The following is a 62,559-nucleotide window of genomic DNA, read 5'->3' as shown; positions in this document are numbered from 1 at the left end:
GTAGGTCTCTGGCGTGCTCCTCCTATTCCTCCTCACACAAAGGAGCAGATGCCGGTCCTGGGTTGAAGCCCTTCTATGGCCCCGTCCAGCTCCCCTCGTGTAACAGACGGTCTCCTGGTATCTCCTCCATGCTCTTGAGACTGTGCTAAAAGACTGTGCTCTAAACAGACAGATTGATATCCCTGAAGTTTAACTGACTTGGTGTTATACTGTGACAATTAAGTGCTCCCTTAATTTTTTTGACCAGTGTGTATACACCGGTGGACTCAGACAGCAGCGATTGTCCCTCATGTCTGCGAGGTGCCCTCTTGGATGCCCTTCCAGTAGACAAAACCTGCACACTGGTGCCCCACCGCAGACAGCTGGTCATTTTTTTGCCCCTGCCCGAGTCCGACACTATAAATAAGCTTATGCAATGTCACAACATTTATTTCTGTCCAGAGTTGCATTCATTTTTCACCAAGATCATCCAGCACATCCCAAAGATTCTCAATGAGGTTCAGGTCTGGCCTCTGTGGTGGCAAATCCACGTGTGAAAATGATGTGTCATGCTCCCTGAACCACTCTTTCACAGTTTGAGCCCAATGAATCGTGGCATTGTCATCTTGGAATATGCTCATACCATCAGGGAAGAAAAAATCCACTGATGGTTGCTAAACCTAGACCTGACCAACTGAATCGACCCCAGATCATAACACGCCACCCATCAGTCTGGAACAGGGTAAATCTGGACTCATCAGACCACATGACCTTTTTGCATTGCTCCGGAGTCCAATCTTTATGCTCCCTAGCAAATTGAAGCCTTTGTTTCCGATTAGCCTCACTGATTTTCTGATAGTTTTCTTAACGCTACACAGCTGTTTAGTTCCAATCCCTTGAGTTCTCTTCACATTGTGTGTATTTTCACTACTAAAAAGCCGTGTCTTCTGTTGATTTTCTACGATTTGATTTCACCAAACCTTTAAGTTATCTCTGATCACAATCATTCAAGATTTTTTTCCAAAAACATTTCTATCTCAAAGATGATGGTTCACCACTATCCTTCCAGGTTTTAATAATGTGTTGGACAGTTCTTAAACCAGATTTAGTAGTTTCAGTAATTCAGTAGTTGTTTTCTTTGCTTGATGCAGGCTAATACTTTGACTCTTCTGAAACAGAGTAACATCTTTTCCACGACCACAGGATATGTCTTCTGACATGGTTGTTTAAGAAATGAGAAGCTCCTCACTGCATCAGTTGGGTTTAAATAGCCCGTGTCGCCAGCTGAAACATATTAATCCTTGCAGACTTTTTTATGCCAGGCAGTATACTGTATGCTATGGGCTGATCAGTTATCAGCCTCGCCAGTAATTGGATTTGATATTCGGCATTTTTCAGATTATCTGAATAAAAAAATAAAATTATATAATCATTTCTGCTAAAATCAATACATTTAAAAATATGTCACTTTGGCTCTGATGCAGCATGCAATCTGCAAAGATACTACTAACTAAAGTTATTAAATGAATGTAGTGGACTAAAAAGTTACATTTTTGCGTCCAAAATGTAGTACAGAAGAAGTATAAAGAAGCAGAAAATAGAAATGCTCAAATAAAGTGCAAGCAACATTGAGTAAATGTACTTGGTTACATTCCATCACTGTGCCCTGCCCATATTGGTTTACATGAGACTTTACATCTACAATCGTGGGTAGAACCTATTTACTCAAGTACTGTATTTACTCAAGTACTGTACTTGAGTAACATTTTGAAGCACATATACTCTAGTTCACTTAGAGCTACCAGATTTGTAACTGATGACACCAGATCTGTACAACACAGGAAGGCACATTTACAGAAGTGCAAATTTCAAGTCCTTCTCCATTATGGAAATCATGTAGACTGCAAGAGGACTAGGACTTTTTAACCTGTTTAATTTTGTTGTTCATTTAAACTGAAATCTCAGAACTTAGAATTATATCAAAAACCGTAACACTGATGTTTTCTTTTTAAATGTGGCATTCAACCAATTCAATTCTGTACTTCTATGAAGTTGTGCAACTCACAGGATACAGATTTTTTAAAAAGAAATGGTCATTATCAAAAGCCACAGGGGGGGCTTTGATTTAGTCGCCATACCTGTAGTAAAGCTCATGTTCCAAAAAAATACTAGGTACTGCATTTCCCATGATGCAACCAATATCTGATGACATCTCAGTGTTATTTTCTCAGATTCGACAAAAGCTCCACAGTAGACATTATGTGATGATTGTTTACTGTTTTGTTAACCACATACGATTATAGATTTAACTTGATTCAACAATGGTCATTGCCAAGGACATATAGCCTTATTTACAGTGTAAATGCAAGGAGCATGGCTGCAAATCCTGCCTCCTGTGGTCATTTAAGAGTCAGCACAGCACTGAATAAGGTAAAGGTTCATTTATTTGTCATTCTATAACACCAGGGCTTTAAAATTAAACTGAGTTTAGTCCTGTATGCTACACAACAGAGAAATGTTGATGATTTGAGGAGTCTCCCAGTCTGAGGAGAGAAGCTGCTCTGTAGTCTGCTGGTACGGCAGGGAGTCATTCTGTATCTGTTGTCAGATGGCAGTAGGGTGAACAGACTGTGGCTGGGTGGCTGTTGTCTTTTAGAATCTTTGGGCTCTGTGCAGACATCTCACTTCACTGATGTCACTGATGCTCTATAGATGGTACCAGTGATGTTCTGGGCAGCTTTAATCACCCGCTGTAGGGCCTTCCTGTCCAGGGCAGTGTACCGACCATCCAGTTTTGTGATGTTTCCAGTCAGGATGCTTTCTATTGCTCCTCTGTAAAAGTTGAAAAGAACTTGGCACCAGAACTTAGTCTTCCTAAGTTACCTTAATAAGTAGAGCCTTTTCTGTACCTTTATGTGTACCAGGTTAGTGAGATGTGAAGGCCAAGATCAGTTCTCTGTGATGTTGATTCCCAGGAACCTAAAACTGCGCCACCTCAGCTCTACTGATGTAGGGCTGTCCTGCCCCCCACCCCACGTTTTTTCCACCCTAAAGTCAACAATCAGCTCCTTGGTTTTGTTGATGTTGAGCAGTCGATATATTTTCATTCCTCTTTTTATTGCCCATTAAAATATCAAATAATGTGCATAAAGACTCTATATCAACAGCCCACCGCCAGAATTAAAATAAATGGAAGTCTGACTGATAAAATTAATTTGCAGAGGTCTACTAGACAGGGTTGTTGCCTATCACCCACTTTGTTTGCTCTTTTCGTAGAACCGTTGGCGCAAGCAGTTCGTCAGAATGAAGAACTGGAGGGAGTAATGGTGAATGGAACAGAACACAAAATAGGACTTTTTGCTGATGACATCATAGCCTTCTTAGAACAACCGAACAAATCACTTCCTGTACTGATGAAACTTTTAGAAACGTTCAGACACCTCTCAGGATATAAAATCAACATTTCGAAAACACAGATACTACCACTTAACTACACCCCATCAAAAGAGATTCAAGATTCATATCATCTTAACTGGAACCTAAAGAAAATAAAATATCTGGGGTCTCCATCACTAAAGAATTATCTGAATTATATAAAGAAAATTATGACAAAATAAGCCAAGAGATACAAAAAGACATTGGAAGATGGGCCACTCTGCCGCTAGATTTTAACTCGAGAATTGAAATAATCAAAATGAATGTGCTACCTAGGCTCCTCTATTTATTTCATTCTCTACCAGTGGAGGTTCCTCAAACCCAGTTTGTGAATTGGAACAGAACAATATCAAGGTTTATTTGGGCAGGTAAAAAACCTAGAATTAGGTTTGAAACTCTCCAGCTGCCAAAAGACAATGGGGGAATGGGTCTGCCAAGACTGAAAGAATACTACTTTGCAGCCCAGCTGAGATATTTACTCTGCTGGTGTAAACCAGACTACACAGCAAAGTGGAAAGAAATGGAGAAAGAGTTTGGAGGATGCCCAATTCAGAATGTGATCAGAGACAAAGAAACATACAATAAAATTAAAAATAAAATTGACTCAATTACACTGTTTACTCTGGAATTATGGTATATAATTATTAAAAATTATGGGATAAATAAGGACATTCATTTTTTAAAGTGGGTTGCATCTGACAGTAATTTCAAGCCTGCCAGGTATGACAAGGGATTCAAACAGTGGGAAATTAAGGGAATTACAGCATGGTGCACTCTAGAGAAAGATGGGGTGCTGGAGAGTTTTCAGAACACGAGAGACAAATATGATCTGGGTGAACACGAATTCTACAGGTACTTACAACTAAGAGATTATTACAGGAAAGAAATCAGGATGGATCCCTCCATAGAAGTGAATGGTGTGATACAAACAATAATTAGTATTTACAAGGACACCAAAGTTAGAATAATATCAGCACTGTACCAAAAATTGACAATAAACAAGAATACAACTGATTATATAAAAGAAAAGTGGGAGTCAGAGCTCAACATAAAAATTTCGGACAATGATTGGCTAAATATGTGGAAAATACATCAAACATCCACCAATTCGCGGATATGGAGGGAGTTCTCTTGGAAAAATTTAATCAGATTCTTTATCAGACCCAAGGTCAAGAGTAAATATCTGAATGAGAATCTATCATGCTGGAGAGAATGTGGAGCATTAAGCTCAGATCATGCACATGTATTTTGGAAATGTGATAAGGTGCAACTGTTTTGGAAGACGGTACATAAAACTCTGCAAGAGGTGTTGAGATATGAGATCCCTATGTGCTGTAAGGTACTCTACTTATGTAATCTCACAGAGGAAAATGTACATGCAGGGGATAGGTACCTGGTAAAAATACTGTTAAAAGCTGGGAAAAAAGGTATCACAAGGAAATGGGGTAGAGTGGATCCTCCGACTCGGGAACAATGGATGGAGATAATAGAGGAAATCTATGTAATGGAAAAATTGACACATCGCTTAAGATTGCAAGAAACACAGCTGGAGGACAAATGGCTGAAAGGGACATTTTTCAGGACCTTGAACAGCGACAAAGACTATTGAAAGAACATGAGTCACAGAGGACGAAATTGAGAGAACTAATGAATGAACAAGAAGGAATGCAACTCCCATCAGGACTGATTCTTGCTTTTGTTTTTTGTTTTCTAGTGTGGTTTTGTTTGGTTTCTGTATTGTCTGATGTGGTGTGTATGTGTGTCGGTGGATGCACATGCAAAATGTGAAAAATCAATAAAAACTAAAGTGAAAAAAATATATATATCAAATAATGAATTACTTTGTAATTTAGTCTATAAATAAATTAGTAAACCATTTTGATGGTTTAATGCGTATTTTATTGCACAATTAGTGCATAATTTAATTAATGAAATGCTGCATTACTATTTCTGTGACTCTCGTCACCTCCATAGTATTATATTTTAAACTTGATTTCTGCATGAAAATTGGTAACATAAGCTGTCAGATACATGTTATGGAGTAAAAAATACAATATTTCCCCTTGAAATTTAAAAGTATAAAGAACAATGAAAAAAATAATTTGCCTAAAACAGTGAGTATTTTAATTATTTTATTGATATAAACCTTATATGTTTAATTATTACATATAGCATTAAGGGCATCTTCAACATACACATGTATTTGTATATGTATTTTTCAAGTGTTTATTATTCAATTATTATACATAAAAGTAATGCACTTCAAATTGATTATTCTGTCTCCTGTAATAAGTCACCCGTCTAGTTATTTAATTCATAGTCATTAACTCAACATGATGCTATTTTCCACTACTGTTAATTAGATTGTGGCATGGCTGCTTTTGCTGTCTTGTTTAAAGACCCAAACATCCACCACGAGTCTATTATTGTAAAACATCAAGAGCATAAATACCCATTTTTAATAAATCACTACAGTGTGGCAGTACTGAGAAAATAGACAAAAAAACAAACAAAATTAAAAAAAGACTCCATAGGAAAGTGGAGAGCACTTCTTTTATTTTAAATATGTCATCATTGGTTTAGCCTGCATACAGTAACGTATCAGCAAATAACTACACAGTACAGAGGTGGACTGCTGCCACACCAGTTGCAGCTTGACCAATATGTAACATCGATAGCCACGGTCAATATCTGACAGCCAGGCCAGCAAATTCCTTCATTTAAACTCCATTTAAAACTTTTTTATTTGAGATACAAAACCACTAGGATGCCTGTGTGTCAGCATTTTTATTCTACCACAACACAGACTTCATTAGGCAGTGTGGTACTGTACTGACACTGGCAAAAACAAAAAAGAAAAACATTATCTATCATCATAGGTTACACATTAGTCTGTTAAGATAGGAAGTTGGCATCTGAAAAATACATGATTGTAGTTGTTAGACAAAATAAGGTCGGGGGAGGTCACAATCTGATTGATTCCTCAACCCCCTTTTGTAAATTTCAAGCATTTCCCTTTTCTTCTAAGAAAAAAAACAGCAATCCAATTGATGTGCGTCAACGCAAATCCTGTCTTTGCACTGTTCAACCTTTGTATGGCTTTAAATGGGGTTTAAAGACTTCGCGAGATGTGAAGGTAATAGTAACGCAAATGGGATGCAAAGCTTTCAACATGTACATACTAGGGTTTCCATCGGGCCTAGAAACATGCAGACAGGGCAAAGTAGCAACCATGTGTCTGGTGAGAATATTGAGGCACGCATTAAAGAACTATCCACAACTCTGATTGGTTGTCCTTTGTGCCAATTACCCGTCTCTAGAAAACACAGTGGTACTCTATAGTAATGGGCATTTTCTAAAGCAAACTCATTTCCTGTATTGCACCATTAAGGGCTCCCCCACCTTCATATTTCACTACAGGTAGCCACTAAACTCAACACTAGGCCTCATCTCTCTAACGGAAACTCACTTAATTTGTTCTGTTTAAAGCTCGACAGGGATACAAATGTGTGCTTTTCGTCTTCTTTTCTACTTTTTTTTCCTGTAATATAACAAGCACCAGCTCTCAAACAGTATAATACTAATATGCATTGACTCATAAAGAATGAATGTCGCTGCTAGTGGTTCATTGGTATTTTGTACTTCTCAGCGTAACCATGCACAACCAATACTTCAAAAACACAAAGAAAAGTAAAGAGCGATTCAAAAGAATTCAAGATTAAGAACATGGAGGTTTGTAAGGTTATGGCCCATAGTTTTTAGGAAGAGCAATATGATGTAAGAATATAATTCACTCAGTCACAGAGACAAAATAACATAAACTGTCGTAGTTTGATGAAATAAGTGTTGGAACTATAGACTCAAGCCTCTTATAGAATCAAGTGCAGACTCTCCTAGCTCCTCTCCAGGTCACCCAGGTAGGAAGTCACCTGTGAAGACAACAAGAAGGAGCATTCAGGATTAAGAACAAATAACACGATGCATCAGGCAGACCTCATCAGTGACCTTAAGAAAGACAGTGACACAAGCGAGCTGATACCAGCAGGTTTGAGGCAGTCCTGAAAAACAGGTTTGTTTAGCAGACAGTTTGTATTTAATGCATACATGTGAAACTACTGACAATTTAATCAAACTATTTTCTTATTGCTACCGATGATGTGTCTATCAATACATAATATTATGGATCCCACTCATGTTCCTCGCAAGACCTGCCCTATTTCATCTCTGATTGGTTGGCTTTATTGGTTGCATCCTCTATGCTTGACTCAAACTGTTTACTTACACAGTAGCTCTGGTAATGTCTGTTTTCAATGTCTCATAAGCTGTAGTTTTGCAGGCAAACACACGACCTCTTCGGGCCCCTCTACCAGTCTGCTCCTGTCCGGGTCACTCATCCTCTGGAGCCGCTTTTCACTGTCAGGGTGTCTCTAAGGTCGTTAGGTAGAGTGGACTGCCAGGCTGCCAACAGGCTGCCCTGCAGCTGCTCCACCACCCAGCCTGTCTGCTTCACCTAACGAGCCCAGAGACACTGCAGCTAGGACAAACGGTCCGCTGCATCAGCTCGACTGCTGGCTGGTTGTTTTACAAACCAACCGCGAGAAAAACACAAGCCCAGCTCATTATTACCAGACAGCCACTGAACATACAGCTCTGCTGAAAACAAACTGAAGACATTACCACGGGTCTTGCGATAGTGGGATCCGTAATAATGCATCATTGATACATATTGCTACCATTTTATGGCCGAGGCCTATTTAAACCTATCCCCCAGAATGATGAGCCATCATGTAATACCCTCATATCAGATCCCTTGGGAAAACATTCTCAAAACAAATGGCAAAAGTTCTCATGATTTGATCAGACACTCCCAAACCCACCACACAGAACAGTGTTTGCATGCCATGGTCCATCTTGAGCTGCAATGATCAGTCGATTAAAAAATTAATAATTAATTAAAATAAGATCTTGTTAGTGTAGGTTACTTACACAAACAGAAAAAACGGTGAATTTGTTTCATTCCAAACCCAGCAGCTCAACGTCAAAGATGAGGGTGGCGTTGGGAGGAATGATGCCTGGGTGGCCTTTATTTCCATAAGCATAGTCAGGTGAGCATGTCAGCTTGGCCCTTTGGCCAACACTCATCTGGAGGGACGAGGAGATAGATGATGCAAAAACAGGAGAGAGGGAGAGAGAGAGAGACAAAAGGGTCTGTCAGTCCACACCTGACATTAGAATGTGTCTCGAGTGACCACTTCACCGCTCTGTTTGCAGATAAACAGGTACATCACGTGGACACACAAAGATTATATTTTTTACACAAAGAATGAAAGTACTTAATGTATAATATATGCGGAATTTACAAGAAGAATAAAATAACATTTAAGAATTTGTCATAGACAGTGTTCAACAACATTTATAAAGTTTATCCTAACTCAGCAACTCACAAAATAGAGCAATTTGTTTAGGGAGTCTGGGCACTTTCTCCATGGGCAACAGTGAAGAAGACTATATTAGTTACTGTTAACTGTATTTGTGTAATATGACATGTTTACCATCAATAAAATGTTGTCTTCTTTTATAAATGTGATTTAAATGGTGAAATCAGTTGCAACAGCTGCTAAATGTTGGCAGGCAAAACACACTTTAGACATCGAAGCCGAGTGATGATGTGACATACTGACACTTTTTACAAAGAAAGAAACGACTTAATGTATTGCATTTAATGCTGAATTTACAAGAAGGCACCAATTATTTAGAATCATCCGTAGCTGTTTTGCAAAGTTTTTAAGTTTATCCTCAATCAACAACTTTCAAAATGGTGCGATTTGTTAAGGGATTCTGGGGATATTGCAGTTACTTATTGAATGGTTGGATGTGATGCTAACATTGTCTGCTGTTGTGGCTTATTCTTGTTGTCGGGCGGAGGGACAGTTGAGAAGGCGGTCCTTCAATGTGGCCCGAGACCACCTCTGAATATGGTCAGAGCATTCACAACTGTAGCTCAACACTTTGAGCTGTGACTGGATCACTCAGGAACGATGTTAATTACCAGGTCTGAACAGGGCCTGATTTGGATAGTAAACCACTGAGGATGGTGAAGTGAAAACGCTTCATTTTTAATAATCACTTGTTTTATTGTAAAATATTTGATGTTACAATCATCAAATGCTTTTTTGCCAGCTGCATTATTAAGATATTAAAAGACTGCTGTTGTAAACACAGCATATAGAGAACAAGCAGCTACAGGATGTGCACACAAGCAGCACCATTCACTAACTACCTCATCTAAATGCTGCAGGGCCGAGTGTGTGAGGTACAGAGCTGCGTCCCTGCTGTATTGGCGCACTGTTTGCGGTGTTAAAGGAAACCTCGGTCAGTAAAAACTTGGGAATGGAAGCATGTCAGTACATGAATAATTTTCAGGAGTTGAACAGATGACTCTAGCAGTAGTTTCTTTGTTGCAATCCAAATCTTTTCTGCCTCTGACTCGTGATTGTTAGAGCTGCTTAGTCACATGATGTTTTTCTAGAATCCGTCTGTTCCAGTGGGATTAGTAAGTACACTGCGGCATGTCTCTGTGGGAATGAGTGCCACCTGCAGAATTTCTATCAAAGCTAACATTTAGATTCATCAAAAATCTGACTTAAAGGAACAGTTCACCAAAAATTACAACTTAGTCATTATTTACTCACTACCATGCTGATGGAAAGTCAGGTGTCAAGTTTCATTGACCACAACACATTTCTGAAGCTTCACAGCAGAACAGAGTTGCAGCATTCTCCTAAACAACTGAAGTAGCTGGGGACTTGGTTTAAAATGTAAAAGAACAACCAAAATATGTTTATAAAATGGCTACATACAGCTTGTCCGATGTAACCCAAGTCTCCGTAAGATCCCAAACTGATTTGAAAAGACATTATTTACACTCTCGTCACGGACAAACTTTTTTCACGAACTTCAGATGGTTTTAGTTTAGCAGCTACCGTGAAGATTTCAGCTTTAAGAAGAGTGTATATAATGTTTTGAAACAACTTGGGGTGTTGTGGCTTCTGGACACTTGATTTACGATGGGAGAGCTGTTTTTTTCTTCTTTTTTTCGGGCCTTTCTTTACGTTTTAAACCAAGTCCCCAGCTACTTCATTTGTTTAGGAGAATGCTGCAACACTGTTTTACTGTGAAGCTCCAGAAGTGTTTTGTGGACTGTGAAAACTTCCCCTGCGTTGCCATAATTTCCATTTTTAGGTGAACTTCTTCTTTAGTTGTGCCTTTAGTTGTGCTTCCGGCTCTCCAGCCTACCTGCACTACACCCTCTTCCCAGCCCCGGATCACTTCCTGCTTGCCAATCTTGAACCTAAAAGGCTTGTCTCTATCACGAGATGAGTCAAACTTCCGTCCGTCCGTTAGGGAGCCTGCCAACGAGAAAAAGGACAGAAGCACAGAGTCAGACAGAAAGAGGAGCAGCTGCCAATGTGTCCTGTGGGCGACAAATCCAGCCATTACCTCTGAACACGCACAGCGTTACAGGACTCATCACTGAGAGAACTCCTGCTGCAGAAACTGTTTTGTGCACAGATCAGATAATGATAAAAATGACTGGCTCTGCGCAGCTACATTCAGAATAAAGAAGCTGTATTTATAACATTTGAACAAATACATCTTCCAGACTTGTCTGACATCCATCTTCCCCGCTGTGTGTATATTAGGAGCGCAAATGAAGAGATTCCAGGGATCTCAGAAATAGCCGCTGCAGCTGTCTGCAGGGTGGGTTTCAGTGTGACAGTCAGGAAAACGCAAGCGTCAATCTGCAGAATAGCACCCCTCCAAGACTATTTATGCCAGCGCTATTACTGTTATTAGCACCGGCAAGGCTGCATGTGTGTGTGTGTGTGATGGTTTGTTGTGCTGTGGTGTGGCTGTGTGTGTGTGTGTGTGTGTGTGTGTGTGTGTGTGTATCCGTGTGCTTGCGTGTGCACGTGTATGTGTGTGTGTGTCGTGTGGGAGAAGGTGCAACACTGCGTACGTTGCTGGGCACATCAGGGGGCGGCTGGCGAGATGCAGGCTGTAATCCAGTTTGTGGAGTGGGTGTCCTGTCCTCCTCTGGACATCTAGAAAGCAGCTTCATGAAATTATGTGTGAGAGCTGAAAGGCCCAAGTATCAAAGCCAGAAGACTGCATTTCCCATCGCACCACCAAACAACACAGGGCTGACATTTTCACACGGTGACCATTTCCTGCAGCCAGAGCCTCTCCAAAAACTGCAGCAAATCCCATGTTTTGATCTGCACTTGGGACGTCTACATTTAAAAAGGCTTGTGTGATGGAATGTCCTGTTTCATGTCATAGTTCAAGGCTGCTTCGTAGGCTGACGGGAAGAAAGGAAATCCTGTTTGCGGGATATATTTCAAAAGAAATACCTATAAAGATGAAGAAATACTTCATTGTGCAAGGCCCAAATCGGGTCTTACCTCAGGTTACATAATCTTGAAGCAAGCAGGCTTGTATTACAGGCTGAGTTATGTCTGTCTCACCAGGGAAGACGACTGAGACGGGCTTTGCCAAACTAAGAACAGGTGCAGACAGATATACATTCTAGTGTGCTGGTGAAATCACATTTTGCTGCTGATGCTACGTTTTCTTTTACTGTATTTATTTCCACCTCTCGCCATGATCAGGTCAAAACTTTAATTATTCTAATGCTTTGATTTATGAGCAAAATTAATAGCATTCCCATCAGCCTCAGTGAGACATGGTTGTATCTTTCCTTTCAACATTTTACCTGCAGGCCTCTTCTGCTTTCTGGCTGTTCAGCCTTTTCCAATATATGGCTGTTTTACATTGGAATGACGGCACACACGCACATGGACTGTGTGTGTGACAAAGAGACACTAAGCCGAGACTCCAGCCACGTTTAATACATTTCATTTCAGTTAATGTCAAAGTTTGTGAAACTGACACCACAGTGCAGTGAATACATACATAATATCTGCATTTGGGTCCATTTAACGTTTATCCCAAGGATGTGATCCTTGAATGCAGCCGTGACAGTTGGTAAGACAAGCGGCTCCAGCCAGCCAATCAGATGCAAGATGAGTAGGGCTTTAGAACCAGCCCCTCTCAGACAACCCAAAACACCAACAGAAATAAAATGTTCCATTTTTCTATCCAATATTCCACAAATAGGAATTTAAAATCTTAATTATACAATGATCTGATGAAGAAAAAATAAAATTTTAGAACATTTAATAAAATTTTCCAATTTTGTATTTTTTCATTTTGCAAATGGAAAACTGAACTGATGAGCGTTACTGATGACTGTACACTCCTAGTGTCGTTATTACAGAAGTAAGGCTGAAATGATTAGCCGACTAAACGCACAGTATGTTTTTGTTTTTTTTTACCACTAGGAGTCTCTCAATCAAAACAAATCACAAGTTGTAAGTAGTGTGGCATCATGGGAGTTGTTGTCTTCATAAAGTTACAAATGTTCCCGGACAAGGTAACTTTATAAAGTTTGAAAGTAACGTCCTACATTGGTCCACATCACAATGTTCTCTGCGGGATGGGACCGGGCGTAACTGATGTTTGTTCGATGAGCGTTTGGTTCTGGTAAAACGTTGATAATAAACCTGCAGGAACGTTCTCGTTTGGTCTTTCAAAGACATTTTGGTCCCCCATAATGTTAAAATTGGAACAGTAACGGGACTTTCCTGGGACATTTATCGTTTCTTAACAGCGCTGTGTATACACACATAAATCAACAGTACAAAGGTCTGGTCATTTAAAATGTTAAAGCAGAAGTGTTCCATATTTACATCTTTAATCGACTAGCTGATTGATTAACAGACTCATTTGATATTGGATTGTTTCAATTATTTTGTCAACAGAAATTCACAGATTTCATTTTGGGAAATGTGAATATTTTCCGCTTGTGTAGACTTTTAGGACAATGACCTGAATATTTGGGTTTGGGACTTTTGGTCTGACAAAACAAGACAATCATCCTATTGAGCAAGTGATCGATTGATTAATGGAGACAGGCTTTATCCTGATCAATAATGAAAATAATCACGAGTTGCAGCCCTGGATATAAAAGAGCCTGCTGTAGATTAAAAATATTACAGGCATAATACAGTGAGTGTGCCATTATTGCAGTCGCCCAGACGTTATAATCCGCTCAACCCCCCCTCCAAACTCCAACAAAGACAGAAAAGCGCTGGAAAATCAGACAGGATTTAAACCCCGCTGTCTGCCCTCTGTCTGTCTGTCTGTCTGTCTGTCTGGGCCTCTGAGTGAACCCTACGGCGGAATCCGTCTGCGTCTCCTTTTTTTTTTTTTTTTTTTTTAATTAACTCTCCAGACAAGACAGATGACCACATTACCCTCTGGTCTTGATGAGACTCTAACGGACCGCTCGGCCCGAACCGGAGCGCGCGTGATTTTTACGCAGCGGTGAATCCAGCGCGCTGTCCCCGGGACCTGCTGTGGACACGCTCACATCGGACACACAAATGTGCTTCCAGGAGAGTGGAAATGTGGGGAAGGGGTTAAATTTTCATGCAGCCCTGTCGGTGACTGACAGTCATGCCTCTTTGCCCTACTGAGAAATCACTGCCTGGGAGGTTGAGGGTGAAAATGTCTGCTGTGCGTAGTTTCTGTCACTCCACGGCATTTTATGAAAGTGCTCTGTGATCACGCTCCTGTGAGGATTTGCAGGTTTTTGCAGTGACTGCTGCAGGATTAACATGCTGGGATATTTTTTCATACGGGTGTAGAGTGGACAGTTGCCCACAACCGTCACTCCACTTGCACGGCCTGCATGAGTGCAAATAACCCAGTGGAGCCGCTGAATGTGCACAATATGCAGAGTAATAAGTTTCTTATTACAAACTCACCAACATAATGCACCACACACGTCTGTCCTTTTTTGGGGAAAGTCCTTCCTGTGGAGAGAGACCAGAGGCGCTCAGTATAGCGGGCACACTACGCAATTAAGGCGGTGTTTCTGCGGCTGGATCACATTATGCAAACAGATAAGTGCAACTGTGCACCAAACACCAACACGTCTGCCCCCCGTGCAGCCTCCTTACCGTCTCCCGGGGTTATAGTCTCGATCTCGACTCCCATTTTTTAGCGACGTGTTTGTAGAGCTGCACCCGGCAACACTCTGCCCGCAGTCTGTCTGTCTGCTCCTCCGGCGGATGTTCTCAGCTGTCTGTCTCGCTCTCCGGCTCCGCTCTCTGCAGCCACACCAGCGTCAATCACTCACACTGCACGGCGACACTTCCGCCCGCAGCCTCCAAAGTAAGAGCCGTACAGAGAGCGTTCATGGCCCCCTGGTGGTCGCAGGAGAGGTCCACAATAACGTGAATGTTCGGGTTAAAGGAAGAGTTCAGACAAAAATAAACAATTCAGTCATTACCTGCTCACCCCCATGCTGATGGAAAGTCAGGTGACGTTTTGTAGTCCATTAAACATTTCTGGAGCTTCACAGTGAAGCAGCGTCACAGTGTTCTCCTCAACAACTGAAGTAGATGAGGGATTAAAGGGGCACTATGTAGTTTTGTAGAAAAAAATCAAACTCTGAATTTTAATATTTACATAATAATGAGGCAGTAATACAAACTCAGAAATATTTATTTTTTTCCATAGGTGAATAAACAGAGGAAAATAAGGTCCCAGAACACTGTTTGAAGCTAGAAAGGTGGCAGGGTCCGCCACATATACAAAATTTTAAAAAATGTGAAATTGTGTTGTCCTTTAAGGTCAGTTTGGTTCCCATTTCTCATTATTTTTTAATCACTTTCTGACATGCTTTTTAGATATTTTAGATAGGTCCGTCACATCCTCTGCAGTTGGCCTCGTAGTTGTTTCTACAATTATAACAAAAATGCATGGAATCAGCCTTTAGTCACTGTGGGCCCAGTCTCTGGACCAAGTCTGTCCGAGGATCTGAGAAATACACTTGAAGGTGCACTGTGTAGTTTTCGGGAAGACATTTTTATGAGAAGACTGATATTTCTATGGCTAAACAAACTAAATAAACAAACTCTCTTTGTTTTCATGACTGAGTAATCTGAATAAACAAACTGACCTTAAAGGACAACACAATTTATACTGTTTTACTTTGTTTATATGTGGCGGACCCTGCCACCTTTCTAGCTTCAAACAGTGTTCTGGGACCTTATTTTCCTCTGAGAACAGCTTGACAGCTCACTTTTGGAAAGTTTGTATTATTACCTCATTAATATTGTAAATGTTAAAATTCTGAGTTCGAATTTCTTCTCCAAAATACATCATGCTTCTTTAAGGTACCTCGTCTTTTATTGCTTTAGTTTTGAAGTCTTGATCATTGCTGTTCACATTATTGTGTTTAATTATTTTATTTCATAATCTTTTTATTAATTTTTAGCATTTTATTGTTGTAATTCTTAAGTATGGCAGGCTGCATTTACTGTTGTTTTTTGTTTTTTTTAACTTTTTCCTGCTATTGGAGTTGATCAAATGCTTTTATTTTGAAGGCACAGTAAGTATGCTGTATTTTTTGTATTTGTGACTAACTTGACATTACTGTGCCAAGTGTGTGTGTGTGTTTTGCTTTTTTTTCTTTTTCTGCTCTGCTCTGAGTATAATTCATTTAAAATACCAATCTCTAATCTCACTGATTCATCAACCTACATCAGCATCATGGTCATAAAATGCTGAAAAACAGGCTACAAACAGTGCACTGCCTGCAGTTTACTACAGAACACTGCAGTGTGAAACTAATGGACAGAGAGCCAGCGAGGCAGAGGCAGTGAGAGATGTGGCTAATTTAGGTGAACAGCTCTGAGTCAAAGCTTCCTCTCGTCCCAGCAGACACTCTGATACTCTGCTCACATCTCCACAGCACATTTGCATCCATAGCAACGGCTGCATCTTCCTTCCTGTGGAAAACAACAGCAATAAAATAAAGTGCTTCTCATATCCACAGGAACAATTACAATGTAGTGAGGAATTAAACTAGATCATTAATGATCTCTATTTATGAGTCACGTTTGAGCTGGAGGAGGCATATTCACTTGATTTTCTAACTTTCTTCATGGCTCGTTAAACTGCAGCTCAGTTGTTTTCGGGGGTGTGATGCTGCTGAGGTCACAAAAACAGATAACTGGCGAGTCATGGAGTGTCCATGTGGGCGTGCACAGCTCCGGGATACATGCTGGTTTAAAATACAATAAAGAACTCCAGATTATCTTTGTTTTATATCTTTTGTCCGTGTCCTGATTATTATTTACAGTTATGTAAAGGTGAGAAAACATTTCACGTGCACGCTTTCTGCTGACTGGAGATGACACTGAAGATCAAGTGAGGTGATCTCAGACTTCCTGGATACAGACACAGCCCACCGAGTCACATTGAGAGCTGTCCATAGGCTAGCTATTGTACTACATGTGCTGTAACTTTGCTTCAGTATGTTTGTGCCAGATGTTTTTCATCAAAGCATGCTGCCATCAGATTCCTGACATGTGCATTATGGTCACGTTTGAGTTGCTTTGAACAGATCTTTATTCAACATATGAATAATTTTGTATTTCATCACAGGGGCTACCAGAATCAACAAAAAAGGTCCTTGTAGCAGCTTTAAGTGATGAAACATTGTGAAATACAAGGTTACATTTACGTATCTTTTAACAATGCCAAGGTTGCTTATGAAGAAAGTCCAATATCCAATAAGAGAGTGTGGTACTCAGGCCCAGAGTTAAGTTTTCCAATCATCTTCATGGGTGAGATTGTATTAACTGCTGAGCTGAAGTCAACACACAGCATCCTCATGTAGCTGTGTAAATTTAAAGGTGTGTGAAGACTGAGTGGAGGGCAGGTGATATGGCATCCTTTGTGGATCTGTTGGTTCAGTACTAAATACTTCATTACAACAGCTTCTTTTTTTGTTTCAACATATGATATGAAGTAAATGTTGATAACACAATATCATGGTTATAGAATAATTAAACCATCAGTGTTTACATTTGTTTCCTATAAACCTTGCCATCACTATACACTTTGGTTGGCTAACGGGCATGCGCTCACCTGGGAAAATGAAGGTCCATTTGTATTACAGACTAAATGATTTAATTAATTTTTTTGTCCTGTGTTGTTCTTAGTTGTGACTCTGAGGAATCTGGTGCCACTTCAACTACAAGTATAATCAGGAAAATGTACTTCAAGTATTCCCCTGTGATTGTCTTTCTATTAAACTGTATATTTTATCATTCTGTTATTATTAATCATGCAATCATTATGATTGAGCAACATTTTACTGTTGTATATGGGTGAAGTGGAGCTCATTCTGAACTATTTCAGGACTGCAACTAATGATTATTTCATTATGAATTAATCTTTCAATTAGTTTCTCCAAAACCACAAAATAGTGAAAAATTGAGTCCAAAGCGACACCTTCACAATGTTTTGAATGAATAGTACAAAACACAACATTAATTGGGGCTTGATAAATAATCACCAGTAATGTGGATATAATGACTAAGTATTATAAGTAGAATAGTCTGGTAAGTTCAGAAAACTACATTACTTAACTCTAATAAAGCCTTTAAATCCAGAAAAAGATGACATCTTACAAAAATGTGTCTCATATCACAGTAATAATATGTTATCAATATATCGCCCAGCCCTGGTGTAATACTGACAGCAAGACATTTGGACAGAACCACAATCTCACATTCAGGAAACAATCCAAAAAGTTGTCATTGTCAGTTGAATTCATGTTTCTCTCACGTTATGAAAGTGATAAATGTCCATTTCCCCACCTATAATAAAAACACAAGACAACAGGTTCTTTATACATCAACCATAAAATGGATTTATTTTACCAGAGGTCCAAACATAATTCTGTGTTGCCCCAGGATGCATAGAAGATGTCAGTGTGTCATAGGAATTCCACTTCCACTACTACAAACCAGTGTTTACAATCCTTATGTTCTTATGCTCAAGCAGTGGTTTGATAATAAAGCCATGTGTAACTGTTTGTCATGCCACACAGTATCAAAATGCCACTGTCTAACTGGGACAATCCTACAATCTGTAAAGGAAAAGAAAGTCAGAGGGAAAAAAAGGCAGTTTAAAAAAATAACTCCATCTTAGTTTGAACAAAGGGACGGGTGTAGTTCTGCAGGTGAGCGTAAGGCTACTGGTATAGGTTGGTTTGGAGAAAGAAAACCTTTTGTTTTGTAACATCATTACTCTTCTCTCTCCAAAAGGACTATGTGGAGAGAAATGGAAACTTGTACAAAACCACACTATCAATATGACTTTTTACTTTAAGACTAGTATTCCTCATGTGGCTCTGGTTTTGTGCTGTTGAGACGGAGTCAAACTAGGAGTCTGCCGCTGCATGAATGTGGCGAGGCCCCAGCACCTGACAGTACAGCTGAAGGGTCAAATGAAGGTTAATAGAAGAGGAAAAGTGTGGAGGGAGTTAATGGAAAAGAGAGCCAGGTCTAGTGAACATCGCTGCAACCAAACCACTCTTCAGAAAGCTCCACTGTTGCTGGGTTAATTAAACCACACTGCTGTCAGGTAAACACATCCCCATCAAAAACACTATTCAACAGCATCTGTCGGCTTTCCAACAGCTCTTAAATCAACTCTGTTCCATTCTGGAAGATTTTTAGTTCCCCCCTCATCACTGTCCATCACAGACCACAGAGAGGGGAGGGTGAGAGTGGGGGGTCTGGGGAGCAGAATGTTATGTATCACTTTAGAAAAAAAAATCAGAAATTAGAAGTCCATACATAAGTCCATGTTTTCTCCTCCCTCAGAAGGGGCAGCAGGTTTCACAGGGCTGCAGTTACTCAGCCACACCACCGCGGGGGGTCGCTCCTACTCTCCCCCCTCACTTTAGCCGCTGGACAATGACAGCGTTGAGGAGGTCGGCCTGCTGCAGCGTCTTGCTCTCGTCCGTCAGCTCCATGTTGGGGAAGGTGGTCATGAGAACAAACTCTCTGGCAGCCATGGCGGGCCGGGCGGCCACCACAAACTGCCGCAGGTCAGACACCCTGAGGGACACAAGACACGACAGGAAATATGGCTTTTACTGCAGTTCATGTAACAGAATAAAATGCAGTCAACATGATCTTCATTGACTAAACAAACTCTTTGTTTTCATGACTGAATAAACAAAATGACCTTAAACGACAACACAATTTATACTGTTTTACTTTGTTTATATGTGGCGGACCTTGCCACCTTTCTAGCTTCAAACAGTGTTCTGGGACCATAAACTTTGGTCAAAAATATGCCAAAAGTGCTATACAACAAAGGTAATGTTAATTAATTTTTTGTCGATCCTGCAATTATTCTTTGTCTTCTATTCAGGGGATAACCATTGCGTTTTGGACCTACAGTTCTCAATGCTGGAGGAATGTAAACAGAAAGTAGATTTTACAATGCAGTAAATGTAAAGTAATGTTGCCATAGAGTCAGTTCGTTAGCTGCGGGCTACAACTCAACCTTCTGTTTTAGCCTCTATTTGTTTACATTTTGGCGAGGAAGCATCAGTAAAACTATGCTGAGTTAGCTATTAGCAGTTCCTGTTTGTAATGTACACATGGACGTACAGACGACTGTCACTGGATTACTTTGATACCGAAGAAAACCAAAAAATGTAATGATTCTCAGGCTCTGGATTGGGAGGGAGCATCTTGTTTCTGTGACTTCTAAACACATTTATGAACATTTGTTCTCTGTTGTAGTGTTGTCAGGAAACTGGAATGTCTAATACCTTAAAAAATATCAATGTTCAATACCATAGGGAAATACCGTCACAACACTGAGGGCCTAAAATTTGTAATTTTTACTAAAAGAAAAACATAACAAATTTTGTTTACTGTGCATTAAGCACAACAGCATCCAAGTTAATTTACTTCCCGTGGAGGTGGGTGTTACTTCAATATTTTTGACAACACTACTCCATCAACATGAGATATAGTGCTATCCACGGGTACTGTACATCACCCTGAATCTATAAATGTGTGTTTTATGTGACGGAGAAGGATTTCTGATGCAAACTGCAGCAAACAGGTGCTGAGTGTTTGATTGCCTCCATTAATTACATCTCTCTCACCTCACACAGTCTCGTTGCCTGGTTTTGACAGTGTAACCAACTTGAATATACCAGTTTGGGCTTTTCACCTTCAACTATGTTGCTATGTAATCATAGTTTAAGTTGTAAACAATTCCATACAATCACGTTTTTTCTTTCTGCTCATGGACAAAACTAATCATTGTTACATTCTTTGTAATACCTCGATTTTAATATATCAGTAACAAAGTGACAATTAATATAAATTACGAGTTAGTCTTTGTTATGTTCTCTCTTCTGTTTTCTTTGACTCTGTATGTTCCCTGATTGTTTCGATGTAGCTGATCCCTTTATGGGGTTGTTGCTTGTCAGTAAACTGCAGTTGAAAATGGCTTCAGATAAACCTGAAATTACAGGGCTTTAAAGTTGAGCTGCATGCTAAGCTGGACCACGTTGCCAACAAAACAGGCACAGGTTCAGCTGAACTGAATGGATTTGGAAGCATTTAAATAAAGTTAAGTCAGGTCAGTAAAATTAACTCTTAATATTAAGTTCTGGGAAACTGAGAAACACACATCAGATGTAGTTTGTCACTCTAAACATATGTCAGTCTGCTGTCTTAAATAGGCCAGGAAACATTACCACAGACCTTCAGAAACATACTGTAAGTGGAGCTGTCTGACCTTTGTACCTGCCAGCTTCGAGCTGAAAAGACTGAATCAAATCACCTGTGGGTATGGTTGAACTTTTGGACCAGCCTGCCGCCGTCAGCCAGTCGGATCTGAATGTTAGTGACAGGTTGGGAGGGGTCGAGGGTCACAGAGGAGATGGCTTGGGCCTCATTGGCAGCCAGGTCCTGCTGGGAGGTGGCCGGAGCTGTAGTCAACTCTGGAGTGGCACTAGAGAGGAGGAGAATGGAAAAAGCTGAACTTATTGTGAACTGCGGTCATGATGAGGGTGGAAAATACAAGAGAATAGCTTGAACTGATACTGTTTGCAATTACTTTTCCATGTATCTTCCATGCTGAGATAACGTCAAGCAAGACACTTAAAAAAGCCTGGTTATCTCCAACAACAACCCATCCAACTAGATAATTACATGAAGATGTCGATGCCTCGTTGTTCCACGTAGGAGGGTTCAACTCTCCGTGAACTAGCGCTGCGCTGGCTGAAGGCGTGCTTACATCAACAGCAGCTGCGGCAGGGGACCCGGGTTCCAGATCAAACACGCTACACTCTTCAGCTTTCAGATGAATGTAATGTTTGACCAAGTGTTTCATCAGGTTAGACGTGCTGCTCTGGTCAGCTTTGTATTTTGCATTACAAACGGCGTTGCCCTGACTCACTGTGACTTGTTGCAGGGGGGACGTGTCCATCTCTTTTGCTTTATACCAATAAAAATGTGCCCTAAAGCACCAAAATTTTGCACAGTGAATTTAACCTGAATCGGTACTAGGTGGCCCCAGTGTAATTTGGTGGTACACTTAAAAGTACTGAGTTTAGCACACAACTCTAGCATTAAGTCTATTATTAGGTAAGCTTATTGTAATTATCAAATATTTTATATTCCAATTTATTGGGGGGGAAATGTAATTTGGAGAAATATGTCTTTCACTGGACATTGACAATTTGACATTTATAGTGTTTTGCAACTCTGTCCCTGAGATTTGAATGAGCACCAACAGATTGATTAGAAACATTCAGTCATTTATCTGGAATGAGCCCTTGCAGAAAGTCATGTCCCACACTGAAGATGATTCATTACAACAAGTAAGACTGGTTTACCAGCCTTTGTTTACACCTTGCATTGTGTTCAGCTGCTGCTCTGTCTCATATTTTGCTGAGGAGAAACAATATAGAAGAAATATCAAATCAAACAACAAGACTGCTCATAAAAATCTTACCTTCCCAACTTCTGTCCTTCACCTCCAAAGGCTCTGAAGGCAACCTTTGGTTTGCTGAAATCCTCATCCCTGTGGTCCTCCATGTCTAAGTTGACCTGACCTCCTCGAGACCGCTGCCTCAACTCCAGGGGAATCTCCCTACAGGGGGACAATCAACAGGTGAACTGAGGCCTTAATCACATGCCATCAGTGCTCTTAATGTGTGCCCCGAGAACAATCACTGAAATCAGCACACAACACTTGTATCCATATAAAGGACACATCGAGTCATCATGATGAACCTTCTGTGAATTAGAACAACTTAATAATCTCACCCCCTTCTGATTGCCTCAAGGAAGTTGGCATTGCCAGGATCACTGTAGTTTCTGAGTTCACCATTATCCAGACTGAAACCTGTCTTCCACAGCTTCAGCACCACGTGTACCTAACACACACACACACACACACACACACACACACACACACACACACACACAAAGGTTATTCTTCAATATGAATGAACGATATTGGAATAATGATTAGAGGGTCTCCTGGAAAATGAGTCACAAGTTTCCATTGGATGTAATAGACAGAAAAACTAAGAGGCAATGCAAATGAGAAGTCATGTGTTCAAAGAGGGATGCTGTATTGTAGTTGACATGCTTGTCAACTACAATACGATACAACTAACAATATTAAATATTTTAATTTGACTATGGCATGCTCCAGAACCAACTTGAGTATGATTGACAGACTGTCTGAGATCAATAACGCCCTCGCACAGCATTAGACACACAGAATCTGAATAAATATAATGAGGGAGTTACAACAGTACACCACTGACTGCAGAGTAGCAGAAGCAAGGTGCAGAGTTGAACTTGCAGAAAAAACGAGTGCCATAGGTGTTGATATAGACTGTCTACTTTAAAGACATAGGTATTTCTATAAAAAAGCAATATAAAGAACAGAATGACACCTGTGACTGTGACACATCCTAATGTGTACAGAAACACAAGTGACCAGCAGCAAAGTAGGTTGACTGATCACTTGCTCTATCGGCCAAAAAGCCACCGAGAGGGCTTGACTAGTGCCTTTGATGCCAGAAAGAAAGTTTGGTCTGCACAAAAGCAAAAAAAGAGGAGCCATCATGGTTTTGTACTCACATCCTGCTGGCTGTTGGAGGCATGTCTCTCTCCAGCCACATAGGCTGACTCCTCTTCAGGAGCTGCACCTAGCCTGTAGCCTCCACCAAGGAAGGGCTTAATGATGAGAGAAGACAATATAAACAAAATGAGAGACTATACAATTGACAAACGCAGTGTAAAAGGAAAACATTGATCTTGTAAAATTCACTGTACCTTGGATTTGCTGGGCTCTCCTGGCCCTCTCCCAGTCCGGTCCAGAGGCACAGCTCCGTGTTCCCTGGCCCCCTTGAACAAGTCCTCCACCACCTCATTGGAGCTCTTCTTCTTGGGAGGCCCAACGATCTGCTGCCCACTACGCTCTGATCCCCCCGCAAAAAACCTGCCATGGTGTAAAAAACAGATGAGATGGTTCTAATAAAAACAGAAGTGCGATCTGAATTCTGAGATTGCGCAGGGTCCATTAATACGCCAAAGGTGACGTGTGCCTCCTCAAAAATGTAACTACATGTCAGTGCTATGGCAGCTATTGAGATACTATGTGGCAGGGCTGCACAACATATCATTTTAGCATTGTCATCACAATGTGAGCTTGTGCAACAGTCACATCGTGGGGTGTGCAATGTCAAGTAGGCAAATTAACTTCACACCACGCTACAACTTTTTGCTGCTTGATGCAAAAGCAAAACTCACACTCCAAGTACTGTGATTGGTCAGCTTGGACTGCTTACATTTCCCTCTATTGCCATTTTTAGAGCAAACTTGTGTGTATATGCAGGTTAAATGTTGGATAAACCTGCTAGAAATACTAGATTGACTCCTTTCCCCTTTGCCACTGGCAGCAGATCATATAGCTCATCCAGAAGATGTTAAACTTGTTTTAAAAGTCTTAATCAAAACAGTTAATTAAACACATCTTTTCTTCCGGAGCTGATGATGGAAGTCACTTCTTTCTCATCTCTGTTTGGAGTTGCACATACACAGTACTGATCAGGCAGCTGGTTGATTCAGATGCTGACTGGAAGCCACTGACAATGTAACACTGGTTACTTTCTAATATCTAACTTCAGACTCTTGACCCTTTAAGTAGTGAAATCTATTATTTGCTGCACCCCTCGGCCCATGTCCAGTATTTTATTTGATATCAGTGCTTTGTTATGTTACTGTGCTTCCTGTCAGTTACCTGGAAGGACGAGATCTTAACACACAGAGAAATTCTGCCTCAATACAAAAACAAGCAAATATCAAAACCATCAAAGACTTTAAAACTGATTTGGGGCATGTAAATTACAGATAGTATTATAAAAGACTCTAGATAACACAATTATTTGTATGTAGCTTACTATACTGTCTGTAATAAAAATGATCTAAACAGACATTAGCCAGCCCGCACAGTCCACTCACAACCAGCCTACTGCACTGCCCCAGCAGCAGAATCTGTTGATGCTGCAGAAAAGCACGACCAGCTCACAGTGAACGAGGTGAGACCAAAAATAGTTTGGTGCATTTTGGAATCACCCCACTAGGTGTGACTCTCTGCCATCCAAAAACTGTGAGGATGTGCAGCTCAGACAAACAGCTGTGTCTACAGCCTTGAACAACTGTCGCAGCCATTTAGGAGGACTAGAAAGACCTCCAAGAGCTAAATTTACAACGTACAAACAACTGAGCAGTAACTTTATTGATTAACTTGCCTTTAAGTCCACATGTAATCTCCACATCTCACGGAAGCATCCCTGAGCATGACACATGATCGATCTATCCTAACTAATCTAAGTTAAGTATATCCTGTATAGATCAGTTGAGGTTGCTTTTGCAGTTGGTTAAAATGGACCCTGGTCCATTTCCCAGTGAGTGCGGTTTGTATGGCCTAGTGTGAAAGCTGTCAATCAAAACCTGGTGAGGACCAAACAACCGGACCAACACCGCTTGAAAGGTGGGTCTCGGGTGCGGCTCGTTTGTGGCGTGAATGCAAACAACCCAGGAACATCACGGTGCACTAATGATGCTGAACACCCTAAATCATTGCCTAAAAAGGGCAGATGGCTCTTGAAAACAACGCATTTGCCAACAAAAGATGAATGGACAACACTGGTTATGAAACCTACCTTTGGCCTTCCTCTTCATCGCTCTCCTCCTCTGCCTCATGCATCAGATCTCTGAAGGAGGTCACTCTGGGCTGAGAGCTGAAAATAACAAAAACATGGGGTTGACACACTGCAAAAAAAAAGTCTTTCAAGTTTACTGCATGTCATTCTGGCCCAGGACTCTTTGTTATAACTGGACTTTGCTGGACAAAGAAGCAGGTTAAGTGTGTCAACAAATCAATGTGTGGTATTGATAAAAGCAGCATTACCTCGGCCCTGCAGACCGGGACACTGAAGAGCCTCCTTCAGGTTGAGGAAGTGTCACTATGTCGTCATCAGCTCCATCCTCAAAGAAACTGGCGAGCGCAAGCTGGAAGGGGGGGGCAAAATTTGTCTATTAGATTTGTGGCCAACTTGATCCTGATGTCATGAACAAGTGAGCATTGATAATCTCACGAGATCAAGGCAGCTGCAGTTTTTAGAACCAGGCGCTGCACCAACTGCAAGGCACAGGGCTGGATGGGAAATGCCTGGCTGTCACCTGATCTAAAGGCCTTAATTTTTATTTTTTTTTTAGATGTCAACTCAACATTAATCTGATCTGGAACTTTTAATTTTTGTTGAATTAGAGGGATTTTGTCTGATTCTGGCTGACCGTGAGGTTTAGTAGTCAGAGACACTATACAATCATATAAACTGCATACAATGTATCATATGCAGTCTATATTAACATTGGGCTGTACTGATTATGTTTTTGAGCAAACACAACTTCATCACATCAGATATATAATGAAAGCTATTGTCTTGTACTTTTTTTCTCAGAGTTTTACTATTACTGTTTTTAATTTATTTAAGTAGTTTGAGAGAAACGTGTCTGTCTGGGCGATTTACATACAGCAGCAAACAGATGCGAAGCTGATTTACATATGAATTTGGGTCAAATGGACCGTGAGCTGAAATCACAGACCGCCTGTATAGCATTTTAATGGGCTATTCTGTTATAATTAAAACAATTGCAGACTCCGTACAAACTTATATATGAATGAGATCATTTTAATACATTGAAATCAGATATAAAAGGGTTTGTGCGTGATATTGTAACTTCCTGGACAGACTGCTTGACAAACGCTTCTACTTACCTAGCGAGTGTCCTGTGTTATTGGTGACTATTATTGAGTTCATCTGAAAGCTAGATAACTTTTGTGTTTATACTTATATACTGGAGGTCTTGACCTTTCTCGGGCCCAAGAAGACAACAGATAGAAACATTTATAAAAAATAGTAGCCCAGCTAAGCTAATACATCAGTTTCATTTTTTTCTATTGTCACTGAGCAGGTGCTTCAAGTCACAACAATCATTCAGTTTCGTTTTCACCATGTACTAGAAGTGCTGAGGTTCATGTTTATTTTCTTACTTAACGCTGCTAATCATCACGATAACACTCCACCGTGACACATGACAATGCAGCATCACAAGCTAACCAATGTTGATTGCTAGATTAAGTTAACATGTACTTAGCTTTACGCTAACGCTAGCTAGGGTGGCTCAATGGAGTCACGGCAGATTAGCGTTAGCCAAAACTTAATGGCAAACTGCTTTGTAATAAGACAACAGGAATTAACCGTCATGTAACAGTGGCTTTGTCAGTGAACTAAGTGTACAATAGCCTTGCAGCTGGTGACAGAGAGCGGCCAGGCCATTGTCAAAGGGTGACTTGCACAAATTACCGGCAACACAGGCTAACGTTAGCCGGCGAGCTATTCGTCTGACACATGTTATCTCACCGCTGTTTCCTTCTCATTTCCCGTCGGATTCTCCACCACAACGGCAGAGAAAATGCACAAAGGGCGTACCTGCAAGTTCCAGCCGGCGGACTCCAGGAAGAACCGGGCCCGCTCCTCATCCACATCAGTAACGGCGACGAACTCCCGAACAGACTCTTCTTGGCTCGCCATTTTGATTTGCTCCTTCGACGACTCGTCCGCCTCCACCTGAGGAAACAAGCAACAGATGGTGGTTCCTATCCGGTTTGAGCAAGGGACCGTAACAAAAGAGACGTGGGCAAACACAGTACGCTGAAAAAATATGCCTTAAATATGGTTTAAAATACACTTGTATTTTGTAAAAGAAATATGAGAGACTCTTTTAATTTTATTCGTCCATAGTCTCTTTTTGATAATTACGATTTGCTGCACTGTTAACATTATTCTGACCGCCAGGTGGCAGTGTATCCACAGGTTACACAACACTACATTATCTAATAAGCACTCTGATCAGAACAAAGGTCTCTTGACCCAGGTGACAGAGGAAAACGTGCCAGTGTGCCTGGATGCATATGACTGCATAAAACTTACTTTTCTATATGTTTGACAAGAGATAGAGGAGGACCAGTAGTTACATATAACATTTTATTAAATCATACTATGTAACAAATGATTACACTGGTTTAGGCTTTATATATGCTTAGACTATGTACAATTGTTATAACTACTTTTCAAATCTTATTCACTTTATTTATAGTTTATCTTCCACTTTCACCATCCACTGGGTCCGCTTTCTTTAATGCATTTTGATTTCTAGGTTATTATAAATGCATCTGATCCTGCACAGACATCTATCAGCTCATCTCGTTTCATTAATCCGATCATCGAGACCCGACACCTCAGTGTGAGACAACAGAGCTTCTAATACAGCGATCAGATCTTAATCTGCATCTTATCACACTTTTCAGCTCCTTTCGCCTCCTCTTGTGCGAGATAACCAGGAAACAGATGCTGATTGACAGAATTGTTTCAGTGAACATGTGCCTCTTTCAGTATGAATAGCAGATGGAGGGAATGTTCCCGTGGGAGACACCTTTGTGCCCCTTCTAAGGTGTCTGACGGCGGGCTGGTCAGATGGCACAAAGTAATAAGTACCAGACAGATCGGGAGCATCTTAATCGTTTCATCTGGGGGAAGGGTTGATGCAGTTTTCATGCGTTGGCTGTTGGTTGTTTGATCTTCAGGGCTAATTAATCTGTAGCAATGTGAGAAAACCATGTTGTCACCTCACTTCATGAAGCACAACCCCCATCCCCTCTCAGACGTGCACAAAGAGCAAGATAAAAACAGACATATACAGTGCATTACACCGGGGAGGTTTAAGCGGTGGTTGTTAGACATTGTCTCCCCTGAAGATGTTTTTAGCTTCAGGGTCTGTGTAATGAGGCAACAGCACCCAGATACAGGGCAAGAGAAAGATGGAGACAAAGAAGACTATGGTGAGAAGAGAAAGATGTTTAAACTGACAGACTGACACATTAGGAGCAAGAAGAAAGTGTATGTGAGAGAAATTGAGAAAGAAACAACACAAATAAAGCACTCAAGACAACAGTGATGATCCAGAAATAGGTATGGTGCAGTACTGTGTACCTGAAGCCTGCCACACAGTAATGTGAGGAGAAAGGACACAACACAATGATCACAGTCAGCCATAACACAAATGATGGGTTGACAGCGGTGAATGTCGCCTCAGGAAACCCTGAAGGCATGTGTGTGTTGATGTATGTGTACATATGTGCTTAATCTTCCCATGAGATCTGATGCTGATGTTGTCGTAGTGTTATGTTACTACCAGTATATAGTTACGAAAGGTTAGAAGCAGAGAGCAGACACGGACGGTCTGAGGCTCTGAGACACAAAACCATTACACACTTTAAAGGCAATGCCAGGAACTGATTCAGTAAACCTCATGGAAAGAACATGACGGTGTATCAATGTGATTAAATGTAGTCCCCAGGGGAGTAAGAGAGATAAGTTATCAGACAAGATCTGAATGGTTCAGTTTATTGGTTAAGACTGATAATCACAGGCTTTTTGCACATATGACAAACGGAATGTCTCTAACAATGTTCAAACCCAGAGAAATCAATAAGTTGACTCAAAGTAGAGGTGCGTTTCATTTGGTCGCCTGTTGCTGTAAGGTCCAGGAGAGAGTCAGAGAGTGAGGAAGGAAGTCGAGGAATGAGACTAAATGTAACATGGATAAAACTTTAAACATTAACTCATCTATGAATATTTGTGTCTGAGTCACATCAGCAATGGTGGTTCCTTAATGCTGTTTCATTGCGTTACTTGTGCGAGTTTAACAAAGGGATCATCCAAGTTTACTTGTCACAAACGGCCAAACTACTTTACTGTACATTAGCTGTAAGCTAGCAAGCAAAGGCACTCACTGAGAGTGTGTGTGTCCGTATGTATGAATGCAGGTCAACCTCTCACAGAGCTCAGCACTCACCAGAGACCTTGTTTCTCTTTCTTCTTTTCCCCCTCATATCTGTGACGTTATGTTCAGAAGTCTAAGTGAAATTCTCCACCAGCGCCAGTTGGCTTCAACATTACAGAACATAAACATCCGACAATGGAAGTCACCTCTGCGGATCAATGCTGCAGTAGGGTTAATAAACAGAAGTGAAGAAAAATCCACTTCATAATCCCAAAAGTCATAAAGTCATCTCTAAACTCTCCTCCTGTCGAGAGACGACTCCAGTAGGACTCAAATCAGAACAAAATCCGATTTGCCTCCGGGTGTTTATTCATCCAGAAGGTCTGGCTCTGCACATGTCTTTCATCACCAGAGCTGGCTGGTTCTGAGCAGAACATGGCATAGTGGCTACACTGTCCCAAAAAGCATTTTTCCCGTACTGCCACTAGGGTCAGCATATCTATGAACTTGAGTGAACCAGGTCAGCTGTTTCTCCCTGCTTCCAGTCTTAATGCTAAGCTAAGTTAAGGTAATCACCTCCTTACTCCAGCACATGGTTAGTGCACACATATTACCAAAATGTCAAACTATTCTTTAACCCTCCTGTTATCCTCAAATTTTACTTAGACCGTTTATCCTTGGGGTCAATTTGACCCCAGCAATTTAAACATCCAGAAAATTATCATAATCAAAGTTGTTACTCAAGTTTATATTTCAGGTACTCTATGTGTATTTGTTGAAATAGCATTTTACATTAAACATAGCACCCCAAACCTAAAATTGTATCGAGGGATGTTTTTTTGTGTGTTTTAAGTAGGTCTGTTTCAAATCCTTTCTGCAGAACAGTTACCTCATGGCTAAAGACTATTTGAAAAGCCAAGTTATTTTCAAAGAAAGAACAGCATAACCGTCTTGTGAGAGCATCCAGATATTCTGATTAGTGTTGGGCACCGAGAAACAGTTCCAAATAGGAACCGGTTCCTAACGTCCGGTTTCGGAACCGTTACGAAGATGTTTGAATTTCGATTATTTTATTCAGTTCCTTAATGCCCGCACTAGTTTGTTTCCGGGGTTTGTATTACTCTGCCCGGCTTGCTCCATTTGTTTACGGGGTTTGTATTACTCTGTCCAGGGTGCTCCATTTGTTTATGGGGTTTGTATTACTCCGCCCGCCGTGCTCCGCTAGTAAGGAGAACATCACTCGTGTGAACATGGACCGTAAACGTATTACTGCCAAAGGAGGATGCACAACAAACATGACAAAACACCTTCGCCTGCAGCATGGTATAATAATTAAAGAGTGTACAGTGTTTAACTCGTTGCGCCGCTCTCCTGCTCCCGTCGCTTCCTCCATTTCGGACAGTCAACCATCAGCCAACAACTCCTTGTTGCGAATGGAATCAGGTACATGAAAATTATGATTGTCTTATTCTTAACAGACTAGCTAAAGTTATAGACTACCAATTGCTAAAACTGTATCAAATTTGTTCATAGTTGTTGAAAGCTCGCAGAGTGATGCTAACGTTAGCCAGTCTGAGCCTGCTGCTTCTGCTTCTGCTGCTGCTGCTACGTTAACCAGCCAGCGACCCCAGCCAGCAGAGACGTTTCTTCAACCAGCAAAGAAACGACGTGACACCCCATTCACTCTAGCAGCAAGGGGAAAGCTGTCAGCGGAGCAAGTCGAAGAGTGCCACAGAAAAGTAACAGCTTATGTGGTGAAAAGGCTGCATCCCTTTTCAGATGTCGAATCGCCCACATTTAGGTACCATAAGCAAATAAGAATAACGTTAAGCTAACTAACTTAGCTGGTAGCTACTTGTTATCTACCCCTGACCTAACGTTACAGTAACAGTTCAGGTTTAACTTTATTGACAGATTTGTCTTTGGTGCAGTTCTCATTTCATTTAAAAACATCACAACATATGGACATGTGCTAAAGTGTTTGTGTGTATTTATTGCACATTGCTCTTATTCTGTTTAAAAGCTAAATGCTAAGTTAAATTTACTAAAGATACCTAATGTTTGTTTTTGTGTTTGCAGGGATATGATCCATTCAATAAACCCAAAGTACACCCCCCCACTGGCAATGTGAATAAATAAAAATGGCCTGTGTAAAGGCTTTTTCAAATGAAAAAATTCTCCTGTGAAATCTGTGACCTGTTGACCTGCACAACTCAAAGAATCGGAATCGAGAATCGTTTAGACCAGGAATCGAAATTGAGAATCGGAATTGGAATCGGAATCGTCCCTCTTGCACCTTGCCATAAGAAGAAAAACACACTCCTGTAGTAGGTTTTAGTTTAACCTTGAGCAACCTGCAGGAGGTCAGTAACTAGCAGAGCATCGTGAAAGTCAGGTGAAATGGCAGCTCATAAAAATGAAGCTGTTGCAGGAGGTTGATTAGGGCTAGCATCCATAAACCCAGAGACCCAAGAACATTCCTCCACCTCCCTGTCCCCCACCCTTCTAAATCACATACACACAAGTTGTGCAATTACCCTGCTCTTCTTTCCTTCCTCAGGCAATAGCATCGTGTCATAAAGAGAACCACAGCATCGTTTATGACTCCTGACAGTTGGTTAGTGAAGGCTGGTGCTCACCCCACCCTGATCACAGCCTGTCAGTCTCAGGAAAGCACCTAACCTTTTGACCCAGGGGCACTTTGGAATAACACTTTATGTAAAGCAAAGGGGAAGAGAAAGTGCATAGAAACTTCTTCAGAATAAAACAATCTTATCTCTGTCTTATTAAATGTAATGTGTGGAGTTTTTGAGCATGCTCACTACAACTGTTGACTGATACTGACCTGGAGAAAAAGTGTGTTTTGTACACCACTTAGATATACAACTACATCGCTATAATCTGTTTTCCTCCTCCTGCTTCAGGAGTGTCAGGCAGAACAATATATCTGCCTTGCCTCAGGCAGGCAGTAGCTAATGGTGACAATGCTGTCTGAGGGGTCAAGGCCTTGTGTTAACCTAACTACCCTGCTAAAGGTCAGCAGTGTCACAAGCCATTGGTTCTTTAGAGACAAATCTCCAAACAAGACTGCACATGATGTATGAGCACCAGACATGGGTGATGCTGAGAGAAACGTGTATTAGAAAGAAACATGTTTGGCAATAAATCCTGATCCAATTGATTCTCTTTGTTGCCACACACAATATGTAATTACTGCCACTAGTCGCTTAATCGAAACAAAAGGCATTTGCTGAGTGTTGTGTGGGGAGAGCTGGCAGATCTTCTGGAGGAATAAACACCCAGTTATATCAGATTCTGCTTTTATGTAGAGCCATTTACCAATGGGAGGAGAGCTCAGAGATTACTTATATGTACTGTAATGTTCACTGCTGACTGGAGCAGGAGGAGAAATAGTATACTTCATGAACGTAACATTACGGAAAGAGAAAGAGAACCAGATTCTCTGGTGAGTGCTGAGTTCAGTCAGAGGTTGACGTGAATTTAAACACAAACACACTCACCCTCAGTGCATGCCGTTGGGTGCTAGCTTACGGCTAATGTACAGTGAGGTAACCTGAATGTTTGGGGCAAATATAGACTCACGAGGAACATTATTATTTATGCCATGTTAAGTGTCATTCACTAACTTCCTTTCTCACTCTCTGACTCGCTTCCGGAGCTTATGGCAACAGGCTACCAAATTAAACGCTCCATTACCTTGAGTAAACTTGTTGATTTCTCTGGGTTTGAACATTGTTGGAAACATTTAGGAGAATGTAAGTACACAACAAAATATATATCAAATGTCTCACTGTCTTTAGACATTTTAATGCAGAATTCTTGAAAATTATATTTTTAAGACTTAATCTACATTATGATTTTCCTTGCAACACAGCTTTGTGAATTTCCCTCTAAAAGTTGATCATCAAATTCATTCAGTGTAACACAGAATCCATAGGCATCAGGCTGCTATGATCTCTTTGTTATGTTTTGTCACAAGGAGCCACAGGATTTTTGGACCCTGCGCTATGATACTCATTCTGCTTGTATCAATGTCATCACCAACGGTGGTTTAGTCTGTTGAAACCACTCACAATGCTACATTGGTATTTCCCTTTGGGTGAACTTTATAGACAACCATCATAGAAGTCCAGGTGAAGTGAGCTCCAACAATGGCTGCCCTGAGGGTCGCTGTCAATGTGGGGCTTTGTTCCCACCCATCAGCAGCCTAAGCATAATTACAAGCTGTCAGACCCATTTCTTAGGATCCAGCTGACATAATACCACTGGGACATACCTTACATCATTCTGTAATGTGTTAAACATGTGGAAAGTAATTGAGTATTAGTGACTAATGGGCCCCAGAAGAAACATTTGTGGTGGTTCACCATTCATTAGATGTTATGTACCAATGAATCTGCAGTAACACAATGAATGCCATCATACAGAAAGGAGATGAGAGAACCAAGAGCTGCATGGCGTGATGTTTTATTGACTAAGATTAATCCCTGATGCCTAAACTGATACACAAACCTGAGTAGATGAGCAGTGGTTATTCCCATTATCTCCAAAGACATCTACATACAGTGGTGGAAGACAACCCTTTAAGTGAAAGTATCAATTCCACAGTGCAGTCCTGTGTTCAAAATGTAATGTACAGGTACAAGCAAATTTATGTTCAGTGCTTTTCACCAAAACACATTTTGTGTATCCTTTAGATCAAATAGATGTACTCACTGCATGTCCTTCCTCATAAAACACTTGCATTGTTTGCATTCATGTTTGCTAGCTTGTAGTGTTCTTCGTCCTTGCCTTTGTTGGCACAGTGCTGTGCGTCTTTGTGATACTACCATCAACTGTCAGTCAGTGAAATACTGTGAAACGACGGGCAGGAATGTGTATCGCACGCATCGATCAAAACTGGGATCCACTCATAAAAACACTAGTGGACAAAAAATCCATGGGGTACCTTCAAGAATTAAAGATATAGAAATAGTTATTTCTTACAAGTTCTTCACTAGCAGCATGGTACTAGCAGTGTGGCTACACAAGTGGCAATGTCAGTTTGTCGGTTGGTCAACGCTTTGGTCCAGAATGACATATCAACAACTATCGGTTAAACTGCCATGATATTTCATGCAGATATTGATGGTGCCCAGAGGATGAATTGTAACAGCTGTGGCAATTCTCTATTTTTCATCTTGTGCCATCATCGGTTAAAACATTTTTATTTGTCCAACACTTTGCACACGTTTGCTTTGTGACCAAATACATACCCTATGAAAGTAATGACATTCTCATCGGCCTTAGCCGTACTTTGTGTTTGGAGATTATGTTGTGTTTGTGATAAAACGTGCTGTACCAACAACATTTTCACTTCCATTTAGTTGATTTATGCTTGATAGAAGTCCTTCGGTACAAGCTTGCTCCTCCCGTCTCTTTTTTACGTACACTAATCTATTAAACTGAAGGTCAGCGACTTACCATACACACATCCTCTTGCAAGGGGCATCCATGTTTTCCCAAGCAGATGCACTGGGTCACATTGAGATTGGAAGTCAGGAATACCATCTTGGAAACACGGACCTCCGACTTGCAATGGATTACAGCGTAATTATCACACACTAGCGTGCTAACATTCTAAACTATGATGGTGAACATTGTCCAATAATCACCAGCATGTTAACATTGTCACTGTGAGCATGTTAGCATTTTGACATTAGCATTCAGCTCAGAGCATGCTGTGCCTATGTACAACCTCACAGAGCTGCTAGCATGCCTGTAGGCAGCAGAAGTCATGATTTATCGATTCCTTATCTTCTTGATTGCCACGGTTAAAGAAACCGCAATAAAAGCACATTATCTGTACTTCTGTTGCCCTTGTACTGTTCATTACTGTGTTGCATTAGTGGTCTCTTGATTTCAAGTTTCTTGGAATTTGAATTCATAATCAAATTCAGATGATTTTCCACTCTCATCAGTCATTTAGCAAATAGTCAGTGAACACAGTGGAGCATTTAGCAGCTAAAGAGCCAGATATTTTCCCCGGGAGTTGGTGGAGACCAAAAACAGAGCTAAAAGTAGAGTAAACTCACATTTGTAAGGTGGACACAGTCACAACTAAATTTATTCTAATGTTGCTCTGTATCTGCTAGATGTGTAATTGACGACGGTTCACTAACATGTTTACCATATTCACTGAAAAGGTGCCCAAGAGTTGCAAATAATATGCAAGTGTAAGTACAGTAGTTGTTTTATATCATCAGTAAATGTACTAATTACTCTCCACCACTGTCAAAATCTTGCAAAGAAGTAACTCAACGCTGCTGTAGGCAAATGATATTTACATTCTCAATCATCACTGAGTTTTCCCTTGAGTAACAGATATCCAGACAAAGTCCTGTTTAGTTATCTCTGCGTTTTCCTTTCGCCCATAAGGCTGTACGTGTGAGGAAGAGAAACAGTCTGGTATCAACAGGAAGAAGGGAAGAGGAAGGGGCTTATCATTTCTGCAGCCATTATACTGTTAAGCTAGCTCATTAGATTTGGCTGCATCTCTCTTCTTCTCTGCACGTGCACATACTTGAAAACTGTCTGTCTGTCTGTCTGTCTGTCTGCTTGTCTCGCTCTCCAAAAAACCGAACCCAGAGCCAGCTCCGTTTCTATCTCCATGGCAGCAGACAATCATTTGATACAGTTGGCAGTTGGCAGAACCAGGTCTGTGGGGAGCAGACAGGAGCCACTGACCTACATATGACAAGAGTACGTCCACAGTAAATCACATTGGATTAAATTGTCTGCATATTGTAGCAGATCATAGAGTGGGCTATATAGATAATCATATAGCAGCAGTGAGGTCGCTCTGATATTGGCTGCAGGCACTACAAGGCTGTGAATGGGGCGATTGAAAAGGATCCAATCCATTCTCTTATTACCCCAGCAGGCAGCCATAAATCTGGACATGGCCCTCTCCTCTCTCCACTGCCAGGATGAGATTTACTACAACCGGCATGCTGCCTCTCCTTTCCTCTCTATTTCCTCTCTGCTGCCTTTATTTTCACACCTTTGTCTCTGTTTTTCTTTACAGCCCCTTTTTCCTAATACATTTCCTCTTTTAATCTGTGCAATTTACCCCTTCACATCCATGTCACTGAGGGTCAAGCACCCACCACTCCCTCATCGTAAGTTAGTGACACACTGACACAACTGCTAAAAGGTTTTAATTAATCCCACAATGATTTACAGCTGACTGACTCGCTGCAAATGAAGAATTTGAATGATGTAGAGTAAAAATATACTGACTTTGCTCTCTTGTGCACATTCAAGTCTAAATGTTGGTAATCTGAATAAAGGGTAAATAATGTGTGTCATTGGGTTGTTAACAGTGGACAGAGCAGATGTGTGAATTGGTTTTAAAGCTGCTGCAAGTGATATATTCTTATTAAAACAAGTCTTAAATAGCTGTTATAGAGTGTTTGGTCAGTAACCCATGTCTCTCCTCCCCCACTCATGCAGTAAAAGAGAAAATACATTTTCTGGTATACCTGCCCACTTTATCCAATCAGGAAAGAGAACTCCATAAAGAGGTTGTCCTGTCTGCACAGTGAAGTGGGGGTAGAGAGGTTAGCTAAAACAACAACAACGCTCACAGCAGCTTTAACTCTAGAATGAAGAACATTTTCATCTAATTGGCTCATGTGCATTAAAGGATTTAATCAGGTTTATAACAGCATCTGGTGAAAGGAGTAATGAAACATGGCACATTATATAGTTCATAATCAACATCTGGGAAAACATGTTTCACAGTAATAGACCAAACCTGCAGTAAGTGGACAGGATATATAAGACTGTCAGACAGCCCATTTCATACACATTTCTCCTTTACTTGATGAATAAAGCTGAAATGACGACATCAAAAGAGTGTATGAACTTTACTGAAGGAAACCAAAAAGCTTGGCTTTAGTACTGAACAGAGGAGTACTACCCAGTTGGTAGGCAGTTAATTTTTCTGAGATCAAACTGACACATTACACCAAACACAGCCATATTTAAAAGCAGTGTTTCAATACACCATGTTCTCATGCATATATTTGGTGCAGGCAATTACCCGCACTAGCCATCAACAGAGAAGTGTACGTAGTAAATGTGCTGTTTAGGTGCTATCTAAATGTGTCCATCTGAATAGCACCTATTAACACTCCACATGTGAACTTAGAAAGAGAGTCAATGAGCCTGTGTAATAAAGGCCCAGAGGCTGTGTGCTGCTGTTAATGGTTACTAAACCTAAATCAAACTCAGATAAAAGCAGCCTATAAATGGACATTGAACACCCTGGTCCCTTTGTGTGTGTTTTATTACCACACCAGAGCATCCAGACACCTCCAAGGCCCTTTCAAACCCTTTAAATGTCCAACACTGACACTACACACGCACACACACACACACACACACACACAACACCACTACACACTCTGTTTGGGGTAATACCACATGACACTCCACTAAATGCCTCCCAGACAATCCCCCCACTGCAGCTTTCCAGCATTTTTATTGGTTGTGATGGAGAGAGACCAGGGTCACCGTGGTAACCACATGGTCGGCTGGATACAGGACCTCATCTGGCTGTGTATAGGCATCTGTGCCATGCCTGCGGGGAAACTGCCCCAGATCTCAGTTGACATTTGGCAGCCTTTAGTGTCTGTGTGTCTGAGTTAGTGTACAGTACATGTGTTTGTGGTGGGGGAGGGGCTGGTGACTGCAGTGGTCGATGGTAAATATGAATATATTTCTGTTTCATGAGAACATTTTTATACATCATAACTGGCTCCTGGGAAATGCCTTTCTTGTTCTGACATCATTTTTACGTGTTTCTGGCTTTGTTTGTGTGCGTTTTCCAACACATCTAAAGCCATATATGCTGACTTATGGCTTGGATGAAGAGTCAGTGTAAAATATTGATTTGCCTCATTCAAACTAGGTCTTTTAACACACAACACAGATTCTTTCAAGTGTCTCCTTTTCATCAGAATTAAAGATTCTCTTTTCTGTTTCCGTCTTTTCATCTTCCCAATTTTTTGGGGGTCTTTGAATTTCTGGTTCAGTCATCTCGCTTTAAAAAGGCTTAGTTTCTCTCCTTCTACGCATGTGCTTACGTAAGCCACTGACATTGCATTGTGGTGGAAAAAGAAGATAGAGAGCGAGGGAGAAAGACGTAGAGAAAAAGAGACAAAGCAATGAGATGGACAGACTGAGAGTGATTAACAGGATTATGCAGATGCATGACTGTTCCTAAAGCCGTCATCACTGATACATACGTCAGCCCAGTAACTAAATCAATTAATAGCTTAGCAGCAGCTGGACAAACATCTGCATTTTATTTGACAGCTGATGAATATTTCAGTAAACTAAGCTCATTTAGTCCCATACTGTTATATGTCCATATGCTAACCTGATTTTACACAAGAAGATCTGTTTACTCGTCATTGTACATACTTTAAAATAGTTGTGTAATGTCCTGTGTGGGTCTGGAGGAGCTTTGCGAAGACAATTACCCTAATTATGTCATAATGATGTCATCAGGGTTCTCTAAGCTTTGGCTAGGAGACAACATATTTTTGAAAGGAAAGCTTGTGTTACACACTGGGGGTGTGGAGTTTTTAATCTATCGTGTACGATTCCCCCAGTTTAATGCATGCACTTCTAAAGATACTACAGTGGGGGTGTAAGTATGCAGACATGATCCAGACATGTGCACTGGAAAACGAGATAACGACCTCACAACAGCTAGAACAAGAGCTACTTTGTTTGTTGTATTTGGCTGAGCAACAAGACAACGCTGAAAAGAAAAAATAAATAAATTAAGTGTGCAACCACTTAAAGGGGCAAGTTGTAAATCTATGGCCAGATTTTTAGTGCCAAATGCAGCTAGCATGCTAACCAGCTAGCCCTGTATTGTAAAAACACTTTGCACCTCAAAAGACAATAGTCTGTAGCTCTCTGTAATTGCCGCTGATGCCCATACTCAACAATTGCCTCACCTCTGGTTTGGTCAAAATAAATCTTCAACTCAAAATTAAGATGTGAAACATTTCAGCTACATGCTGTGTTTTTGCACACTACTGATATACAACTTTCCATCTTGCTCCTCTGGTGCTTCATGTCTCTCCTGTCCCCACCTGCCACGTCTTCTCGTCCCCGGGGTCACAATCCTGATCAGAGCTGCCGTTAATCACCTCTGTACTGTATCCCCTGTCTTCAAACTGGCATCCGTTGAGCCTCGGAGGCTGTGTTCAGTCCCAGTCTGGTGTCCAGCCATGTTCACTGGAGGATGCTGGGGCTGAGCAGAGTTTCCCCCGTCATCTGAGGTTGCAGTGCGCACAGACTCCCATCAGTTAAGGCCACATAGCTCCACTACTAACTGTTGCTAGACGCTACAGCCAAATATAGCTACAGCAAAGAGTATAGTGAGCAGCAGTTAGTGGTTATGCTGACCCTGAAAGTTTTTGAGTTACCTTCAAATTCTGGCCATATTTTACAAATTACACCTTTAAGCTGTAAGCTTGGCAGCTACAGTGGTCCACCAACTGTGGTAAGTATTAACTTTGCTGTTAACTCTGCTGTGCCACTTTCTAGTGTGAACAGCCCTTCAAACAGAATTTACATGCTCCCTCTCTGATGTTGCACAGCACAGGTTTAATATTTGAATCTTAGCCATTCTCTCCTCAGGGCAACTTTTGCTCTTTTGCACCTGTAACCACACCCAACAGTGATGTCACAGAGTCTTGGAGTACACTTGCACATCAGTGCCCAGAAAGGGCAGCAGAAACAGGATTCTCAGTGAGTGTTAATTAACTCTTAAAGCTGAACAGCAGAGAGAGAACAGTAAACATGAAGTTGTCTAGACAAATCCTGGAGCTCCTCCTACAATGTAATAGGGAATTTTCCATGAAATGTGCACATTATTTGGTTGGCAGCTGTCAGCCCAACACTCAAATGAACAACGTGACATTCCAGCCCAAGGCTTCATCAGGTGACCATAGGATATCTGAAAGAAACTGTATTGACACACAGAGAAGTCACTGGTCAAGTCAGAGGACCGACCTCTGTCAACTCGATGGCATCATCAATTCAAGCTTTCATGCTTTGATTTCAAGCTTTGACAGTCAGAGCTTCATGCTTTTAGACACTGACATCTGCATCCTCAGTCATTAACATCTAAATTCAGTTTCAGGGTAGATGTTCCCTTTAATGAAGTAGAAAATCTGTCCCTGCAGTAGATATAACATCACTGCTCCATGAAATGAAAACACCCAAGTGAAAACATTTTGAATCATCAACATGGATCCCTCCTCATCGCCAGTTTGATTACTACACTTGAACACTATTTTCTACCATGTAATCGCAAAAAGTCCTGACAAATTGCTCAAACAAATATATTGGCACATTAATTCATCCCAATCAAATCTGGTTCATCCCTGATAGATACTCCTTCTCCAATACCAGGTGTCTGTTAAATGTAATGTATTTGTCTAAGTTGCCACACTCTGCTGTCATCTCTCTAGATGCTCAGCAGGCTTTTGATCAAGTGAAGTGGAGATACATGTTTGCCACTCTCGAAAAATTTAGTTTTGGTGTAAAATATATAACTATATTAAGTTCTGACTAAGTATGATCAGTTTCCTCCGTTCCCGTTGCGCCGTTGTACCAGGCAAGGTTGTTGCCTCTCTCCAGTGCTCTTTGCTCTAGCTCTAAAGCCTCTGGCCATAGCCATCAGATCTTGTCCCCAAATTTCTGGAATAAAATCTGGTGTATCTGACTGTAGCATCGGACTGTATGCAGATGACGTGATTTTGACCCTTTCGTACTTAAGGATATCTCTCACCCCCCCTTCTTGATCTGATAAATCAAGGAACCAGGAACCCAGGAACCCAAAACTTCTCTTTAAGCTCAACTTTTTGGATTTGCTTGGCAGGCTTAAGAACATGATAGACAAATGGAAACTTCTTACCCCTTTTGTTAATAGGTCAGGTGAACATTAATAAAATGGTAGAGCTCCCTACATTTACTTATCTTTTTCAGAATGTGCCCATCTTTCTCACATCCTCCTTCTTTAAGATGTTAGACTCTATTATCAGGCCCTTCATTTGGGCTTACAAGCTTACAAGCTCCCCCTCCTTATCTGCAAATTAGGAACTTTGTTAGGCCTTTTTTTCCCTCATGTCCATATTAAAGAGGCGTGGATCAAGGACACTGGTGAGGTGATCTCAGATGAGCTGTAGGTGAAAGGGCTGAATAGGATAAAAGCATCCTTTATTAATGCTAGGCTTCAGCTCATTCAGTTTAAAGTCAGGCACTTTTCTAAGACTAAAATGAATAGAAGTTTCCATTCTGTCTCTGCTACCTGTGATAAATATAAGTCAGCTGGCGGGACTCTTTGGCATCTTCTCTGGTCCTGCCCTAAGCTCTTAGACAATTGGTTCCTGACAGTCTCTCTTTGTTTGTTGTATTCTGTCCATTGTATGTATTTGTGTCTATATTGTTTATTGAAAAACTGTATAAATAAAATACATAAAGAAAAACACAGTTAGAGGTGAGTAGTGGCCATTTCATTTTCTTGCCTGTACTGAGTCGTGTTTGCCCCGCTGGAAGGGCACCTGTAGAGGGTTTACTTGCAACCCCCCATGAGTCCATCAGTGCTTCTGTCCCCTATTCAAATCAGTTTAGAGGGAGGAAGTGGGATGAGGAAAGGAGGCCAAAGTTGTGTTGCAGACACTCGGTGTCGGTTTCAGAGTCAGCCAGCGCAGAGAAAGCGATACCCGGCCTGTGAGTGGAGATAACGAGGAGACAGAGACACAGCCCCAATCACACATGAAAGGGATTTTTGGAGGCTGAGTCGAGGTTCCTTTCCCCTGGAGTCCCTCCACCCTCCGTCACACACACACATACACGCACAAACACAACAGGCATCACACACAGCAGCACACACTTCTTCCCTGTCTTTCACTCTCTTTCACACACATGCACATGTAGCTCCTGGCTCCCTCCTCCTCCTGTCTCTGATTCTCACAAAGACAAAACAAGTCCTTGGATCTTGTGACACTGTTGCCGCCGCGCTATCTTTGTGTGTTTTTCTTGCAGTCTGGCTCTTTTTACTGCAGCTCTCTCAAACTGTCTATCATCCCTAACCCCCCTCTCTCCTGTTATCCTCTCATACATACACACACTCTGTCTCAGCCTTTTATCTCTTGATTTGATTGGACAATTGCATGTCAGCTCCTGTTTTGTCTTTGCATTATCGAGAATAACTGAACAATGAGAGTAAATATATTCTTTTCTACATGCATCCATGTAACAGCTTCTTCTGCGGTTCTCTCAAACACTCCACACTTTTTGTTTCTTCACCAAGCAGTCGACTTGATGCTCCACCTTCCCTTTTCCTCAGCCCTGTTTCTTCTGGTGCGGTTTCCTCCCGGTCTTCCAGAGATTGGCGTTATCAGCCAGGAAGTAGTGGATACTGGCGTCCTGTCCCATATACCCAAGGCAGCATAATGGTGCCAATGTAAAAAGAAAAGTCAGACTGTGTATTAAAAATTCAGCGGATACAGCCAAGAGCTCACTAAGGCATATCATCAATTATTAATTGAGGGCCTCAAGAAGCATCCTTTACCATTTTATTGTATCTTATTTGTGTGTGTGTGGCTTTTCATGTGCATGTATTAAAAGTTAGATTACATCACACATTTCAGCTGCACTGAGCATGGTTTTTTCGATACAAAATTGTCTGCCATAGCCTAATTAACTCCATATTAGCCTTGTCAACATTTATGATACTTAAAGAATACTATTACTGTAAGTTAGCCACACTTAGCCTAGTTCTAATGTAGGTGTTTACTAACTGGAGACTACATTAAAATGGGTTACAACACATAAAAAAAAACAACCACTCATGCTCACATTCACACCTACTGGCGGACCTACCTCCGGAGTACCCGGAGAGAACCCACACAAGCACGGGGAGAACATGCAAATTCCACGCAGAAAGGCCCTTGAACCCAGGACCTGCTGCCGTATAGAGAACAGTTGACAGAGTGATAGAGTTAATAGGATATGGTATTCATATCAGACCTGACACTGTGATCTGATTAAAATGCTGGTTGACAGATGTTAACTGGGAGGTTTTAACAGCACATCTTCATACCTAAACTACAGAACGGGTCAGTTGCCAGTAGCAACACTCACACTGCCCTTTCAGTGCGGGAATCATGTGCCGATTCTCTGCATTGCCGTCTGTGTGAAAGTTACAGATGCGGCTCTGATCCGATGGTGTTCACAGTCTGACAGCTAAACTCGTGGGAAACTACAATGATTGGTGAAATTTGCAGAAAAGTTGCAGAATTCACTGGGATTGATTGAATTAACGTTATTGAAAGGAGCTGTTCATCATTCATGTAAAAGCATATTTAGACCTGCTGTCCACTAAAAACATCGCTGAGACAATACAACAATGTGAGCTATGCAGCACACAGGTCACACTGATTGTGCCACAAACTTTAATAAGCCTATTTAGCATAACCAAAAACATGTAGAGGAAGACAGAGCAACCGTCAGCCAGACAGAATGACTTCTGTGGAGGGTATTTAGACTGAATCACATTTGAAAATGAGAAGTAAAAGAGCAAACACAGGGAAAAGAACAGGGAGGAACTGGAAATTTAGGAAGTTTACTGCGTTCTTAGAAGTTGCACAAGTGTTGCAACTGTTGTGTGTTTTCTTTTTCGTAGCAAGTACAGACTGACACTGATTTATGGCTGATAAGACACTCTCAGATATGCTCCCCATTACCTGAGGGCATGTTTGTGTGTTGCTGCATGCACACTGTCACACTGTTGGATGCATGTAAGAGCATGTTTGTATTTGTGTGTGTGTGTGTGTGTAGTTCAGAGTTGACTCCCTTCTGCTGAACTTGCGTCACAGTGACGGCCACAGGTGATTCAGCATGTAAGTCATGTGAGGGAGTGTATGCACTGGTGTGTGTGTGTATGTGTGTGTGTGTAGGAGCGTGATGCGTCAGATTTCGATGGAACCTTTTAGAGGGAGAGAGGTGGACGTGGAGAAGATTTAAAGTAGTTGACAGCTCAGTAGGATGAATAGATGAAAAATGAAAAATGGGCCCGCTGCAAAAACATCCAACTCGTGATCCATTTAGACTCATATCTGTGTTTGTTTCGTTCCATTTGACTTATTCAAGGCCAGTACAGTGATTTTTCAGTGGATGAATGGTGTCTAACCAAGAGAAACCTTAAAGGAACAGTTCATCCAAAAAAAAAAAAAAATTGACATTATCTACTTACCCCCATGCCGAAGGAAAGTCGGGTGAAGTTTTGCATTCCACAAGATATTTCTGGAGCTTCACAGCAAAACAGTGTTGCAAAAAACAAAAAACAACTGAAATAAGAGATCCAAAATTGACAAATGACGTTATTCACACCCTGGGCCCAGCTTGTGAATCCACTTCAGAAGTGATGCCCACTAGCTCTTTTAGGCTAGCAGCTACAGTGAAGATTTTGGCTTAAATAATTATGTAAATAAAGTATTTTCAAAACAGTTTGGGATCCCAGGGCTTTTGGAGACTTGGATTATGTCGGGGCAAACTGCAGGGAGCCATTTTAAGTTTTCTAGACAAAGGAATTCAGCAGACACACTTTTTCTTTTCAGGCAGTTTGACTTGTTTCAGGAATTTTCTTCAAACAGAAGAAAAGTGCCTTGAAAGCAGACACACTAAGACATCCTACTGGTGTCACAGATGTGACACAATTCAAGCCAATTCTTGAAATAAGCAGATTTATACCATGAAAAAACAATTACAGGTTAAATGAGTAATTAAGATAATTTTTTACAGCATGAGAGGGAATAACTGAACATATAATAGAAAGGAAGACAGAGAAATTTAATTTCTGTCAACCAGTTGGTCTGACAGCTCATCGCCAACCAGAGGATCAGAGTTTGACTCACACTGTTGGCAAGCATCCTTCCTGCTGATGTGTCAGCGAGTAAGAGTACCTTTCAGCACCAGGGCTGCTATTCTAAGGCTGATCCTGACCTATGAACTCCCTGTGGAGGGAGGATATCATAAAACACTTTTCCTATAAGAGAAACATGTAGTGTTTGGCTTGCTGCAGGAGCAACATGTAATCATTTTGGAGAGGACGTAGCGAAAGTCAAGGTAGAAAATGGGACGTGTCTGTGATGTTCAGCTGTGACACGAACAGCAACTGGATCAGACCTCTTACCTGGCTTTAGTGACGTGGGAATAAGATAGAGGGAGCAGAGAGAACAAGGCCCTGCAGTGTGGAGGGGATGACAACATGACAGGCTATAATAACATGCATTAAGTCCTGAGCGGCAACAGAAACCAATACATGGTGATATTAGCTCCCCTTCGCCTGGAGGTGACCATCAAAGAGGTACAACCGTGTCTCCAATACAGATACACAGATAGAAAGATACAGCACACACACACACACACACACACACACACACAGAGTCTAGCAGTCAGTCACACACACTCCCACACACGTACAGACACAGACACTCTCGCCAGTGAAATTCCACACCATCCCTCTGTTCTGCCTCAGGTTACATTGTGGTGTATGAATAGCAGCGATTCCACTGATTGAACTGACTTGGAAAAACAAGTGAATAATGTAAAGGTTCCTGCTGAGACATTCTGCTTTGTTGACTGAGGAAGATTTTGACAAGCAGAGAACAGACGAATGTTTTAATAGAAGAAGAAAGGAGAGAGTGTGAGGTTGATCTGTGTGCTCGCACACTCTGGAAGTCGTATTTATATCTGCATTCTTCTGCTTCTGGATGCTTTTTTGGAAGGTTAAACTTTGAAATGGCTTTCTTAAAGAAGCATCCAGAACCCTCAGGTCATCTGGGACTCAGTGTTCCCTGGATCAAAACCAAGCAAGATAAAGCAGATTTTAGTTTATGCTGAATACCTGAGGTCCAAACTGTCAGCTCATTTACAACAGGGCTTAAAACATTACTGTTTACTGTGACTTTCCAGTATAATAAGACTGTTGTTATAGATTATTTTAAGCTGCATAATTACATTCTCCAATATGTTTTCAACAATGTTCAAACCTAGAAAAAATCCACAAGTTTACTCAAGGTAACAGTTTGTTTCATTTAGAGGCCTGTTGGTAGTTCCAGGAGAGTCAGAGAGTGAGGAAGGAAGTCTGGGAATGAGACTAAACGTAACTTGTATAAATCTTTGAAGCATTACCTTATCTTACGACATTTGTGAGTGGCATCAGTCAGATTTTCAGTCATAATGGTGGTTGTTTAATGGTGTGTTCAACACCAGCGAGGTGCGTTTATGCCTCACATTAGCCACACAGGTTGGACAGCTGGATGATTTGCGTCACTTTCGCGAATTTTCATTCGCCCCAACTAGCCAGATTAACTTACTGCGCACTACTCATAAACTAGCAAATGTTTGAATTCAGGTCAACCTCTCACTCAACTCAGCACTCCCCAGAGACTCTGGTTCTCTCTCTTCTTTCCCCCTCTCCTCTCTGTAATGTTACGTTCATGAAGTAAACTACATTTCCCCTCCAGCTCCAGTCAGCAGTCAACATCACAGAACATAAACACCTGAGAATGGAGGTCACTTCTGTGGATCGCTGCTGCAGTCAGGTTGAGAACAGGAGTGAAGATAAATGAACCTTTTAATTCCAAAAGTTTAAAAGCAACCTCTGAGCTCTCACTGGATCAGAGCAGAATCTGCCTTAATTTTAAAGCATTTCTGTGGCCCTGTAAAGCACTTTGGATTGCCTTGTTTCTGAATGGTGCTATATAAATAAACTTGCCTTGCATGGAAACTTCAATCAAATATTCAAAATGTTCAGCTCATTTAGGATATCTGTGTCTCTACTTGTGTTTCAGCGCTGTTTCACCCAGACCTCATGCATAATTGACTGAGATTTTGACACAATTTGTTGAATTGTTGAACTGACAACTCAACTGATTCCATCTCTCACTCTTCAGCCGTCATTTTAACTTCTCCATCTCATTTGAGCTGCTGTCAGTGCACACACTTGAAAGCACTTTCACTTCAACTGAAATTCGAATTACTTTTACCGCTGACATGCCAACTGGCGCTTAACTGACTGCTTTCATCTCTTACTCTTCAACTGACATTTCAACTGCTTTCATGTACAAATAAAGTCCAAAGTTCAAAAACTTCCATTCTTCATACACAATTGGCTCCGGCTGAATCATACCAGCATTTCTTTTCAGTGTCTGGTTTTGTAAAGGGCTTTGAGTCTCATGGCAAGAACACAAGACAGATAATTAGATAATAGCTGTGTTTCCATCTAATTATCAAGTGAATGTGAAGTAAACTTTTGAAATGTTGCTAAAAAGAAGACATGAATTAGGAATGTTACCATCAACTGGGTTATAGCAAATATGCTAGGCTATGTGGAGAGCGTAGTTTCATCAGAATTGCGATTCTTCGTGCCTCCATTCAAGTTCTCAGAATGACAACATTATTCAAATGTCTTTAGCAGACATATAGTCTTGAGGGCTGTTGAAATGGTTTTATTTATCCTTTATCTAAAAACATGAATCATATCTGCTGCATGCTTAGGATACCAGCTGTGCTTGCCAACACATTCCTACAGCCAAAGCTGTTATCTGCTAAAGCTATTTTGGATGTTCAGGTGAGTTTCAGCAGATGAGTTTGGTAAGAATAGACTATTAATGGACACACTGATGTGACAGTGTTTGTACAGACAGTGACATGTCACACCTTTGTTATTGATCTTTCCTGTCCTTTGTGTAACCTTGGACATGCTGCTCAGAATGGGAAAAGTACCATTGATGATTCACAGCAAGCCAGCATACATCTGTGTGGAAATGCCACTATGAGTCAATAGACACACCATTACATAAAGGATGTGTACATGTGGTGCAGTGATGGAGTTAAAGTGTGAATAACAGACGTGATGAATGTTGTTGCCGTGCCCCCATCCTCCCATGAGGGCTGCTGCCTGGTACATTTCCACTCTGTTTACACTTTGGAAACCTAAGACATCTGTTCTGAACACAGATGTTACCAATATGTACTCCGCATCTGGGCAGCTTCGTTCCTCTAATCCAAGTTAAATTGAAAGAATGTTGACATCAGTTTAATTTCAGAATTGTAATTTGACAAATTAATCAGGTATTTAAAGCTGCTGTATTTAATGTCTTCATATAAACTGTGGATTGATTGACGTGTGAAATGTGAATGTTGTTGCTTGCCAGACCAACAGTAAATTACAAACTTGCTGTGTCATTCCCTTCATTGTTTTGGCTTTGCCCAATCCCATTTCCACGTTTTACCCCTTCCCCTGGTTTTCGAGTGCTCCTTTGCCCCTCAGAGCAGAGTTACAAGGGGCAGTTGTTGAAATCTCCCCCTATGAAATGGGACAACCCTTCAAGACCTTCATACTTTATCAGTTGATGCTGATGTGTCTACAACACCATCAGCATCGGCGGACTGAATGGCTCAAATTATGATAGTCAAACAAGTCATTTTGCAGGGGATGTGACACTCAAAAAAAGGTATCCACCATTTAACATACACTTCTTTCACAATGTAAGCTTATGGGAAAAAGTATTCTTGGGCCCCAGTGCATTACATGATGTAATTATACGGTTTGGCCACTACAAAGGTTGGTTACAAAGACTGACACTTGTCCTGGGGGCTTGTAGCTAACGGTAATGCCAAAGGATAGCTAGCAAAAGCAGCAGTTGTTGGTTACTCTGGTGAAATGCTATGCACAGTGTCCTATGTTTCTGGAGCCATAATTTGGCATACATTTTTGTCTATATTGTCTTGTGTTTTGGCTCCAAATCTGCTAAAATCTGATGAAAGTCTGTGGGGCAAGATCTGTGGGGTTTCAACTAAATGGAATCCAATACACGTGTTGTGGTACATCAAATGTTTCCGATGAAGTTATTTCCAATCAATGGCGCATGCATGCTGGGTAAACCTTTACGGTGCCCTGTGACTGTGTGGAGCTGACTGGGAATAAGAGGCCATGGATTAGATGGCCGCAGGTCGGGGTACATGTAAGAGGATTGGTCGTGTGTCCAATAGTCTGTGGGGAAAACAGACAGATGAACAATCAACCAGCTGTAAGCCTGGAGTCAACAACAGTTTATCATAATCTGCTTCATCTCTTTCTCCTCCTGAACCAACAAACTGCTTATCTTTTTCTTTCCATGGTACCTTCCCCTTCAAGTCCACTACCCGATATAATAGTTTCACTTCATTCTCAGATGTCATTTAATGCATATTTACTCTAAATGTTCCATTTTGCTTTGCTCTCTAACCTCTGTAGTCGTTATTCATCTCCAGCCTCCATTATCACCCCCTTTCTCTCTCTGCACCCCCTCTTCTTATCCTCTCTTTAACCCCTGTGTCCTCTCACCCCCCTTCTCTTATGTACCCATCAGACAATATGAGAAGGTTTATGTTAATCATTACTCTAATCACCCATTCCTCTCTGAGTACCCCCATTTCTCTTCTGTATAATGAGGCAAAATTGTAGGTCATCAGGCAGAGGCCTCTGTCAGCTAAACCAAAACAGGCTTTCACATACAGAAGCCCCCCAGTTAAATCCACAACAGAGAGCACGGCTATGGATGTAAAACGGAGAAATGGCAGCATTTGCCTGGTTTAATAGAAATAATGATGATTTCTTAATGGATTGATATATTTGTCCTATTTGCCATGTTCTCATTCCACAAGTCAAGATGGATTTAAAATGGAAATACAATGTATGCATTTATGCTGTTTTTCCATTACATCTGCCGGCCCGGCTCTACTCGGTTTGATTTGGTGCGGCATAACTGGGCTGCCTGCTTGAAGGCGTGTCTTAAAGCAATGATGCGTTTGTCTCAATCCGCGCAGTACTTTTGAAGAATCACCGCTAACAAAGTAGCTCTGCTAACATGAACCGCTAACATGAAACATGAAACATGAAACACGTTTCATTTACTATAACTTCTTCACAACAAAAGCCCCGTTATTTAGTCATAAAAGCTTTTATTATGTAGCAGCATTACAGGAAACGTTGAATTTTCAGCAGCAGTAACTAAACATGACTCCTGAAACAGCTGATAGTGAACACGGCGAAACAGTAAAACACGGCAGGTGTTTGAAAGAACAAACAGGACGAGAGAAACTAAAGAGATTCAGTCAGAAGCTATAAAAGTACTGAGAGCCGAACACTAAAAAAATACACTTACAAGTCATTTGCTTAATCTGTACACAAATGTAGAAACAAATCGTGGTTTAATGAGAAGTTATGTGCTGTTGCTGTTTCTTGGCAAGGGATTTGCATAATCTGTTACTAGTCCTCAAGGTATAGTAATGATTTGTAAAAGCATTTCCCGAAATGCAAACTATTTCTCTATAGCTAGGGATGGTACGTTATTTCAGAAGCCTTTGTTATTTTGTAGAATAGAATATCTCTGGAAAAGAATCTAGTATCTGCGGTTGTCGCAGGCCTCATAAGGTCATCCAATAATTTCATTAGGCCCGTAGAAATGATGGGAGGGCCTACCTGTCTACCTACTGCACGCACCTGCCTGGCTGCACTCTGCCCGTGTACTCACTGCTCATGACGAGACTCTTCCACAAGGCTCAGCAAATGGATTGCCAGAGCTGTTAGCCAGCTAGTGACATTTTCCAATACTACATGCTAGCTTAACAGTGGTGAGTACTAACAATTACATGTTTGTTGTTTTTAATTATGATAATGTTGGTGTTGTCTTACATGTGACTGAGACATGTGGTAGTTGGATATCGTGAGGGATGACAGCGATGCAGTGCGCTCTCAGTACACAGCCCCTGAGCCTGTTGTTCAGCAGCTAAACCAGTTAGCACAAAGCACACAGCTACAGCACTCAGCACTCAGTAACTGTCGTGCTCGGTAGCCTTTTCAGACTTAGGGACATAATAAATGGCTTTTTGCTTGTGTTATATGATCGTGAGATTTAACAGAGTTTATTAATTAATGCATGTATTAGAACGTAGCGAACTAGCCGCTAACAACTCCCATCAGAGTAGGTAGGCTTTTTCACTTGAATACTTTCAAAATTTTGCTCACTCCTGCTGGTTTCTACAATCTTACAAAGGTCAGCTTTTACATGAAGTTATTTTTCTTCACAGTGTGGAGCAAAAAATATTTCAGCTGCTGGAAAATTCTTCAATTAAAATCATTAGATCATAATTTGCATAAAGTATTTGAAGTGACAGTGCCAGTAGATGAAACTGGGTCTCATCTCTCCCACAGAGCAACAAAGCAAAGCACTCTTCTGCAAGTACAGTGAAAAATGTCCTAAAGCAGTTCAAAGCAGATGGATGTAGATGTCTGTGTTTCAGCTACAGCTGCACACTGAAGCTGCATGTTGACATTTAAAGCTGCAGATCCTTCGAATCAGCTACTCTGTGCATCTGGACTGTCACTCTGGATTTCACCTCCATGTTTACCTTTGCGTCTTTTTTTCACTACTCACATGGGCTTCACACACACACAGATTTCTTGCACGTGTTCTCTGACATTGTCAAAGCCTTTTTTTTTTACAACCTTCACTTTATAGAAAAATCCTTACATGATCTGACCACACCACAATTCACCAAAGGCTCGACTTTCCATTTTCATGTAACACATGACACTCATGTGTGAAATTGGACTGACTAAAATCCATCCACATGGGACACATGTCTTTTTCCTCTTATTTCTTTTCTCTCTAATCCTCTCTTCTTTGACCCTTTTTCGCCCTCCCCCCTTTTTTCCCATGTTAGTGTCCTCCTTTCCACCCTCCATTTCCTCACTTCCTGATCTCCATCAGTGCTTTGTGTCCTATAAGGCACTGCTAGTGTAGTGGTATCATACAGTAATTCCATTCTTGTGACTTGGGTTTAATTTACACACATTATGACAACTTGTGTTTTCTTCTATCTCCTTAATCAGCTCTTTGTCTGTTCACTACGGTGGCCCAGAAGTGTCGAACCAAACGCAAACGCCACAACATAATAACAGAAGTGAGTGTCAAAGGAAGTTGGATGGTGGACTATTAGTGATGAACGTATTATGCTATTAGCCCACACATGTAGAAGAGGAAAGTTTTTGCCTGTTTGAGAAGAAAGTGAAATGTTGTTTGCTGGCTAACTACGATGACTACCGCAATGTGATTAACACAATGAGCAGTGATGTTCAAATTCATGCACTCTACCCTCCAATGTTAGGCTATTATGAAGCTCACTATACAGTAACGTTAGCATCACGTCATTTAGCTAACGTTAGTCAATCAGATGGATGTAATCTAAGTTGTACCTGTGTGGAGACGTGATTAGCCCAGCACGTCTTCAATTTATGATGGAACTAAAGGTTTTTCAGTGGTCTCCATGGTAACCAGACACACTATTGATGGATTATCATGAAGTTTTGTATGGACATTAATGGTCCCCAGAGGAAGAACCTTGGTTGGTTGGAGTCGGGGTGGTTGGACGGGTCATACACAAGCCTTTCCCTCCAAAGACTGGGGTTCGTATCTTGTTTGTGACCCAGAATCCGTAATAATTTGCTTTTCAAAGTGATAGTTGGGGTCTTTTGATGTGCAGTTGTATGAGGTACCAGCACGTAGCACCGACAGGAAAGCAGAGCATTGTACTGCTAAACGGCACCATAGCAAGATGTATTTTAGCCACCTAAAAGAAGGCACGCCTAAAAAATATATATATATCTGTTTAAGTGTAGGCTATATTTTGAACATTTTGACGCTTTACATTGCCGTCAGACAGCCACTGAAAGTCCGACCCAAACAGCTAATCTACAGTGTAATGTAGTGCGCAGCAGGCACAGCTGCACTTGTGCGTAGGATTGGGAGAATGTAGTCTCAAAGGAAAAGGCTGTCTGACGCAAATGTAAAGAGACAAACATGTTCAAAATATAGTTACTGTTATTTATTAAATTTTTTTAGGTTTGCCCTCTTTCAGGTGGCTAAAATACATCTTGCTGTCTGTACCATTTATGCTCTGCTTCCCTGTTGGTGCTTCGTGCTGTTTCTCCACACAGGGGGAGAGCTGACGTCATCTACTGCAGGTGATACACTGACTAGAGATCAGTACCTCATACAACCGCACATCAAAACACCCCAACTATCACTTTAACAGCAAATCATTCCTGATTCTTGGTCACAAACGAGATATGAGCCCCAGTGTTTGGAGGGAAAGGCTGGTGTAGGGGTAAGTACCTCATACAACCCCACATCAAAAGACCACAGCTATCATTTTAAGTTATGTTATGTAAGTAAGTTAACATATGTAAATGTTGCGTTACGTCAGTGAGTACAGTTACATAACATCCATTTCGTAAGTTAAGTTATTAAAAACCCAAAGTATCTTTTCCTAAACCTAACCAAACCGCCTCTGTTTTGACAGCGTTAATATCTACAGTCCAAAAGTCATAGTAAAATTATCTGTTTGTCAGCAAGTAAATTTGAGGGTAACATATCACGCATTGGTAACTTGACTGCAGAGCACGTCACATACACTAGAGGGGTAATGGGTGTCACAGTTTGAAGCTCAAGGCCACAGAGCTGCTGTATTTGACGAGTTGTGAGTGAGAACGTGTTGGAAAGTACAGCCTCACAGAGCTCCTCGTGTGTCTGTACACACTTAGTCTTGTTAAATAAGTAATCTTGGGAGCCTGTTCTACTAATGCACTTATTAAATGTGAAGTCTTTTCAGAATAAGTGCATCAACCCAACAGAAAGAGCACAGAGATCATACAGGATGTAAAACTATTTCACTGACTTAAGACTAAGGCTTACTCTCATCCTCCCTGTGATTTCCATTGAAGCACATTCTCCCCCCACCTTCCTTTAGATGCAGTGCCTTCATTTTCCACCACTTTCATGCATCAGCTAAATAGCTGAAACATGAGCTGCAGTGTCTGCTCACTTCCAGGCCATTTTATTAACCAGTCCTGTTTGAGGCGTCTGCTTCTCACAAGAGGATTCTGGCATGAACAACCACGAGAATTTGCCTTTTTCTGGTCCTTTTGATGCCACAACCACAGGCAGGGCGATGTGGGAAAACCACGTTAATGGGGTACATACTTGTCCTTCCACCAGTAAATTCCACATAAAAACCAGATTCATTTACATGGTTAATGAGCTCAATCAGAACGACTAGTTTGCATTTTTATTGTCACCAGAAATAAGTCTCTCTTTTTTTTTTTGGGTTCATCCGGGCTGCAGTGACAAAACTGTTAACTCGTCAAGGCTAACCTTGGAAAGAAGGCTGATTGTGCTGAGTGGATGGCATTTGTTTTATATCGCTGTGTCACACTGTCAGTCGGGCTGCGTGTACAGCCAGGTCAAAGAATGTAAACAGTGTGTTCAGGGTCGACCTAAACCCTGCTCATCAGCTTCACCCATGGCTGCTACTCCTCTGGTAGTCTCATCTCAGACAACCGGTGCCTCTCTATAATTCATCTACACCCTCTCTATACATGCAGGCCAGCACACACCCGTGCATGCTTGCCGGCAAACATCCACAACTGTCAACACACACACACACACACACACACACACACAAAGGACCAAGCTTCGGACAAAACTGCTTAGAGTTCCTGTTTACATATTTCATGAGTTAGACATGCAGGTCTGAGTTATTGGAGTAATGCAGTTGAATTATGGGCCCCGGGGTGCCGTGTTTTACCGGTCACATGCATATGTGAGCTTAAAGAAGATGCTACTGTGACACACTTCCGCAGACACACCCTCAAGCACCAATACTTACCCTCTGTTTTTGTCTTGTTTATCTCTGTCTGTCTCACACACAGACATGCAAGGATAGAAATAATTGCTTACTGTATGTCCACACAGACACACACACACACACACACACAGGGACACACAGACACACACACACACACACACACACACACACACACACATACACAAAGCTGCAGCAAGCGGTAAGATGTTGAAAAAGGCTCATGGGATCTCACCTCGTCAAATGTGAAAGCTTCCAAGGTCTGGCACTCAACTAGGCTATTATTCTCACATGCAAGAAGCCCCCAGTCTCACACCATTAGACACACACACACACACACACACACACACACACACACACACACACACACACACACACACTTCTACTACCAGCATTAGGGCCAAAAGGGAAAGAGAGGGGACTTTTAATGGTGTGACACCTTTTATGGCCGGGACAATGTCAGCAGACACAAAGGGATGGAGATGAGGGGATGACCATCATCATTATCTTCCACCTCTTACACACAGGAAGCAGTGGTGCATTCGAATGCTCGGACGTTAAACCACGTCCTTATCTGACTGTCAGTCCTGATAAGACTTGTCTGAATTTGTTGATGATGCTGGCAGAGGAACACTCTGCCCTCCTTTCCCGCTGTACCCCTGGTGATTCCACCCTCATCTTACCTTCGGCTCTTCCACAGTTTTACATAACTCTTCAAACAAACAATAGAAAATGTGCCTCTTGAATGAATGTACGCCTTAACGGAATTGGTAAAGCACACAAGCGACATTTAGAATTGTTTCCCCGGACCCGAAAAAATCAAACCAGAAGCATTCGCTCAAGCCCGAGCCATTACACCTTAATAATGCACTATTTTAGCCCCCCCGCACACGCACACACACAAACTTTCTTTCCTGTCTTGCAAAATTCCTTGGCTCATTCTGGCGACCTAGTTTACAGCCCTCGCCTCTGAGCCACAGAGAGTTGGTTCCTTTTGAAGATGCATTGAGCAGCACAGCATGACAAGCCCATTATAGAGCCGGAGGAGGAGAAATCGCTCAATTACCAACTGGCACCTCTTAAGGGAAAAGCAATGTGCACTATTCACTTAACCATATCAGTTTTTATGACTCAATAATAAATATTCTCAAGTGCTGCACACAATAGTCTATTCTCTTTCCATTTATTATATACAGTAGGAGCTACATTTTGCAGATGGATTTCCAGATGGATGCTTCCCGTGCCAGTGCTAGGCAGTGTAATATCAGTAATCATATGTTGATGTGCTCATAAACACACCTACACTCCGTCTCATAATTCTCCCTGGCCCGCGGAAAGTTGCACAAGTTGGAATTACAGTGTTATGAATACTAGATAATGAATATAGGAGACACGGAGAAAACCACAGGCTATTGTGGAGAAAGTAATGGAGAAGCCACAAATATGTAATCAGTATAACCACATATACAGCGGCTGTGGAAAGTAGTCTGATGGTTTGCACTCTTTGTTGTTGTAGATTTGATTTAAAATGGATGAAATCGACATTTTGGACAATTCTACGCACAATAATCCACGTGACAAAGTGATAATGTTTAACAGAACGCTTAGCAAATTTATCAAAAATAACTAAAATCTATAATTTAAAGTATTCAGAGCCTTTATTGAGAACTTTGAAGAAGCCTGGTTAGGTCAGAAAGTGACAGAGCAACATACACCCACGCATCTTCGGTCCTAGAAGCTTGTTGATGAAGTGACTACTTGTAGTTGGGGAACTACAGGAAAAGTAGCCCAGGCGCCACGATAAGATGTTGGCATTTCATCTTCCTGTAAACCATGGATACATTCAAATCTGTACATGTCATAAAATATTTTGACAATAGGTGTCATCTCATGTTCACATTACAAGTATATGAGTTGGCTTCCATGTCTAGAGGTGGAGGGGATGGTGGGAGCATGACAGCTGGGCAAGATGGAGGCCAAGCAAGACACCATGGTGAACCATGTGCATACAAATGTTTCAACATTTATAAGTGTGAAATCATTGGATGAAACAGCAGGACATTTTTTTGTTATTTATAACAAAATCTGATATTTTAAATAAGATGTCAAAAAACCATATGTTGGGACATGTTCCAGCCGTGTCAGTGGCAACAAAATCTAATATTTTTGAGCAGACGTCGAGGAAGTTTTAAGTTTTGTGTGTGGCGACAGGAGCAGGTTAGCCAAAAACATCTTTTCATTTACCTAAACAAATGTTTTTTTGTGCCTAAACCTAAACAGAACAAAAGCACATGGTTGTCACAACATAAAACTCAAAACTGAACCTAAAGAAATGTAAAGTTGCAACATTAATTCTGTGGTTGGGTTATATCCGGAGAGCTGACTGTAGAAACACTAGTGTTAGTCAGTCATAGCTTAGTTCTTTTTAAATAAGTACATTATTTAATTCATCATGGAGTCATTGGGGGGATAAAAGCTCTCTACTAACTGCTTGCTAGCTCTCAATTACCAAGCCTCTTGGCTCACTTGCTAACAGGACAGTTAATTCAACAGATGTATTTATATCACCGGTCTTATAAATGCCATGTCTTATTAATGTCCGCAAACCATTCCTCTTTTGAAGATATGATAGCTCTGCTTTGTCCATTTTGGACTGAACAGATGTTCTCTGGTGGTGTGGCAGTTTTACAATGCTCCTTATAGACCCCTCAGTCTGCAAAGAGTCTCAGTCATGATTCAGATTCCCCTGATTTGAACTTTCCTGTGAAAACCCAGTGAACTCAAAAACGCAGGAGGCAGGGAAAACATTGACTGAGGGGGTTTAATTGAAGATAGATTACAGCACTGTTGTGATTCTTGATGACTTGATGTAAAATTCCTGTCTTAAAGCTAACACCACTAACCAACACCACCACCACTAACTACACACATACACTATTCAAAATACACATCAACTGTTCTACATCCCAGATTCCAAAAAGTTGGGATGCTGAGGTTCTTCTTCTTCTGTGTTGCAGTTCATGAGTGTTTACATAAAAAATAACAGTGTTTATCAGTTTGAACATTAAATATCTTCATACTGTTTTAAATTGAATATTGATTAAAAAAAAAGATTTGCAATTCACTGCACTTGGTCCTGGTTTTACACAGTTTGCTATTATTTTCCTGACCAGGGTTGTCTGGACTTAAAAAAACATTAGAACGTACAGTAAATAACTTGTGGTTACATTATAACTAATTTACCAGATACAGTTATGTGCTGAAGTGGCTTCAACATGAGGGGTTTAAGTTCCTGCTTTGGCTGGACTATTTAAGGACATTCATAAACGTATCCTGAAGCCAGTCTAGTCTTGGCTGCGTGCTTTGGCTCATTGTCATGCTGTGGGTGAACCATCCCTCTGGTCTGAGTCGTGCGCTCTCTGGAGCAGGTTTTCTTCCAGAACCTCTAAGTGTTTGGCTGCATTCATCCTTCCATTAATTCTGACTACAAACACCTCCACAACATGATGCTGCACCATCATGTGTCACCGTAGGGGTTGTATTCACAAGGTGAGGAGCAGGACCTGGTATTTATCAGGCCTGGTGGAGTTCGGGCCAAAGAGTAACATTCAGAACAAAGACACTTTTTCATCTTGACCTTGACAACTGCAGGTTTGCAGTCATATTCCTTTTACTCAGGGGTGGTTTCTGTCCAGCCATTTCACTTTAAAGTTCAGATCAGACAGCTAGTGGAGTGCTAATTGTTCTGGCATAGTTCCTGTAAAAACAGGCAGCAAGGAAAGGACTTGTCCCAGGTATCGATTGGTGTTTAAAGTAGCTAACAGAGCTGAATACTCTTTATGCTCTCCACCATGAAGCTAGCAGTCCGCTGACTCTGCCCAGATTGGCGGCTCCCAGTGAACACAGCCGGACCAGGAGAGAAAAACACAGTCTCTGATAAGACGTAGGCTGGTATGCATCAGGGAATACAGTACTGAGGTGGTTTTCTTGCCAGGTTTGGCTCCTGGCACCCGGGCTTAGTCAGCAAATAGGACCACTAAATTAGCTGCACAGCTGCAAGCTAACAAGCTAATGGTAGCTACATTAATAACAGTTACTGGTTACTTTAGCAACAAAGCTACCAGTATCAGCCCACTAGGAAACTCCATAAATCACCTCAGTACTGTAAATGTCCCAGTAAATACCCCAGTCCTGAGGTGTTCATTGCTTGCGTTGTTTAGCAATAGTTAGCAGTTACTTTTTTAAAGCTACCGTTGCAGAGTTGAGGTGGAGCAGTGGGAGGACATCAGGAAATACTTTCTCCATAAAGTATGACCCTGTTGCACCTGAATCAGGAGGGTTACACCCCGCTTTTCCGAAACCCCACTGTTCCGAAAATAGACTTCCATTCATCGTAATGGCGTGGTTTCCCATTTTTTCTAAAGACCCCGCTATTCCGAAAAGGCCATTGTGGAACCCCTAACCCTAACCATATTGGGAAGTAATTGGAACTTGAAAGTCGGATTAGGAACAGAGGTGTGTCGCAATGGAGGTGTTTCGGAACGTCAGGCTGTTCCCAATCAGGAGTTACGAAGTTGTGTTTGTGCACAGTAATCTGGGATTCAGAAGTCTCCACTCTGGCGGCATCCTTCTTTTAATAGCATATGCACAACAGCATTATAACATTTAAAGCTGCTGTAAGTGATTTTTTTATTAAGATAAGTGTTAATAGCTCTATATTCCAACAGTAATCACTGTTATAGAGTGCTGCAGTAAAAGAGACAAGACATTTTCTGGTATCCCTGCCCATTCTATCCAATCAGGACTCCATAAAGAGGCGGTCCTGCGTGCTCCTCCAGGATCCTTATGTTTGTTGCTCTGTCTGTCCATTACCGCTGCAAGTTCATGTGGTGACGTAGAGAGGAGGGAGGGGACTGCTATCTGGAAAACTAGCTAAAACCACAGCAACACTCAGCACCTTTAAGAGAGCGTTTACTGGACGAAAAATGTGTATATGACCCCTGAGTGCAGTATGAGCCATCAACATTTTTTAAATGGTTTTCCAGATTTTCCAGTTTTTTCACTGTGACGCTGCTTGCGGGAGGTATATGTAATAAATTGTATTAATGATACCTATAACACAGTCAAGCGAAGGGGCCTGAACACTTTCAGACGCCAGACTGATGACAGTCAGTCTGAGGAGTTTATGTACGGTTGCAAAGAGGCACGTCTACAGAGCTTATTATCCTGCATCAAGAACATTACAGTGGCCTTTGACCTGACAAAGCGATAATGGCTGGGTGAAATAACAGAAGTGCACATGCAAATACACTCGCGCACACACAACCACACGGGCGCATGAGGACATCCACGGAAGCAATCAGGCAGACATGCAGTACAGTAGATGCAACCATGCTGCACTGATGAATCTGCACACACATACAGACACACAGATAAGCCTCTGCACATGCACAACTAAATGCACACATGCACACACATATGACGGACACACACACACACACTCACACACACAAATCCCTTGTACAACAATAGTGAAATATTAATCCAGGCTCACAGGCGGACTCTTCCTCTGTAAGATGAGTGGTGAAATGGGTCGACGAGATGAGAAACAACACCCGACAGTAACCTACATATCAGGAGGTTTCCTGCTGGATCACCAGGTTATTTCACATTAAAATCGCTCCACTTATTTCACCGTAATTCATTCCACTGTTATAATTTAGTCACTGTCTTCTGGCTGTGTTACACAGTGCAGCCTGCCATGGAAGATGAAAGCAGCCTGTGTGTGTGTGTTAAAATAGACTAAAATCAGGGTGACAAGCTGCCACGCCAGCCCTCTAAATCAGTTTATGATCCTGAAAAATAGTCATTTGACAAAGCAGATTCCTGAAGACAACTGGAAGCGCACCAAGTCTGTGTTGCGGCACTATCTCATCACGCACAGATTCAATGTGACACAACATTTACACAGTCTGTATGTGATAGGATGCTGCAGCTCAAACACTGTTTGATTCACCAGAGCATCTTTCATTCTCTGTGTGTGAGATGTCACTGCTGCTGCTTCAAAAGCCCTGCCATCATCACAGTGTTTTTCAGCATGCTCACCCTCCCAGGAGTGTTTCATTTACTACACTACAGCAGATGGGGGTATAGGGTTTGAGTGAGCGACGCATGTGGGTTTGAAGTTGGTGCACGTGCCGTCAAGACGACACATGACATTAGCATGCAATAGAAAAGGCAAATGTGTTGTTGTGTTTTTCTCCGACGCACTGCACGCTCAACTGAAACAAAGGAGACTGGGGAACGTGCAGCCTCATTGTGCAGCCGAGTATAAGCTGTGCAGCCTTATGGAGGCTGTCGTTACGGACATTAGCTGGAGCCAAAAGTGGGCTGCATTGTGCATTTGTAATCAGAGCAGGGTTTTTACTCACTGAAAGCTCCACAGCTCAGGGACGAGGAAGAAAAGACAGAAGAGGATGAAAGCAGAACTGAAAGAAAAGAAATAAAAAGCTGTCATTGTTTATGAGAATGTTGCTGTTGTGTGTATTATTTACATGGTCTGAACACCCCGAGTGTGTCTCTGTGAGGATATGTGAGCCGCTCCAGCTGTTCGTGTCTCTCTTTGTTCCGGGCTGTTTTAAGCCAGAGGAAGAGATTTGGGCTTAATTCATTACAAATTCTGGTCAATTTGTAAAATCGAGGCTCTCTCCCTCAGAGGTTCTCAGTCACTTTACCGTCTCAGCGGGGAATCAGCGCCTGAATCAACTTGAATGTAACTTGAATTATAGAAGTGTCAGGCCTTTTCTTTTTCCTCTGGGAAATGTTCTACTGGGATGGCATCGCTTAAAGTACAGATGAAGCCATCAGGTTTTTTTTTTTCTTTCACACTCACTGTGCTGCTGCT

The 62,559-nt window shown here is 41.3% G+C and overlaps 2 protein-coding genes across 2 annotated transcripts; both read right to left on the bottom strand.

The window, feature by feature from the left end:
- Positions 1 to 5,953: 5,953 nt before the first annotated feature.
- Positions 5,954 to 14,663, bottom strand: fkbp1ab (FKBP prolyl isomerase 1Ab). Its single transcript, XM_084365585.1, has 5 exons — positions 14,502 to 14,663; positions 14,307 to 14,354; positions 10,711 to 10,823; positions 8,401 to 8,556; positions 5,954 to 7,343 (listed from the first exon to the last, which is right to left on the bottom strand). The coding sequence occupies exons 1-4, from the start codon at positions 14,536 to 14,538 to the stop codon at positions 8,428 to 8,430; spliced, it is 327 nt and encodes a 108-aa protein (XP_084221711.1). The 5' UTR covers positions 14,539 to 14,663; the 3' UTR covers positions 5,954 to 7,343; positions 8,401 to 8,427.
- Positions 14,664 to 18,241: 3,578 nt separating this feature from the next.
- Positions 18,242 to 27,614, bottom strand: nsfl1c (NSFL1 (p97) cofactor (p47)). Its single transcript, XM_084367724.1, has 9 exons — positions 27,455 to 27,614; positions 25,870 to 25,970; positions 25,622 to 25,699; positions 23,730 to 23,895; positions 23,535 to 23,630; positions 22,707 to 22,816; positions 22,393 to 22,530; positions 21,217 to 21,387; positions 18,242 to 19,463 (listed from the first exon to the last, which is right to left on the bottom strand). The coding sequence occupies exons 1-9, from the start codon at positions 27,554 to 27,556 to the stop codon at positions 19,301 to 19,303; spliced, it is 1,125 nt and encodes a 374-aa protein (XP_084223850.1). The 5' UTR covers positions 27,557 to 27,614; the 3' UTR covers positions 18,242 to 19,300.
- Between the last annotated feature and the right edge of the window lie 34,945 nt (positions 27,615 to 62,559).

This window comes from Pagrus pagrus (assembly GCF_965226575.1).
Source record: "Pagrus pagrus genome assembly, chromosome: 11".
Classification (NCBI taxonomy): Eukaryota; Metazoa; Chordata; class Actinopteri; order Spariformes; family Sparidae; genus Pagrus; species Pagrus pagrus.
Note: the sequence above shows the minus strand (reverse complement) of the source record. Positions and strands in the feature narration are given on the sequence as shown.

What these genes read in the sequence shown, in the direction of transcription:
- fkbp1ab (XM_084365585.1), bottom strand. Translation starts at nt 14,538, where the DNA reads ATGGGAGTCGAGATCGAGACTATAACCCCGGGAGACG. An exon ending in GACTATAACCCCGGGAGACG is followed by an intron (nt 14,355 to 14,501) that starts GTAAGGAGGCTG and finishes CTCTCTCCACAG; the next exon opens with GAAGGACTTTCCCCAAAAAA. An exon ending in GGGAAGAGGGTGTAGTGCAG is followed by an intron (nt 8,557 to 10,710) that starts GTAGGCTGGAGA and finishes TCGTCCCTCCAG; the next exon opens with ATGAGTGTTGGCCAAAGGGC.
- nsfl1c (XM_084367724.1), bottom strand. Translation starts at nt 27,556, where the DNA reads ATGGCGAGCCAAGAAGAGTCTGTTCGGGAGTTCGTCGCCGTTACTGAT. An exon ending in GATGAAGAGGAAGGCCAAAG is followed by an intron (nt 23,896 to 25,621) that starts GTAGGTTTCATA and finishes ACACCATGGCAG; the next exon opens with GTTTTTTGCGGGGGGATCAG. An exon ending in GAGAGCCCAGCAAATCCAAG is followed by an intron (nt 23,631 to 23,729) that starts GTACAGTGAATT and finishes CTCATCATTAAG; the next exon opens with CCCTTCCTTGGTGGAGGCTA.